The sequence below is a fragment of the Typopeltis vanoorti genome, chromosome 25 (assembly GCF_054136105.1).
Source record: "Typopeltis vanoorti isolate ZY-2024b chromosome 25, IOZ_Tvanoo_1.0, whole genome shotgun sequence".
In the NCBI taxonomy this organism is placed as follows: domain Eukaryota; kingdom Metazoa; phylum Arthropoda; class Arachnida; order Uropygi; family Thelyphonidae; genus Typopeltis; species Typopeltis vanoorti.
This window is the reverse complement of record NC_143573.1, coordinates 13,722,493-13,794,581: the sequence shown is the minus strand read 5'-3', so window position 1 is coordinate 13,794,581 and position 72,089 is coordinate 13,722,493. Positions and strand designations below refer to the sequence as shown.

Here is a 72,089-nt window from a genome sequence, read left to right as displayed (position 1 = left end):
TACACACACAAACATTATTGAAGAAAAAATGAAAGAGTTTGAGACAGGAACCAAACCTTGGAGGTTCAGTGGAAAATCCTGAAGAAAACCCTGATTGATTCAGCCAGAGAGGCATGGGGTGAGGTTGTCTGCAAGGATAGAAAAATCAGAACTCCATGGTGGACACAGGAAGTTAAAGAGGAAATGAAGGAAAAGAAGAAAGTATATCAAAAGTTCCTGGAAAATAAGTCAGCTTGTGCTCTTAGAGAATACATAAACAAATGTAAGAAATCTAAACACTGTGTAAAACTAGCTAAAAAAAGTCATCGAAAGACTTTGGTAAGAACATAGAAAATAAATTTATATAAACTTGGTTTTTAATCCTATTTCCCTTGTAAGCAAACAGATAAAACATTCAAGTTTATATAAAATTACTTGGTATCTTGAATATATAATACACCCAACTTAAAAAAAACTTTCTACATAGAAAATAAATATGAAAAAGGTGGCAGGATATTCTTTAAATTTTTGAAAAAGCTCAGAAATGGAGGAAAGAGTGCTGTAAAAGGAATTAGAGATGATAATGGTGACATGAAAACTGGAGAAAAAAAGACATCCTTGATGTATGGAGTAATTACTTCGAAGGATTACTAAATGAAATAATCTGTAACACTACAGTGGTAAATAACACTCAACAGGCTGCAGTCAGGAATACATACTTGAAGTAAAAAATTATCCCCTCTGTTATTCATTATTAATTTTTACTGTATCAGAGAAGTGTTTCCTGCCAACCAGGCACAAAACACTTCTTTTGTTAATCTTTCCTCGCCCATTCTGTTTAAGTGATCATACCACCTGAGATTAACTCTGCTAATCTCAGGTGGTGTGATCACCCTCAAGTGCACCCTCAAGGGGTGCACTGGATATCATATCCTGTACACCCCTTGAGGGTACATGTCAGGAATTTGATGGTGATGATGAGAATCTATGTCTAAGATGGGTTTGTGTCAAGAAAGGCCATAGGTCTGCCCAAGAAGGGAAAAAAAACGAAAAAAATGAAAGTTGACATAATATCTTTCTTGTAAGAAATTAGGATTGAGTTTTGGTAGCATTGAAGTCTACAAGGTTACCCCCTCCACGTTAAAGTATAACAATGAGCTTAGAGTTTACGGCTTTGAGTACAATTCATCTTGAAGCTTCGAATAATTGGGCACTACAAGGGTTGTATCCCCCGTGTTGGGTCGGGTATTAGAATACCCCAACTTCACTCCTGCGTATCGTAAGAGGCGATAAATGGAGACTCAGTCCCCTTCGGAGGTTGGGCGAAGGGCTAATCACTCCTCCCTGTAAAAATTATCTGACTATGGAAACTGATAATCTGGATGAACAAATGTCTTTGCAGCCTTATGTGCCAGTAGGCACGGAAAGATTTGATGATGATGATGATGACAAGGCTTGTCCAGAGTAGATGATGAACTTTCATTCTAGAGGCTATGGATAGGATTTAAAGTCGGTGAGAGCAGGTCATAGGTAGAAGAGAGTGAATAGAGTACCCTCTTCACTCTCCAAATACTCTGGATCAATTATCTCCTTCCAGATACACCGTGGAGGTCACCTCTCCTTTTAGCAACTCACGCCACAATCTAGTACAAGTCTCCTCTCTCACAAAATGCCCCTCCTCTAGCCACCCCTTCCTTGCATTCTCTGGCATTATAAAGGAGCCACCTGAGATGACCTCCGTAATTTATATTCCTCATTTCCTTGTTCGGACTATTACTTTTACACATCTGCTGTGAACGAGTCACAAAAATCATTCTCACTGGTATGAAGGCCCATCCTCCACTTCATCCCCCAATCAATTCTTAATTCTCATCCGCTTTCCATGCTCTGGTTCAACCGAAAATATGTTAAAACCGTCAAAGAAAATATTTCAGCTTACCGCATGCGACTCGCATCAAGAACTCCAGCTTCATACTCTTCCAATATTAAAGCACCCAACATATGCAAACCAGTAACTGCAGATCCAAATCTGATTTCATAAAGATCACCAGCAGAAAACTCGCCTCCTGTCCAAGTGGAAGCCGTGCCTTCTGGTCCTTTGCTAAGCCGTTGGACGCAACTTCTGCACTTCCACTTCTCTCACATCCTGAGAGAGCTGGAGATACAGGAGCGGCACCACTGTTACTTCACTCAGTGATAAAGCTGGCATCCTGACATCACTCTTTTCCTCACGCTCCTACACACATGACCAAGAGAAATCATCTCCTACCATAGCTGAATCCAAGCATCGTATGGCACCTATAGTTTTACGGCAAAAAAGTCATCAGAAAACAACCACACTTGGATAGTAAAATTGTTATTCTTCTGGTCCTGCATCGTCTCTCATAATATCCTGTTCCAAAAAAGAGCGATATAAGTCTACCGTCAAACTTCCGACCAATTCCCATCACCACTGTCCTCTCCAAAATAACGAAGAAAGTTATCAATTGCCAACTACTCCACTACTTAAAGGTCAATTAATCAGTGACTGCCATTCAAGACCAACAATGAACTCTATGCTTACGTCACCCACCACTGGACACATACTATGGAAAGGTTTGAAGAAAACTTGTGCTGTCGTCCGTGACATTTCGAAAGCTTTCGACTATGTGTGGCATCAAATCCTACTAAATAAATGGCCATCCTTCCGTCTCACCCTCTGTAATTAGGTAGCCAGCTTTCTCTCTGGTCGTTCAAGGTTCTGTCCTATTTTTCTCCTGTACATAAATGACCTAATCACAATGACCGTTAATCCTATCCGCAACTTTGCATACGATAGTACTGTCCACACATCCGACGCATTTCACAAACCATCCCAGGCTACAAGAATTCTACAACTGGTGCCTTAAACATTGATCTATACAATTTGGCGAGGACAACCCTCTGTTCAAGTCTTGCCTTTTATCACGCAAAAGAGATCTCGGCTCACCCACCACATTACCTTCAGTAATGCACAAATCACGAGACAAAATCAGATCTCTTTTCTTGGACTAACGTTTACCTCCTGTCTTTCCTAGCATAAACAGATCACAACAGCAGCCTTCTCAACTTCCAAGAAACTTGGCATTCTCTTTCGTTCAAGAGCCTATTTTACATCGAGCCCGCTTCTGTTCATCCTCTTTCATTCTGTCCACTCTATCCTCTAAAACAGCCTTCCTCAAGAAGTATTCCCAAATTAAAATCTGCAATTCTACAAAAAAAAATAATAAATAAATAAAAATAAGAATAATAAACTTCTCAGTCCTCACTGCACCTCACAGACTGCACTGATGTGCTAATAGGTCCCTCGTCCTCTCATGTATCGGATCACATTTCGGAAGCCTGTAACTGGATAATTACTCAGGGGAACGATTTAATATTTAAAATGATGGTGAGTGCAGCAATGGAATTTTATTCGCACAAAAAACAACGTTAGTTCTAAAAGTTGCCACTAGGGCGATACATGGCGCTGCAATACCGTAGTGGGTAATCTAAACGTCACAAAACGTAGGGTACCGGCGTGTTGTGTGGATACGCAACAACAACAACAACAACATGTTCGATATGCAGTTCTCGGTTGTCGGCAATGTGGTAAAATCGTATGCTCAACCACAAAACGTAGAATTCATTCGAAATGTTATCATGTAATGCTGGTCTTGAGGTCCACTAGGTTGGCTATGGGTCCACGATAGGCAAATTCTTTGAAATGTCCCATAGCCCAAAGTCGGCGAAGTTCAGATTCAGCGAGCGCGCTAGCCACATTGTACAAAAAAACGGGTAGCTGATGATTCTGTCCTCGGTAAAATGTGTCTGAAACAACCGCTTGATTGACGGAGGTGGCAATGTAAGGAGGGTCACCATCCTGCATAAAAACTGTTGAATCCAGACACTGACACTGTTGAAGTTGGAATCACCTGATTGGCTAAGAGAATGCATATCGCTGGCCATTAACAGTGCAGTTAACGGGAAGACCAGCAGGACCGAATTCCTCGGGGGGGAAAAAAAACGATAATGAATTCCGCTAAATCACACCAAACGGTAGCTTTCAGGGAATGAAGCAGAATATCGCAGGACGAGTAGGTTTGCGGTTGCCCAAATTATGCAGTTGTGCGTATTCACAGCACCCACCAGATGGAAGTGAGCCAATCCGTCAATCCAGAAAATATTCCACGACCAGTCATTTTTCAGGTCAGGATTAAGCAATTGCTGCAAGTGGGAAATCTTGTAAGGATAACAGCACAGAATTTGCCTTACGACTTTGTGATCCATGCTTACGGATTTATCTCAAGACCATGCAATACGTGGTGCGCTGGTGCTTTCTACGACATTTGCCATCTTTTCCTCATGTAACGCTACTACTTCCTCCACTGTCTGCCGTTCGATGGGATTCCGTGCTCTGCCAGGTTTGACACCTAAGGAACTTGTCTCTTCATATTTCCGGATCATTTTACGTAAATCATTTGCAGTCATAGGACAACCCTTTAATGTTTTGAACTCTTTCGCAATGTTGTCAAAGCACAGCTGTTATTTTGATCAAACAACTTCACGAGAAGTGTGCGATACTTCGGTATTGGCGATATTATGCTTTAACACGTTGTCTGCTCACAGGCAATGAACTGACGCATTCCTCATCTACCTGCTTTTACAGAACTTTGTTCGAAGCATACGTCATTGAGGCTATTTCTCATTTGCATAAATAGTTATGTCGCAGCATTTCGATTCATACCAGGAGTATTATATTTAATTTACATATATTGCAGCGCCATTTATCGACCTAGTGGCAACTTTTAGAACCAACGTTGATTTTCGTGCAAAATAAAATTCCATTACTGCACTCATCACCATGCTAAATAAATCGTTCGCTGAGTAGTTATCCAGTTACAGCTTTTCAAAATGTAAACTTTAATTATAATCACGCTGTATATACGAATGCAAGTGAGAACTCTAACGGATGCGTCTGTTACAGAAATGACTCAAACATTCACGAACGCCCAAAAAATACTCTACTAAATATATGCTCTAATAAGCTTAGGCTTGACCTTTTCGAGGTCTTAGGGACTCCTAAGGGTTGTAGTTGTTACTGCTTGCTCTAATCTAATCTCAAGTAAACGACATCCAAAGGTTGCAATAATATGTAAGTGACTGGATGTCAACTGTACTCTCATAAGATACTTCACGTCCATTAGTATAATACGGTGCCTATTAGCATTGTCCTCTCGCCATCCCTTCGCAACACATAAAAATTCACGTAAAAGAACTCCAAAGTAAAAACTTATCAAATTTACTGATACCAAAGAATTATTCTTCGGAAATTCCCACCAATGGAAAGATTTTTCAGCTATTCTGTATGAATTAAGAGCGACAATATTTTTATTTAAACTTAGTTCACAAACGTTTTCTAAGTTTACCGATAATATAAGTATTAATTTGTTTTAAATTTATATCAGTAAATTAAATTAAAAATCACATTGATGTCAGTCATGTTAATCTAAGATTCCTAACTTATTCTCTAATACTTGAGTATTCGTAATGCTACTTGTTTTATAGTTTTTAATTTCTGACATAGATCCCGTTCGCCTCTCTTAAGAGAAGGCCAAAGAGCGTTGATAGTTGCTCCATGCGCCACATCATTGAGTGTCTACACGTACTGTTTAGTTTGACGCTCTGTTCGATGAGAAAACGTGTAGTACGAGATGCTCACTTATTCCCATTTTATATATGTAACCTTATCATACGTTCTACGCTTGATTTTCATTTGTCTGGTTTTCGTATATTTCTAGAATCTTCTGTTAGTTATGATAATCGTTGCCATATTTCAAGGCATTAGTTCGATCATTTCTATTGTGATTAGTCACCAAAAAAGCAGAATTGTTTACTTAAAAACTTTTAAAAAAATATATAACCTTTGACACGATAGCCACCATGGTTTTCACTACTTAAAAGACATGAACTCAGTCCACGAACCTATATATTCACCTTTTATTGGTGCATTAAGGTTTCATTGACTGTTTCAAGATGATTGGTTCTCATCAGAGACAAGGCAGAACGTTGCCATACAAGAATCCACTTGCAATATCATATTTTGTTATTAACTCCATTCTTTTCTTTGACACTGATATCGTGTTTTCCACTTACCGGAGACTGCATGTTCTTGTATGCTTTCAAATACTGAAATCGTTCACCCCGATTATTCCTTAAAATAGAAAGAAAAGGTGTGATAAAGATTGAGCATAAGAAAGACCAACTTTCACTTCTATCATCGGAGAGTCAATAACTTAAGTCGAAGCGATTTTTAAGGATTAAGATTCGGCACTTTCAGATTACAGGAAGGGAAAGTAGAAATAAATTTATTCAAATATAATCATCATATTCTTTATAGGTTGCGTTAGTGTGGAAAAGATATTATGATGGTGCTAAATAATGAAGTTTATGTTATTACTGTCTATCGACAATTTTCCTTCAAATAAGTTTGTTACAATACCAATATTGTCAGATGTTATGTTGCGGTTTTTAAAGTACTTTGCACTGTATCACTGCTCTTATATCTTGGTCTTCCTTTTGTGGGTTTGTTTTCTTTCCCCTGAACGCCTTTTTGCTAACCTTTCCTCTCCCACTGTGTTTAAATGACCTTCTGCCATTGACACCATCTGTTTATTCCCATAACTTTTTTCCCCTCTCTCATATCTGTGATCTCTAGTCTTTAATCGGGATGTAATGTAGACTGCCTCTTCGTGGTGCACCCTGAATAACAGCGACAGATGGGTCCGTACTCTCCTAGCAGGACTCATGGACACAGACTCTCAGATAACCGACACAAACCTACCGAGGATCTGAGAATCGAGAATATGGGCTCACTCTTAAAAATATGCCAATTAAACATTTCAATTACAATTACATCAAATAGATGTGATTGTAGTACAGGAAACTCACACCAAGGACGATGATCTAGATCTACTAACGAGAGGGAAAATATATGGTTACAATATGATTAACTGCATAAACCATCCCAAATATGTTGTGGTAACATATATAAAAAAATGACATTTCTAATTATAAAATCTGTGAACCAAGTACCAGCATGGACATATGTAGTGTATCTATTATAATATCTGGTTATACTGTAGCCAACGTGTATTAACCTCCCTTAGCTAAATGGCCTGATCAAGTACTGTCCCAGCAACAACATCCAAGCATAATCCTGGGAGATATTAATAGTCATCACTCCCTTTGGGGGTATTGCAAGGATGACCTAAATGGTACCCTACTAGTGAACTTCATGGAAAATCAGAACCTCTATCTGATCTTTGATGCCAAAGATAAACCGAGCTTTCTCTCCTCTAGATGGGAAGGAGGATATAACCCTGATTTGTGCTTGTGTACTGCAGACGATAATGGCGACAAAATCCCCATCTCTAGGAAAGTATTAGACAATTTTCCAAATAGTCAACATCGACCTATAATCTATAAAGTAGGCTTAAATATTTCAATCATAAGAACAGTATTAAAATCTAGGTAGAATTTTCAAAGCTGACTGGGATTCTTTTAAGAAACAGGTTGACACTTTTTGATATATATACAACGAAACCTGTGGTGAATTCATCAAAAAAACACCGGTATATGTATATATATATATATACTCCATAGTGTAACATTCATGCAGAATGTAGCACCTCCGCACATCACAGGTCCTGCCCAGCACCTGCTGCGATCGACATTTGGCGATGACCGTGTCCTCAGTCGCTCTTTCCCGCACGAATGGCCACCAAGATCTCCAGACCTTCCACCTTGTGACTTTTGGTTATGGGGCTACTTGAAGTCACAGGTGTACAGAGGTCGGCCGACGTCATTGGCCATATTGAAAGAAGCTATTCGCCATCATGTGACAGGAATTACAGCTGAAACCCTCTTCGATGCTGTGCAGGGTGTCGTGCCACGTCTGATGTCCATTGTCATGAATGATGGCCGTCACATTGAACATTTATAATTCTAGCTGCGTTGCGAACTGTGCCGCGCTACTGACACAACTGAAGTTCCAAATCTTTCGTTATTAAAGAAACATCTGTCTTTCTGTGCATTTTTACTTTTTCTGTTAGTTTTGGATCACCCTGTGTGTATGTGTGTGTGTATATATACAGTATATATATATATATATATATATATAAAGATTATTTTACACAATTTTATATTACAATTTCCCATACTTTAGGAATAGTAAGCACATCGTTGCGGTTTAAATTTGGTCTGTGTAGTAGGGCTTCAGAACTTTCTGAAGAGAGAGACCAGATTTGTGCGATTTGAAAAGACGAATGTGGTCTTGATGTTCCGAGATACGTTTCTGAAAAGACCTACCTGTCTGTCCAAAGTAAGACAATTTGCAGGCGCATGGGATCTCATAAACGCCAGGTAACATAAGAGGTGAAAGTTTGTCCTTAGGAGAAGGTAACAAGTTATAGATTTGGTTGATAGGTTTGTAAGTAGTGGCAGAATTGTATTTCTTCATAATTTTTTTCAGTTATATTTAATTTACCTCTATAATATGTTACTGAACGCATATTGAGATTCCATTGTAATCATGCGCCCTAACTGTATGTTATTCCTAGTATTGTTTTTGACTACTGTACTGATGATGTCCCAAGATACTTGGGATGAAATATTTATGAATTAAATAGTCATTATTGTGGTTATTACGTGTGTTTTTTAGGTTGACACTGTAATAAGATTTATAAAACCCACTGTAAACAATTACAATAGATTTATTGGCATTATTATTGGTGCTGCCAAACGAACCATTCCAAGAGGTTTTAGGAGAGATTATATCCCAGGCTGGAATAGTGACCGTGAAAAATGTATAAAGAATTCTCTACTAATAATAACCCTACAGTAGCCACTGAGCTACTGAAGTCTCTGACAATGCTAGAAAAGACAAATGGATTAAAACTATGAAAAATTTTAATTTTACTCATTCCAGTCAAAAAACTTGGTCCCTTGATTAGGAATCTTGACCCTAATACAAGGACTTCTGGTAAACTGCCCACCATAGATCAAAAACACATTGCAAAGCATATAGTCTCGATGACTAAATATCCTCAAGATAGAGTAGCTACGAGAGAGGTGAAACAAAAACTAAAAAATCTTAAAACAGATCTTCCACCATCATCACTATTCTGACTCTTTCACTTCCCAGGAACTTACCCAGGCAGTTAACTCACTGAGGACTGGGAAGGCAGCTGGACTCGATAACATCTACACTGAATTCATTAAGAACTGTGGACCAAAAACTATTAAATGGCTTACTGCTATATACAATAATATCCTGGTCTCTGGCATACTTCCATCAATTTTTAAAAGATCTAAAATCATTGCTTTTTTAAAACTTGTCAGAGACCCTACAATTGCTTCGAACTATCGTCTTATCGCCTTGTTAAGCATCTGCCTGAAACTTCTCGACAGAATGCTATACAACAGAATTTCTTCAAGTATACATAACAGAACTCCACAGGAACAGGCTGGCTTCAAACCTGACAGAAGTTGTTGCGATCAAGTACTGGCCTTCACAACCTGCTCTGCTGCCTATGACACAGTGTGGAGAGATAGGCTTATCTTAAAATTCCTAGAAACTATCCCATCACCAAAACTAGCCAACCTAATTAATCAAATGCTAGCAGACAGATGGATACAAGTATCTCTCAACGAATCCAAAAGTAAATTCTTTACGATTAAAAATGGCCTACCTCAGGGGTCAGTTCTTGCCCCATTGCTCTTTGACTTATACATTAGTGATATCCCAGCGACAGCATCACGGAGATTCATGTATGCTGACGATATTGCCATTGCAACTCAACATTCAACATTCCAAAAAGCAGAGAACACCTTAACTAAAAATCTGGCTGTACTAGATAAATACTTTAGACGATCGCGATTACAACCTCACCTGAACAAAAGTGAAGTAGCATCCTTTCATTTAAGTAATATCCAAGCCAACTATGTCCCAAAAGTTTACTTCAGAAATAAACAGGTGAAATTTAAAAATCATCAAAAATACCTAGGAGTTACAATTGACAGAAGTTTAACATTTAAATATCATCTAGAAAATATTGCTGGGAAATTAAAAACTCGTAATAATATAATACATAAACTTGCTGGTACTTCTTGGGGTGCTGATGCCACCACACTGCGTACTACGGCACTCTCTTTGGTCTATTCTACAGCAGAGTCTTTAATCAACCGTTTCATCTTTAACTTAATTCTTAGATCCACAAATTAAGATTGACTGATTTGTTTCTTATTGCATAGGTTATGGCTCAGTAATAGAAGCGCACCTGAATGTTCATATAAAAAAATCAAAATATTTCTTTATCAGTGATAAGCCCTTTCATTTTTAATATAAAATGTCTTTATATAAAATCTAGGTATTTCAAGTCGGCTTATGATAATGTAACTACAACACACACATAAAACAAAATAGTGACAGATACTCATTCTCATAGCAGTGGTTTCAAGGCCGGTTTTTATAAAAGCAAGGCGCAAAACCTAGCACTGATTACATTATCAGCTCATACTTCTACATACGTCTATTTCTTTCACATTATCATTTCAACTGACGTAAAGCAATTAGAGAATTCAGGGAACTTTGCTGATCCAGTGACTATCGCTCTTGGTTAAGTGTTAACTGAAGGTCAAAATATGAATTCATTAGCCAGAATACAGCTTGTTTCGTGGGCTCGTGCATAAATTACGTCACATCAACTTTGGTTGAAAGAAGGTCTGGAGTCCACTGTAGTATATACTACACCTAAGCCGCCGGCGATAACGTCGATGTAAAAATTTATTTTCGTTTTAGACTCTACACTATTTTAATTTCATTAGTATTCAAAAATTGTTAAAGAATTGCAACGTATTTTCTTGAAATGATCTAGGTTGCTGAGTAAACCTTACCTGTGTAAAAATGTTCCACGTTTTCTAATATTTGGTTTCTGTTAGCTTTAAAAAAATCTTTACAACTAATTCTTATTCTGAATTCATAATCAGAATTAATTTATCGCGCTAATCACTTAATTCTGATTAGCAAAAATAACAAGCAAATATTTATTCTGCTGATCTTAGACTCTGGTGGCGTTGATCAAGTCTAATCCACAAAACTCTAAATTACGACGAAAAAGATCGTTACGGCGATAATCCTTTAAAACACAGAATATGTCGCTTTGAAATGGAGAAAATAAAGAAAATATTAAAAAAATTCCAGAAATTAACAATAAGCTCCCAGGTCAACTTACGAAGCTTTCATAGTTTCTACAAACATTGAAATAATGCTTTTAAATAATGTTGGATCTAACACCCCAGAGGTAGTCCAACACCAGGGCAACTCGTTGCAAAGGTGGAGAAAGCTACACGCTTTTTTGCAGCCCTTCTGAAATCAGGAATTGCGCGCTGTTCTGAGTAGTTCTTAGTTATCAGATGTCGCGTTATCGCAGTGCTTGTATTAGTTATTCTTATTATAATTAATAATAGCCCCAAAGCGCAAGAATAGCGATGATGGCAATTCGGATATGCCAAAGAGAAGCCATAAAATGCTTCCTTTTAAGTGAAAAAAGCTGAAAGTTCTCGACTTCATAAAATAATAAATAAATTTAAAAAAAACGTGTGCTGAGATTGCTAAGATTTCATTCACATTCAGATGACTTTATTACAGTATGTTGTATAACTATTCTATTTTATTATTAGTTATTGTTGTTAATCTCTTACTGCCTAATTTATAAATTAAACTTTATCATAGGTATGTATGTATAGGAAAAACATAGTACATATAGGGTTCGGTTACTATCCACGGGGGGTATCTTGGAATCTCCTGCGGATAAAGGGGACTACTGTACCTCTAATGAGTGGACGATTGTACAGAATTCGGTACAATCGTCTCCACTCATTCGCATAGTAATTCATTACTGTGCGAAGGGTCTGTCAAAAGTATTGCTGCAGAGCTGATGGGATTTAACAACCATAATTTAGCTAGTTTGACCTTCATTTAGGCTTGCTAATGATTTACATCCTACTTGGCTCCTTGAGCAAGCGGTTCGCCTCACAACACAGGTGTGCTGCACGATAGCGCTGAGCGGTGTTTACAGACGATTATGTTTTGTTGCTCAGCATTTGATATCGATACAAAACATCACAACTTAAGAGGATTCTTGGGTAAAGTTTAATATCAGTTAGGCTTGCCTATTCAAAATGATATGTAATGCACCTAAAATAAATACTCGTTAATATGAAAAAATATATATTCAAATTATATTTCAAACGCCATTGTTGTTAGACAAGCTAAAACCGGGAAACTGAAATAAATCAAAATTGTCTAATTTGATAGTACATTGTGTACTATCAAATTAGATCTTGCATATTACATATATAAGCTTACAATATGATATAAATGAGACATGATATAGAGCAATACACAGTCAACAGTTTAGAATTGAAGCAAATATAGGAAGATTTAATGTTAATGCTTGATTTAATGTTAAGGTATGAGACAAGGATCCTCACTACCTCCACTCATTCATCGTCATCTATATTAATCACGTTATGAAGGAAAGTGGCATTAAACTTTAGATCAAAATTGGATGTGCTGATCTGAGCTCTTTACTTCACGGATGACACTATGCTCATAACGCAATGGATCCGAGACTAAGATTAGAAATAAAACAGTTAGGCAACAACTGGAGACTAGAAACATTAGGGACGTGAACATGTGGCATCAATTGCAGAAATGTTAAAATTGAAGATATCAGGAAGGAAGTGAGTTTTGCTAAATCTTCAGAGGAAGTAGTGGCTTAAAAGACCAAATGTAAGATATGTCATCATAATGTCTGATTAGTCATTTCCCAATGACTAATCAGACAGATGCTTTCGTTTTCCTATAAAGAAGAAATTTTAATATAAGATGGAAAGAATTCGTGTTTTTTTAGTGGTTTAACTCCTTTTAGGCAATAAAAGTAAAAACTGGAAATGCCCTCTAATTATTACTGCGATGTATGTTTCGGCATTGTATGGTTATGCACTGCTAAAGGATAATATACTGTAGCCTTTTTGAGGAAAAACATATGCTGAAACGTAAACTTCATGGCTTATCCACCCATTGTACATGTCCTCGGGAGAATGTAATTCATATTTTACATACGCCACAAAGAAATGAGACATCAAGACATTGGTTGTTGTGACAAAAAGCCACAAATTTATCTCTTTCATTGATGGCTAGGGTGATAATGTTGATCATTGATGATTTTATGCAATCACTAGATTTTTAATTGTTCTCCTCCACAATGCGTTTGGGATACCCCAGAGCAAAATTCGCAAATACTGACGCGGTATATAAAAATTTTGTTAAAGAGATAATCCTAGATGCGATGAATTGAATCTTGAAAGATCATGGCTATCAGCATATTCTAATACTGTTTTACCAGAGTTCGACAACTTCGGTCATTTAGCCCACTAGAGGTTTGAGGAAAACAATGTGGGGAAATCTCCCTGAAAGCTACGATCACAGCCTTAAAATATATTCCTAATGTTTTCGGTGAATCAAAGTCCAAGGCAACTCATGTTCTGCAAGGAAAATGACACAATAGTCCTGCGTCGGAATACAAAAATATCTTGAGGTCGATAGCAAATCCCTACAGAATTTTTGAAGACAGTGAAATCAGTGGTGACAGTAACACACGATCTATTTTTTTTTTTATTTACAGGGCGGTGGATGAAAACCGCCCTGTAAATTTTTAAACAATCTTTTGCAAGCAAGTGACATAATATTTAACGTTCATTTTTATTTTAAGTGAGTAACGCAATAATACAATTAGGGAAACTACACGTTCAGAGTTTTATATTTGAAAAGTTTACTCACTTATCAAAAATAGCTAATTTAAGTAAATTTGAATATTGAAGTACTTGAACGAATGTTTGACTGGAGAAATAAGGAAGCATTTGAATACTGGCAAATTTTCAATTTTTTTATATTTTGAATGTTGTTACAGAAAAGTTTTCAAACACATTAAGAAATTAAATTCGTTTGGAAGTTATCACTGTCTGCCTGTAAAATATTCGCCGTTCTTTTACACGTCTGTTCCATCATTTAAAAAAAAACGCTATCAAGTTCTTGCATGCTGCAAGAAGAAAAGGATGAAAAGTATTCCTATATCATGATTCATATCTATACTAGCCTTTATATAATAAACCAACTGTGTTGGATTTCGTATAATTCAAATAAATACTCATACATTCAACTTTACAATTAGCAAGCTGGAATTAATGACAAAACCTGTCACACCAGCTTCGTTAATCGAGGTTTAGAATTTTCTCATCACTGATACACTCTTCATATATTTTTTAATCTGATGACCCGTCCATCTACTTGTTATTTTCCCGAGAAACAGCACTAAAGCAATACAGGAGAAATGGCTTATCTATTCCGAAGATTAACGTCCTTCGCTTTGAAGGGCAGTTAGCATATAAACTGTGCACGAAATATTTCACCGTAGGTCAAAAAAGGTTTGTGTATTTATGGTATTGGTTGAGTACCTCAGACGACGAACTGTTTCTTATCATGTTGATAGAGCGCTCTGAATCTGGTGATGAATTTTTTTCCCTTAAAGGGAGTGAAGCAGAGGAACGTGTTTAGAAACACGTACCAACAGAACACTTCAGAAAAGTATTGACGGATGTTGTAAGTACGTCTAAAAAAATATGAATATATTTATAAGTCTTGGCTAGAATAGCAGTTGCAAGACCTCTCTTGCAAGGCCTCTCAACCCGTATGATAATAAACTTCGATCTAGATTGAATTATAATGACAGAAAGGAGAAGTTTTGATTCGGGGAATTACTTATAAATACGTGGACAAAATCTTATTGACGAGCATCGATTTTGAGCACTCTAATCAAGAAGCCAATAAATCATTTTCCTCACGTCAATAATTTAGGATGCACGAAGTGGTATTTAAATATATAACTCGTTAATCTAACTAGGAAGAGAACTTTGTACATAATTATTAAGTAAGCATACCAGTAGGATAAACTTCCACCGTAACCCTACTCTTCAGACCTCTGTTACATAAAGAAGAAGAATGTCCTAATTAACTGTTGCTAAACTTGACAAATCAATGGTTTGCTAGTATGGAATTTTACTATGATTATTATTATAACAGTGCTAAATACAGAAAGCTTATCTACAAAGAAAATTGCCAGTCTGGGAACCTTGTAATCGGTGTCTCTTGCTATCAACAACCTCGGCGACCTTATCACAAAATTATCTGGGCTCAGAAGACAGTAAGCATAAAGTTCAACTGTCACTACGTGCAAGGAATAACTTTTAGGAGGCCATGATGGAAATTTACTATCTTCTTCATGCTATGGGTCTATCGTGTCGACATAAGTGTTGAGTTTGAATATTTCTTAATTTGTTATTGACTCTCGTTTTCTGTATAAAAAAAAAACATCTGTTCTTGCATCACCTACAAGATTATTCAGTGAAAGGATTTACAAACATAGATATAATGAAGACTGTTTGATTATATGTTATGAGTCTTATTGGTTAGCCAGTAGGGATAGTATTGTAGAAAGATGAACTTATATGGCGTTTAAATTTAATTGTAAATACAAACGCTTATCAAGCAGTTACAAAACAACTCTTCCTCTGCTAAATATTGGATGCATTAAATCAAAATAGTACTTGTGTCTAAAGAAACACGTGGAGTTCTAAATAATCGGGTGAAAGATTTAGATTTTGGATGGAAAATAAGCAGACCAGCTCCACAGAGATCAATGTGCTATGAATTTGAATTTGAAGTTATAAACCAGTAAGATCATATCGCCGGTTTTGTCTTTTGGTAAATAAAATCTTAAACCACCACCACCATACGAATCCAAATAACTCTCCTTTAGACCTAGGTTTGAGTCCCATCTATGATGCGAGAAGAGCTCTTTTATAAGAGCTCTTTTGTCATACACGGTACCCGAATCTAAGTTTTTCTTTTTTTTTTACCCAAGTGTATTGTTCTTTCATACTTCGCTCAAGCCGTACATTAATAATCTATGAATGTTTGTTTCTCAGTGCATTTTTTTTTGTAAAATACTTTTTAAGACATTTTTCAATTTAATACTCGAATGTGCTGGTGTTTATGGTCGGATCAGACAACACAACATAATACGGTTTGATTATCAGAAATAAATTGAAACCCTTTTGGCCAATTTATTTATATTAGCTTCCCCAGTTGGTTCCAATTCTAATAAATTTCAAAATGATGACCCAGTCTTCGTTTCAATTACAATTTGTTGAAAATATAAAAAGGGTTTCCATAACCGTTCTTAAGAATGACAAAGAAACGCTTGGTTTTTTCCTCCTTAAAATATTTCATATGTATATAGGGTGGTTAAAAATTCCACGTACAAACTTTGAGAGGAGGTAGAGATCATCAAAATCAACCATATTCACACAGGAAAGCATGACAGGAAATGTTACCGGAAGGTACTAACAGGGACACAAAGATACAGAAATAACACAAGGCAGTAAGAAGTGTAAAAAACTTTATTAGGCGTAACTGAACAGTTCAATAGTAGTTGAATACATAATATGGTAAACGAGGTGCATGTCTGGCATCTCAGCGTTCGTAAAACGACGCATGTTCTTCGTACGACGTCGAAAGCTTGAATGAGGAAGCCCCAATTGCTCATCTGGAGCGCTGGCGAACAGCGCCACCTATCACTTTTGGGTTGCGTTTCCGGTCATGCTTTCCTATGTGAATATGATTGATTTTGATGTTCTCTACCTCCCCTCAAAGTTCGAACGTGGAATTTTGAACCACCCTATATATTAACAAGAAACAGAACTAAATCTTGGACGAATACATAACGTTGAACAAATATCCTTAAAAAATAAAATAATTTAATTCACACCAGATATACGATATATGATACAAAACTGAATTGGACAACAGAAATTCATAAAGATCAATCATCTCCTCCATTCGTTTGATCATCTCTTGAACAAAAGTTGATAAACGAAGCTATTTATTTTTGTATCCATCGACCAAAATAAAAGTCAGCTATTATAGGGTAGTTGGACTTGCTATTCGTTTTTACTCTTACCTTCCTAATGGTTCAAAATCGTGATGCACCCACTGTCCGAGCGTGGGCCATCTTTAAGGCAGTACATCATCATCTCTGTACTCAACCTTGTGGTCTTCCTTAGAAAGGCCACAATGTATGAAATATAAAACTTTCCACAATGTCAATGTACCCTTCAGTGTTCATTTTTCAGGACACAACAATAAAAGATGCTAAGAAATGAGACAGCCTCTGTCGCTTAGTAAGTAATGGACGTCTGGTAGGAAAGACGTATATTAGACTGATGACTAGAACACGAAGGATCTTTATGAAGTTTCTTCAACTGAAAGTGATCATCTACTTTCGGCTAAATTTCGGACGGTGAAGGGGGTTTTCAAAACCCCCTTCACCGTTCGTCTTTTTACCCTCAGCCATTACCAAAAGCTGAACTCATGGCTAAGAATGATTTTAAAAGATATTCTGGAAATGATAAGCCAGCCAACGTTCATCTCGTAATCTTAAACTAATTTAATATCATTATTTGAATCAATAAAAGTTCCCCTTCTGCAAACAGTGAAAAGAAATGCATTTACCTTCCTTTCAGATTTTTCTGTACAATGCATATTTTTTTCATCCATGACCATCTTCTCTCATGACAGGAAATGTATAAAAACAGCACTCTGTAATGAATAAATTTTCTTGTAGAAAAACGATCAATTTGATTTTTTATAAGATATGATTTTCAAATCGCGTATTTCGTGAACGCATATCCCTTAATAACACGGAAATAAAGTATTTTAGTATTGATATTTTCTAAGAATTATTTTCATTCCAAACCAGATCGGCTCTCTCTCAATTATTACACAGAAAAATGTTTTTAAATTTTTAAAAGGCAGCTTTTAGGGGAAAAAATTGATTTCACACATGAGGCTCCATTATTCACATCATATCCAAGTAAACCATTCTTCTTATTATACTGGCGCCTTCATGGAGTCGGAAGACTCATCGCAGGAGATCCAATCTCTCATACCTCTCCTTAAACCCATTAACAGACAAATCACTCACAAATGACTCTGGCAACCCATTTCACTCATTCACAACGCTCCAAGCAAAAAATCTAGTCCTCACACACCCCAATAACCACACCTTTGTTCAACTCCCAGGGATGATCCCTTGTTCTGGTCCCTCTAGCCAAGTGCTGAAACATTTCCCCTGCAATCCACACACTCTCAATCTATCCTCATAGGGAACATTCCACAGGTCACTCGCCTCTGAATTCTCTCCGCCGTTTCCTTATCCCCAGGGGACCTGACTTGAGCACAGTAATCCAGATGTGGGCGTATCAAAGCCTTATAAAGAGGAATGACAACTTTATCTCTACTTGCTAATATGTTCTCCAATAGCCAAGTGATCTTATGGGCTTCCTTAGCAACCGCAGCAATATGTCTTCTAAACTTTAACTCTCTATCCTCCACCACCCCTAAATCTCTAGCTTCATCTATTTTCTGGAGTACATTGTCATCAATATGACACACAGCTTGTGATCTGTTTATCTCGAAATGCATAACTTTACATTTCTGCACATTAAACTGATACCCATTAATTTTTGCCAATATTGACAGCCTATTTAAATCGGCCTGCAAACTCTTCACATCGCCTTGATTGACTATTAGTCTACCAAATTTCGCATCAATACCAAACAACTGAATATTTCCTTTCAGGTTTTTTCCTATATCATTTATGTACAAATGATCCCAGCAATGGTCCTAGCATTGAAGCTTGCGGCACACTTCTAGTCACCAGTTTTCGCCTCTATTCTGCACCTCCATATACCACATTTTGATATATATATATATATATATCAAAATGTGTTACCCTATTATCAACTCTTACTCTATTATAAAAAGTTAGTAAATTACTAAAGCATGACCAACCTTCACGAAGCCATGTTAACACTCATACGGTATCGTATTTTTATCTACCCAATCTTCAATTCTCTCTGTTTACCAATTTTTCCAGTACTTTTACCACCACTCTTGAGGGACTGCTCGGTCTATAATTTGCGAATGCAGTCTTAGAACCTTCGTTATGCAAGGGAGTTTTTTGCCTTCTTTCCACTCCCTTGGAACTCTACCAGAGCTAAGACTTAAATTAAAGAACCTAGTCAAAGACATTGCTAGTTCCCTTGCACATTCTCGCAAAATCCTTGCTGATATCCTATCTAATCCCACGGCTGTGCTTACATTGAGACTCCAATATCCTAAAAACATCCAATTCTGTTCCCACTTTAGAGTATGTCACATAGCTTTAAAGCAGTAACCTCACTAGGATGATATAGCCTCGCAAAGTGGCCACTCAGTAACTCAACTATTTTATCCACTTCTGTCTCCTCGTGACCATCATCACTCATTAAGGTTAATCTTCCATAGTCGTTATTCCTCTTACTTGCCACATAAAAGAACTCCTTGAAATTTCCTTTCTCCTACTTGGCTATCTCATAATCTGATTTTGCCTTCTTTTCCATGCGGTTCACCTTTTTTTGCCTGAGCATTGTAATATTCATGAGTTTGCTGGTCACCTTTCTCTTTATATAACCTCCACAACCATTTCTTCTACTGCAGCTCATGCTTAATGATATTACTCATCCATGTAACTCCTACCTGATTAATCTTCCTTAGCGTAGGTATATAATTTAATACTGCTTCCTCTAGATCAGGGGTTCTCAAACTTTTTAAATTTTGTACCACATAAATAAGAATCAAAAAATATATGTACACACCATAAAAACATTTCTCGATTAAAAATCAATACATCCCAAATGGAGCATTTATAATCAAAGAATAAAACATTTTAAATTTATATTATTTATTTATATAATAAATAATTATATATACGTATTAATATAATAAATTTATATATACGTCACAGATTCGTGAATAAAACTTTTACATTATAATGAAATATAGCAAATGGTGGGTAATAACAGATGAGAAAATATTAAGGAGATTTATTATTGGTGAGGATTAATGCGACGAATGAGCCTGCTTCATTGTAACCAATTTCGATATGTCGGGCTTTATCTTCATTAATTTCAAACGTAAGTCATTTTTAAGTTGCAACCATGTCCTATATTTATTTTTAATTAATAGCATGGCTGAAAACCCAGTTTCGCAAAGATATGATGTGTTGAAAGGTATTAAAAATTTTATCGCTTTGTTGGAAATATAGTAATATTCATTACTATAAATCCGTAAATTAATTAATATAAATATAAATATAAATATAAAAAATATAAATGTCGGAAGTATACTTATATTCATCTCTTCTTTTTAACCAAAAATTGCATAAGGTATCTTTTTTGAACTCATTCATGAGATTTCTGTCATATGAAATATCTATGAGTTGATCTCTTTCTTGAATTCAAAAATTATCTAGCACAGTATCCGAAAAAGAAAACGGATCTCTTATCCACCTTTCATTTTCTAAATTTTCAGGAAAGTAGGAATGAAAATTAGTAACAAGTCCTATGCAGCGTTTTTCTATATCTTCAATTAGTTGTTCATTCAGTGACAGATCATTTTCCTGGAGCTACTTTTCTAATGTTGGTAATGTAGCAATTTTCTTCCTTTTCACGTCCTTAATTATGTATTCTAGTTTTTTCACAGCTGCATTTATTTTGTCATATACAGTAAAGACAGTTATATTGGAACCTTGTGAACTAGAATTCAGTTCGTTCAGTTTTCCAAAAATATCGGCCAAATACGCTAAACGTGATAGCCAGAGTTCGTCAGTAAAACAATGGCGGAGTTCAAATTTGAATTCTGACAGGAATATTTGGACCTCTGAACGTAATTTGAAGAGTCGAGTTAAAACTTTTCCCCTTGACAACCACCGCACTTCTGTGTGTAAAAGGAGCTTATTGTGGTTACTGCCCATTTCATTGAACAAAATTGTAAACAGTCGTGAATTTAAGGCCTAAAACAGTCTTTAGTTCTGTGGGCATTGCTTTGGTAGCTTCACGATGTATGCTGCAACGTGTAAACTTGTCATCTGATTCAACTTCTTTAATTTTGGCGAAACACCACCACGATAACCTGTTATTGAACGTGCACCATCAGCACACACTCCTACACATTTTTTCCAATTTATTTCATGGCCAGTGATAAACTCATTAATTTTCTTAAAACCTCTTCCAAATCATGTGGTATGATTTGGAAGAGGCTCGCAATATAAGAATTCTTCATCTATGACTTGTTCTCTTTCGTATTGAATATAAGCGCCATCAACTGTGCAAAGTTGTTTACGTCTGTACTTTCATCGAACTGAATTGCAAAATATTTGCTTTCCTTAATATTTTCGATTAGTGTTTGTTTTACTTGAGCTGCCATTTCGTTAATTCTTCGCGAAACAGTGTCATCTGACAAAGAAACAACATTCAACTTGGCTGTTGCTGTAGGGCCAAGAATAGACATCACAATGTCTTTGGCTGCAGGTAATATTAAAGTTTCTCCAATAGTATGTGGTTTTGCAGTTTGACGAATTCTCAAACTAACCAAATATGATGCTTATTGAACGTTTCTTAGTTTTCATTTCAGTTCGTTTTCTTTTAAAAAAATTCGAGAGGGTTACCTTTTAAACAGGCGTGTTTGTTTTGAAAATGCTGTAGCAGAAGCGATGGTTTCATCGAGTGATTTGAAAATTGTTCGTAACAAATAACGCACTGGGGCCTGGGGTCGTTTTCATCCTCGTTCCAAAAAAATCCATATTCCAAATAATTTTCATTATACTTTCTTTTAGCAGTATCACTTCGTTTTCTAAATGCTTCGTGAGATTCAGAATTAATGTCTTAACAGCGGTGTCAGCATAAATCAAAAACGCCACTCCACATTCATACGAATATAAACATAATATTTATTTTTAATATCATTTATGTTAAATAATAACTTTCCTTTATTTTTTTAACGGAATATCACATAATTATCTTAATAAAATACATTTTCACGTAAAATAATATATTACTTTTAAACTTGCAACAATCTATTGCTTTTGTTTTTCATTGTGTACTTTGTTTATTATAATTTTTTTATATACAAAAATACTGTTTCAAAATAAATATTAAATATGAAACCCTTATGACACGCTAATCGAGACTTCGCATCCGAAAATTCACATAAAACTGCAATAAAATTTATTTGTTCCTTTTATTCGATTCGCCAAGCTAAATTCTTGGTCTACTCGTTACAATGTTAAAATACATTTTTCTGAACATTTATTTAAATATTTTGCGTAAAAATTGTACCACCAAAAATAACGTAATGTACCATTAGTGGTACATGTACCACAGTTTGAGAAACGATGCTCTAGATGATCCTTAACTATATCCCATGATCTACTGACATTCTTACCCCTCCGGTGTTTTATGCCATGGTACAGATTTAAGCTTCTTCCTAAGAAGCTTAAATCTGTACCATGTAGTTTTACATAAACCCCTTTCTTGATAGAATAATCCTCATGTTTTACAATCTCCCAAGTCAAGACTGCATGGTCACTTTCACCAATTGGTGACAATGTGGTTTATGGATAGCTCCTTCTGATCCTGTGTGACCAGGTCTAATACTCTCCCACTCCTAGTCCACTCCATCAGATACTGCCTTAAGTAATTATCTCGTAGCAGGTGTAAAAATTCCATTTGCTTCCTTCCATGTGATCTTTCTTCCTTCCAGTCTATACTCCATAGTTGGGGTCCCCCATAATAATTTGGCTATGCATATCTTCCAGATCTGTGGAACTCCCTAACCTATAGAAACAATCAACTGCATATTTTGTCTTATTGGCCTTAATCTAAACACCAGATTGTTTCAAATGAGAAACCATTCTCCCGCCTGTCTCCTTTTCGTTTTGGCTGCAATTCATCTGCTATTATCTGCAGTACTTCTCCCCAATCCTGTCTTCCATGAAAATATTGAACCCTTCACATTCAATCCCTGTAATTCCATCATCTGCTGTTATCCAAGCCTAACTAATGCCCATAACTTTTGGCGAGATTGCACTAACCAATGCCAAAAATCTCTCTCTGTTCCTGATATTTCTGGCATTAGTATATAGTATATATTAGTATATACTTGTCCGCGCGGTTAGCCTAGTGGCTATGCGCAACCATATGTCTGGGGAAGTAGTGTCCTAGGTTCGATTCCCGTCGAGGACGTGAGGAGCTCAAGGATATTCCTCAGCCATAGCCAAGTTAGCCGGTCTTGGGCGTGGACAGCAGGGTTCTCCCCCTCCCAGTTTATCTGGGGTTTTTCATCCCGCAAGCAAGCAAACCGGCCCGGTGAACATACGCGAATTACAGTCATGAATATCGTCCTTAGGGGATGTAGCAGAGGAGTGGCGACCCGGCTGCATTAATACGCCAGAAACCCCTCATTAGGAGGGGACTCAACCCGTCCTGGCCGGATGAGAAGGAGAGGAGAGAGAGAGGTATATACTTAGTATATAGAAACTGTAGCATCCCTTTAGTTCCTCGCCCACCTTTACTTCCTGAACTGACTACCTTATTCAATATTTTTGTTTGAGAGACTAGATTCCTCAGTTGGTCATTCTCACACTCCCTTACCTCATGAGTGCTTCACACAAACTCACTGGCTTCCAACCTAATTGCTTAAGTTTCCCTGAATGTGCACGTCAGCATGCTCGGTGAACAAAGCTCTCTCCAGACACCGAACACCAAAACCATTTAGATGCACTCCACCAACATTGTACACATCCCTCTTTCCGTCAAACACGGACCACAGATCAATAAATCCACATCATTGCTTCTGCACAACTCGTATAGGCTTACTGGCTATCAGCGCCCGCCCCATCCCCAGTTCTTCTATCATAGCGTGATAGAAGACTTACAATCTTCACCTTCTCGCTCTTCAATATTGCCTCTGCTAACAACTCCTCTCTCACAGAATACTTCTTGCCTCTAATATATGCAAGAATACCAAGAAGTACTCTTGCCCTTTCCCAATATTAGTTGCAGTGTGTGGTTAATATTGGGAAATTCTTCACCCGGGAAACAAGATTTTGTCACACCTTCGTTAAGTACTCCCCTGATCATTGAGTCTCCATACATAATTTTCTCCTTAACTTGTTTTTCTTGTTTATTCGGCCGGTCTTTATTATTTCTTCGGAAACCTGCTTCTTTGTTGCGTTCTCGTCATCTAATAGACACTCATCTTTGAAACACTTAATACATACTTTCTCTCAAGTTTTACTTTACCATCCGCATATTCATTAACTTTCTCGACGAATACATTTCTCTCTCTCTCTCTCTCACCACACCCATCCATCCACCCACCCACCCACACACACACACACACACACACACACACACACACACACACACAGCACAGACTAAAATATCGCAATTCAAATCGCCGGACAACGTGGTCGTTGCCACCAGTTCCACGCGGACAATATCAAAATAAATGTTATAAAGACAGTAAATACTTTAAAAACACAAAATCTACATTAATATACTAATGAAAAGAAAACACAATAAAACAGATAAACATCACCAGTTTTATAGAATGCTAAATTGCACGACCACTCACAATAACCTCGAACCCACTATCCTCTATGACTATACTCTCGACGGCAAGTAAACGAACCACTGAACTCATCTTAAGCAGAAATCTCAGCAGTTATGCAATGTTTTCACTATCTCATTCGCACTGAATACGGCATAAACTCATTTCTTCCTTCTTTCCAACCAAAAGGCTCATCTAAACCAATAGCTACGAAGGCTCTGACAACAGGAACTAAGAGCTATGAATCTGGCTCCATAGCAAAAGTTGCGTAGAAACTAGGTAAAATTTTGTGGCAGTGGTTTAGACAGATCTAACAAAAAAATAAGAAGGTTCGTGTGATTAAAAGAAACTTCAATAAATCCTTTCTTAAGAATTTAAGAAACCTTTTTCCTCTTGCGACGGCGCCTACTGCAATATGGCTGAACGAGCGCCCTTATTAAGCCCTACCGTGAGACAGGCTGCCTCTATGCTACACCCTGTCGACGGTACTGGAAACCATCGAATTGAAATGTTTCATTTAAGGTTCCTAAATGATTTCATGGATTATTATCCCTCCTCTCCGCGTATTTCAGCTAGAAATGTTATTCCGTAATATCGAGCTACAATAAATGGTCATGGAAATATTTCGAAGAATTTTCAGATCTATATACCGCCGCTGCCCAATTTACGTAGAATAATGAGGTGCTAAACTGCCAGTTCTGTTATCTATATTAAATAATAATAATAAAACTATATCTCGTAGTTGTTTATTCCAAAGATAAACGAAACCTAAAATTTTTATTTATAAAAAAATTATTCATCGAAAGAAAAATAACGTTTTCATTTTTTTTGAATTATTAATTTGCAAGGAAAAATTCCTAGTCTTCTGTTTGAGATTGTTTCAAAACAACAGGTAAACTTCGTTCACATTAATGTTTCTGTTTGTTTTATACATTGTATTGAAATATATGAAAATTGGCTGTAAGTCATGCGCAGAGCCCTTCAGACTGCTTGTTTGAAACGAACTTAATGTACGCTTGCGCTGATTACAAATAACAGAAGTTAATTTTCGTTGGGCTTAGGTAGAATAGCATCACTGACGCTAATCTGAGTGAATGGGAGGGGTTCGAGTTTTTGTTACTAAATCTTTTTAAAAAAAGATTTACTAACAAACGTTTAGTACCAAAATAGGCGAAATTTTAAACCTGGAGGAGCCGAAAACAAGCTGATAATTACATTAGGCAGATAAAATGGAATAATAATATTTCGACGGTGTAAGCGACAGCCGTCACTCATCCCAGCTGGATATATGGTGCGTTACAATGATAATAATAATAATAATAATAATTAAACTAAAACAACAACTTGCGAGAGACACAGAAATTAATGTTATGATTAAACCTACAGGAAATAATGTTTTATTGATCAAAATCAGGGTCCCCTGGACCACAGTGTATGTGGTCCAGGGGACCCTGATTTTCAATGTGCTGCCATTTCTTGTGTACAACAAATTGTATCCGGTGTGCGACATGCTCTCTACAGCTGAGCGTAAGGAGTCGGATTGGATGTTCATAACATCCTGTTTTATGTTCTCTTTCAAGACATGCAAGTTGGGAACGCAACCAACATACACAACGGATTCCAAATACCTCCCCCCCACAGCCAAACGTCACATGGAGTGATGTCCGGGGATCGAGGCGGCCATGCCGTCGGAAAGAACTGACTGATAACCCGCTCATTACTGAAATGCTGGCATAAAGGGTGCTGTACTGAACGTTCAATGTGTGGCCGTGCTCCATCCTGCATAAAAATTATGGAATCCAAACAATGTCTTCGCTGCAGTGCAGGAATGACAAAATTTTCCAGCATTCGTCGATAAACCTCTCCAGTAATGGAGCAGGTTACAGGACCTGTAGGGGTAATACGCTCAAAAAAGTATGGTCCTACTATGAAATCGGCTGTGAAGCCACACGGTTACTTTTGGAGAACGCAGTGGTATTTGCTGGATCGCTTGGGGATGTTCAGATGCCCAAATTCTGCAGTTGTGAGTGTTGACCGACCCATTCAGATAAAAATGAGCCTCATCACCCCACAATATTCTCCAAGGCCAGTCATTGTCGACCTCCATTTGAGCAAGAAACGTTAGCGCGAAGGTCATGCGCTTATCATAATTTGCGGTAGTTAGTGCTTGCACACGACTGAACTTATACGGATAGAAGTGAAGCATTTTCCGTAAGATTTTCTAGACTGTACCATAAGCCACATGAAGTTTGCGAGCTATGGCATGAGTACTTGGTCCAGTACTGGTCCCTGTGTCGTCGAATACCGCAGTAGCAACGTCTGTTACTTCTTGCACTGCTTTCCGTCCTCTACCAGGTCGAACTCCTAGTGATCCAGTTTCTTCAAACTTCTTAATCATAGCTCTCAGTGTTGCAGCTGACATAAGACCTGTACACAGGTTATGAAGCCTTCTAAATTCCCGAAGAGCCGCTACAGCATTGCACTATTTAAGGTAAAACAACTTAACAAATAAAGCACGCTGAGGCTAGGTAGGATTTTGTGATATATTGAACACAATTCGTCAGTCATTCGAATAACTGCCTGAACCTTCCCAATCCCGTTTTAAGTGGAATTGGCGGCGCTGCTTTCTTGTACGCACAGTAAAATTTGCATAATCCTTTTTACCTGCGATTACTGCAAATATTTGACTGCTTTCGGCTGCACCACCGCAAAAATTTCCCCTGTCGGCGACTTTTGGTACTAAATCTTTTTTGCGCGGAATTCATCTCCCCATGCCTTCGAAAGTCTCAATATAAAATGTGGTCTCATTCCGTGTATTAGTTTTAGCTACAGATACCTAAAAAAAAGGGAAAGTTAATTTATTGCCACCCTGTATAGGAATGAATTTAATCCGATTATCCATTATTTTGATTTTTTCCCACTAAACGCACTTTAATCAGTGTGTGAAAAATAGTTTTATATCATGCAAGACATGTTGACACAGATTCGCTCCCTACAACATTTGAAATATTTCAGAGAAAATTATTACAAAATAACAAAAGTAGCTATTTTTTGTATTCATTTTCTATCAATATTTCGAAGGGAAATTCAGGATTTTTTTTTCTGACTCTTAGTGAAGTGCGTCGAAACTTCTACATATGAAAGCAGATAATTATCAAAAAAAGCTTCACTAAATGTGTACATAATTTCGTATCTCGTTCTGGTAATTGACACCGTTTTAATTTGCAACGTCACTTTTGACATTGCATATTTGATATTCATATATCATGATTAAAACAGAGCAATGGACTCTTCCAGACTGCATCTTGAACTTAAAAAATAAAAAAATTAAATCTAATGCTGGCTTGAAATATCGATTAGTTCTGCGGCCTTGCAATGTGGCATAAAATCAGTTTATTACGGAACAGTATTTTCCCGTTATTATTTCTGCCAACGAATAGTTCCTTAAATATCAGTTTATCGGCTACTTCAGATTAAGATTTAATAAAATTAATTCCAATCCTGTTTTAAGCAAATCATTTAAGTTTTTTGGCTATATGGAATCCAAGATTAACTTATGCAAGGGCTAACGAAGGAAGTGCATGCCTGATTAAGTTTTTTTTTTTTTATTTCCATAGAAATTAAAGATATTTCTGTATCGGAATTACACCATCTATGGACAATTCAGCTATAATCGCACGTAATGTTCACGAGACCTCTGATGTCAAAAATATTCAGAGGTTAAGCTGAGGTTAGTACAGCTACCTCGAAAACGTGCAACAGATCACATTCGGATAACTATGTAGGTCTTTCACACCGCCAGACGTCTCCACTTGCATAAACATCGCACGTGCTGCTTGTTGTCAAGGTATCGGATGATGATCTAATTCTCCCCCTGCGCACCACCCACCCACGAAGTCTATTATGTAAGAAATCAGAGTCCACTTACTAAGTGGCTATATAAAGTTTTCAAAAATAACTGAAGTGAGCTCCGCATCTTCTGGCAGCAAGATGTTGTTCAGCTTCCTGTTCTCCGTGGCGGCAATTTCCGGTATGTTATAGCTGCTTTTTCCTCCTTTCTTGACTTTGAATTCGTTGAAATTTTGATGTAAAAGGAAAATATAGTAATCTACTCTTTCTAAAAGGGCAAAGATTTCAAGAATACTGCATATTTGTTCATAGAACTGCAAGGAAAATCTTTTTAGAAGGCTAAAATGTTTTAAAAGGAATGGATAGCTTACAAAGTTGTAAAAACCCTTCGGAATGACTTGCCTCTGTATTTCCTACATTACTTTCAGATTAGTGGGAACCTTTAAATCTCATTTTTATAGAAGAACGAGATATTATCTTAAGTAGTGCAATACTAAGGCGACTCATGAAAGGCGTGTAAGTGATCAGTGACTTTCGATGCTTTTAAAAGAGTGATTAATTTTAATTTAGCAAGTATTTAATTCATAAAAGCAAGCGAGTCGATGTATTTCTTAGCATATTAATTTAGAAACGTGAAAATGTCCAAGAAAATGTGTCCTATAACAAAAGAAAGTTGTGCTCACTTTAAAATATATATATAAAAAAAACGGAATCTTTTTAAAAGGAGACACACTTACCTAATTGCAATTAACCTCCACTCCCATTAAATTTCAGAATAACCTGAACTCTGAATGCGTTCTACAGAGTTTCTAGTCTATGCCGATCAGTCACGATATCTTATTGCCAACGTCCATTTGAGAGTTGGAGTTAGAATAAACTGTTCGACAACAAGTCCAGTGGCAGTCCAATCTCAGACAAATACGATATGATCCCACGCTATAACAGCTCTTTTCCACTGCTTATTTGGGCACAGAAACCTCGTGATGTTCCTGAGCTATTTCAGATTATTTGTGCTTTGTGATATGCACACTGTCCTGCAGAAAGTAATAACCAGATTAATAAGCTGCGGGCATGAGATTAAGCTTCTTCACTAGCTTACTAAAACTAGGATTCTTTGCTACAAGTACTAACTTTTTCTATTCTTTTCTATCTTGAGGGTTGCCAGTCCAGTATTCCCATCTCGGTTAGGTCTTTTAGGATGTTATCTTCCTTATTTTACGTTTGTTTGCCATCAAGTCAAGCTTCATCTTGAATGCTTGTTTTAGCCATTCTCTCCTCACCTATTCTTCTCCAATGTCCAGACCATCTCAATCTTCAAACTACAATTTCATCAGTGGGGATCTATAGAGGTTGTATAGTTCTTGATTATGTGTTCTTCTCCATTCGCCTATTTTGTTATCTTTTAAAGGTCCAAAGACTTTTTCTAAGGTTTTATTTTCAAGGATCTGCAACAATTTTGCATGTTGTTAGGCTCCAGTTTTCAGTTCCATATAAAACAACAGGTCTAATGATTGTATTTTATATTTTTAATGCTGTTTGAAAGAATTTTGGAAGAAATTAAATGATGTTATTATCTCGAGTAATTAATGTTTGAAGATATTTAAAAGAAGTAGCATTTTTAAAATTCAGTTTATCGATGATAAACTGGCCATTTTCCTCTTGATTGTGATTTCTGCATATTCCTAAATAATCGATTTTTTTTTGGTTGATTTGTTAGCCTACTTTTACAGCAGAAATTTTGGTTTTCGGAATTAGTCCTCAGCATTTCACCACACTAGGTAGAGATCATCTTCATATCTTAATATTTTATTTGTGTTATATTCTAGAGTTGCTCTAATACATTTTTCTAAAGCTAAATTAAATAGGATGGGTGAAAGGGCATCACCTTGCATCAATCTCGTCTTAGCAAAAGGTTTAGATCTAATTCCATTAGCTAGTACCATGCTTCGGGAGTCGGTGGTGCAAATTTTGGTTACATTCATTATCTTATGAAGTATTCCAAGTTCGTTTTATACTATCTCAAGTCCCCTATGAATGCTGAAAGAGGTTTTTCTGAACTCTCTTAATAAAATATGGAGATACTGATTATATTCCTACTTTTTCTCTAATGTCTGTCTAAGTGTAAATATCTGATCAACTGTGGATCTAATTCTTCGGAATCATACATGATATTCATTTATATTTTCTTCCGCATACGGTAAGATTCATTTTGACATATTGGATGAAATTTTGTTGACTAGACAGGATCTCTTTCTCTATCCTCTATGTGTGTAATTTCACATTCTTTTATTTTTATTTCCTTTTATATGCTTTTATAAAAATATCGCCAATTAGCGATTTTTTTCTCTATTGATATGCGACATTATCATGTTAAAAAATTTACCAGTTCATGTATTCCTGTAGTTAATTCATTACCAGAATTGCTTTATCCTCCCACTTTGGCTAATGAAAGTTTAAATATTTCTGGGTACCAACTATTTGTTCATAATTCTCAGCAGTTTCTCTATACCTTTTAGCTGTAAGTTCCTCTCTAGTAGCTCGTGTTTATCCATTACTATCGATAATTGATTATTGTTGTTTAGATAAAAGGAAAATATGCAGTAAGAAGAGTCAATTCATCAGGATATTTCCATGTTTATTTCTTTATATTCTTCCCGATAAACAGTGTTGCTATTAAATTTCTAGATGCCGCCAAATTATCAATTTTTTTCTCTATTGATATGTTTCTTCGTAAAGGCTTTGGCTTCTAATAATTTTATACATTTCATTTCAAAAATTTGCACTGATTCTCTTAATAGGATAAGTATGTGTGTGGAATTTCTTTGAGTGTTAGTTCCAATTTTTCTATAAAACTTATCTTTTGTTTCCTCTTCTGCAGCTTCTATGGATTCATATACATTAATGAAATTTATCTCGAACCATTATAAGCTTAGCCTGCTTATTTTTATTTTCTTTCATTAAAAGTCTCAAATTGAATCAAAGATGACCCAGTTTTTATCTGATAATGAAACCTGTTCCGAGCGCGTACTTATATGAGTTGTTTCCACCATAAAATAGTAAAAAGTTGTCTTCTTGAATTACTTCTCCCTCCATTCGTCTCTTGTATTACTGTCATATCCATTTCATATCTATTTAATTCAAGAGTAAGTTCCTGAAGTGCTCCAGAATTATATTTATACAACCCTCTCATGTTTTATTCGGAAGCCATTATTCCAATGCATAGATCGATATCTGTTTAAGTCTGTCCATTGAAGAATACTTAGTACTTGTTTTGTGAACAGTAGATTTTTTACTAGATGGAGTTGTCGGCCCCACGCTCAACCCTCAACTCTGAGGATCAAGGTGACTCTCTTCATTCGAACCCTCCACTTTGAACTGTCCGGGTTGAGAGCAATACTACCGCTGGTATAGTTCACGGGATCGGACATGCAAGCCTTTCCCCTCACGATGACAAGGTGGAGACTATCGCAGTTATGCATCTAGTAGTTAAAAATATTCAAGTAGGCTGCGATATTCGAAGCTCACACCATCATAATCAGAAGATCTAAGGGTTCCAAATACTCTTCACATCATCACCATAATCATGGAGCACCATGAAATTTGCCAACTGGCTGCCATTGATTCATGATTTTTTATCATATCCTGGCAATGCCATAATTGGAACCGGAATTTCTCCGACCTGAAGAGTTTGATATCGGCGTTCAACGTATCCGTTGTATACATAGGCAGTGTATTTTCTGCCGAGATATATATACTGTATATATATATATATATATATATATATATAAAATTGCCATTAAATTTCTTTAACTTACATTTTAATTACTTATTTTATATTTTTAAAAAATATCGTGTTTCTAATTGAATATTTTGTTTCTTTCCAGCCTGCGTTTCTGCATTTGGTAAGTAAATTCTGAATTCTCTAAATAAATGTGCCGTTTAGATGTTAATACGATCAGTAATTTTGCAAAGATTTCTTATAGTTTGCTTGAAGTTTAGCCATTAAGACAATAAAATAGCTAAGCATTTCTCTTAGTAGGAAAACAGATTACTATAAAATAATTCAAAAGCTAATGCATACCGAATTATGAATACTTCGCAGTCTTACGTGGATTCATTTATAACAAAATAAATTAAAAAGAAGCGAATAATCTACATATGATTATTATCTTCTATGGAAAGTTAACACTACTCAAATTCGTGGTGTACTTTTTATGTATCTCATACAGGAGAGGTCGAAGGACCTATTAATCACATCCGTGCAGTGTGGTGAGGGTAGGTGAAGATTGAGACAGAATAGATATTTGTAAACAATTTATGTTCACATATCAACATGAATGGTATTTGAACCGTTCATATTCTACGAATGGCCGTAAGGCATCAAAATATCGCCCATTTCAAACATCATGTATTTAAAGATCTTCGCAAGAGAATCTAGAAATAGAAGGCGCGTAGTCGTTCACTGGTTGATCGATAGATGGTGCTGGGCTTCATGGCGCTATTTTCACTACATTTTTGAAATATGTTAAAGAATGATACAGAATTATTAGTGCTGGCAAAAATAAAATGTTTGGAGGATAATATTTTGCAGACAACAATAATTTGTGCTCGGTTATGAACCATGCGCAAATGTAAACACAGGAAATATAATATAGTTAAAAACAAAATCAAAGCAATGGCCATATTACCATGCTTGGTAAACACGGATATCAATACAAAGATGATTCTTTTTTCTTTTTTTTTTCTAATTTTGATATCTTTAACATTTCATAAAATTACCATTAAAAATCATTACTCAACAAAATATAAGCCGAAATACTGTATGATCTTGATGATTTCCCTACAAGCAGTCGCGATCGCTCAAAGTGATCGATAAACTTTCAGGTTGTCCTTGACATGGAACAATCGTCCTGGAGACCAATTCAACACAGACATCGGTAGCATTTCAATTTGAGCTTGTATTAGGATCAAATTTGTAAGAAGTATTACAAAAATGTTTTCCACGCGGGCGAAGAAAAAGATAGCATAGTTTCGATTTCAGTGCTGAGTTTCGACCAACAGACTAACAGCTCGTGTCTTCAAATTAGTCTCGAATATTGGACGCAGTGTTGGAAACATATTTCTCAAATTGGCCTTGAAAATACTTGTCACGGCATTCTAACTTAGTAATAATGATATGAGTAATTTTGGTCTTTTGCTCTACTGATAATTTCTAAAAACCTCTTCTAAGATGATTTTAAGCATTTGTACTACATAATGAAAGCCTCAGTTAAAAACAAAATGTCTTCGTTTACCAAAGAGAATACGAGTTATTGTTTCTAATCCTAATTTCTTAAAATTGTCGTACAACTTGTCTGCATCTGCCCGCTTCCCTCAGTTTGTTGTACTTCTTGTAGACAAGGTGATAACGAAAATACTTCAGACAACTGTAGCCATATCGTGTTCCTAATTCTAACTAGTATTCACATGTATGTAATCGTATGTCAGATATTTTACCGTTGATGTTTCCAAACTGTGAGATTTAAAAAAAAAACAACTTAGAAACTATACTTGTTGTGTGCGAAAAACCAATTTTGAAATCGTCCTGTCGGCAATAAGTCCTGTTTAGATCTTATCAACTGGAATCGAACCTATAAGTCTTTCCCCGTGTAGGCTACAATCATTGAAATTCTCATGAGAAATGGCATTTCACGAATGCAGAACCACTTTATAAACAAACCATATATATTGTTTCCCTAGTAAGAACCAGCTCTTCAGTTGATATAAAGAAACTAGATTAATGCTTGTAAAAATAACATCAATCCTATAAAATCTCGTTTTGTATGTACCAACTGAAAATAGTAATAAATAAATAAACTCAATAATTGTAATCACATTCCTAAAAACAGTTTGAACATTGTTGTTTCACAGAACAGAGGCACAGGAATGAAGGAAAAAAACAAGAAGTTGGTTCAATAAGTTTGGAATGGAAATGTGAATGGAGGCTGATCAGTAGTTGTTCCAGTTCTTACATGATTAGAACAAAATGGAGGAAAGGAATGGCTTCCAGAAAATAGTTATAAAAAGACAATGCAGAACGTGTCTATGAGAAAGCAATTGGAGTAAATATTTGATGGATAGGAACCATCTGTTAAGTTGATTGCCTTCTTTATAGAATCGAGCATTGGGTATGCCGCTCTAAATGCGACAACAATGTTATAAGATCAGATGGTTTGGGGATTTATGAAGTATTAACAGTTGTGTAGACTAGAAATAGTGTTTTGAAAGAAACATGAAACCAAGTTTTTGGAGACTGAGGAGACAACGGTTGCGGTGCATTTGTCAGGATGCACGAAATAAAAGTAAGCCAAAAAAAAATGAAATCTGATCTTGGAGATCGAAACATTACCAGAAGTAGGACTTAGGGAACAAAGGTATTTTTTTCGAGGCAATAACAAAGTTGTGTTTTATAGAACTGAAATATATTGCAATTCTTATAACTCCACTTGAAAATAGTGAGCAGATTTGTGATTTTAAGAAATTTATGAAATATCTTAAAGCTTGAATCATTCGAGTACTGGAGCGTACTGTCCTTAGCCAAACTAAGGTTAATATTCGAAGATACTGAGAGAAGGTTGAATCTACAGGAGGAGATGAAAGTGCTGAGCAAATAAAGGGCAGGTGGGAGAGATAATGGGCTGGTAACAAGGCCTCAATGCTACGGATCAAAATCAGACGCCTTAGAAATGTCGAGCGACCATGAGTTTCTCCATAGATTATATCAAAAGCTAGTAAGTTGGCCAAGGAGGCATGCTTTGAAGCGAGAGCGGCGGAGTCAATATATTAAAATGATTAACTGCACTGGTGTTTACATTTTAATATATTGACTCCTGAATAGAGCACATGTGGACGATTGTATGAAAAGCTAAATAAAGTTGGTGTTCTGGCACTATTTCCAAGTCTTTTCCTTTTTATGTCTTTAGGTTATGACCGCAATCTGGAATACGTATACAAATACAAGGGGTATGTATTCTCAGGAGTACCGGAGCTTAAACCACAGTATGCCGCTGCAGCTTATGATGCGGAGGTCATCGTTCAGCCAAGAGAAACTTACTGGATTGTAAAAGTAAGTTACTGTCAATCGAAATCAGCTTTAATACTTTCAAAAAATTAACATTATCTATATATTAAGATAAATATGCTAATTAACAAAACTTAACAAAATTAACTGTAAATTATTAATTGTAGAGTCGTCTACACTCGGATGGCTGAACAGTAAACAAACATATTGCTTAGTTTGAGAACTGATATTACATTCACCTAATACAGTATTATAATTCTTCACGGAATTTGTGAATATTTCAAAGGATCTTTGTAAATATTTAACAGTTATAATAGGTCAATTATCATTATCATATCACAGTGTATCATTCATTAAATGGTTTATCTATAATTACATGCACAATCCAGTTCAAATGCTTATTTCAATGAACTTTTCTTTTTCTCGCCATTACTATAACCATTTTAAATAATATCCATTTTTTCCAGTTGCACGACGTTAAGTTTTCTCATCTGAATGATGTCGTTCCGGACTTCGAACACCATGTTTTCACGTACCAAGAGGCTCAAGGTACTCCCCTTGAGAAACCACTGAAGGTGTACTTCGAAAACGGACTGGTAAGATGAAAATATCCGTGGTTTATAGAGTAAATTCGTATTAAAACATGATTATTATCAAAAGACGTCTGAAGAGAAAAAAAACATTACGGTTAAAAACATTTTATGTATTTAATTGCTTTTGCTGTTCATGTTGTTGCCAGCTTCCTTCTGAGGAAAAGAATGACCAATTCCGAATGAATCTATCAGCTTAAACTTCAAGATCTGCCTCATAGTAGTGAGTTTTTGTTTCATTCTTACACACGAGAGGTTGCAGATCCTACACCAAATTGGTGCCATGGTGGGATTACCACATAGAAATCCGTCAAATTCCTTCTGTCTTAACTCTACTTCAGTATAAACAGATGAATAATCAGATGTTACATTCATAGCTTATTATATCTTGTGCTATCAGCAATCAATTACATTTCTCTATATACATCATATATAGAAAGTAATCGGGATTCAATGAATCGATGCTCATAGAGGGAGGTCATATATCACCCACACCAGCTGTCATACCTTTTCCTGAATTCATTCACACTGAAATATAAGTCATAATAGTTTAAAAGCTAGATTTTAAATCCTAAATGCAACTTCAGGTTTAACATAAAAAAGTCTACATAAGTTCCTAGATAAATAAATACAGGACAGCCGCGAACGACATGGTTAACAGTCTGTGCTAAATTGCCTCAATCGCAACATGGAGTATCTGTGTTTGTATCTCCCATGTCCTGTTTGTTCCGGTTAAGTATAGACCATAATTATCTTGGAAGATCAAACTCCTTTAGTGTAGATTTTAGACCAGGAATAATGACATGTAAAACTTACAAGTCAAGTTTCTAAGTTAATGTGATGTCAAAGACCCACGTGCAACATATGCATAGCAGTTCTCCAGGTTGGTCGTCTAAACATATCTCCGAGCTATGTGTAATATGCTTTCATAAACAGGCCAGTCACTGATCTCAAGAATTTTATTCATTTCACAGGTTGTCTAATCTTTTACTTCCACAATACTTACTTGAAATTTACTACATTTAAAATCTTAATTTATAAGGCTGATATAAAACTTTTACCCATTCAAAACATTTTTGGAATCCCAGAAGGTGGGTATCAAGACACACAGTTTGAAATCTTCTAAGTCATGTATGTAAAGTAGGATTCATGCCAGGAAAAGAAAACAATGGAGATCCATTCTAGAAAAAAAGTTTCCTACTAACTTTGTTTAAATAATTTTCGATATTCATAAAAATATTCGATAAACCTTGCATTTCTCATATATCCCTAACCGTTGAAAATATACTCTTCGTGCAAGATCTGATTTTTCATGGACTATGTTACCTTCTATCTTAGAATATTGTTTTGAAATAGGGGAAGTGCACCCCCAATTTTTTAATGCTTTACACTGCACAGAAGTAAAGGCGATTTGGTTAAGTGGTGTCTCTGCTCACAGACTGTCCCCCACCCACCCACGCACATCAGTATCTCATGTTTCCATTCTTCTGTTGATATTTTCATGGGCGCTGTTTCACTAAACTGGCTGACACAATTCCTCCACTTCCCCGCTGACCCATAAATACACAAGCAACTGCTATTCAACACCCATGCACTCTCCAGCTCCAAATATACTGAACGAATTTCTCAATCTTCTCTTTCATACTTTCTATCTCTGTGCTCTAAAACATTCTCCACACACTTTTTGCTAAGGACATCAAACTCCAGTTGTTCAATAAACATTCAGACTCCTTCTTGACCATTTGCCTACACATGGCATCGATGTGCTTGTAGGATTCGAAATCAATCTCATCTCTATTTAAGATGAGATTGATATAATAAAAAATTATAATGCATAGCCTAGAAATGAGCATCAAAACAAAATAAGTAAATTATGCACTAATTAATGACAAAATTAAATGATTTCATTTATATGTGAATATAGGTTAAGAAGTACCAGGTCCAGAAGGATGATCCGGAGTGGTCCGTAAACGTAAAAAGGGGATTTCTCAACTTTTTCCAACTGAATTTCGAGAAATTGAATCCTGTTATTGTTCGAAATAAAGAGCACGTGTACAAACCCGACCCATACTCCAATTACTACAGAGTGATAGAGGTATGTATACTACTTTAATGTATTATAACAGTAAGAAATTAAAAAAAATGAAAACTTTTCTTATAATCTAATACCAGACTTGCCTTTTAATGTGATTTAAAATATCTTGCGCTACCACGTCGCTGTTTTATGCACATTCCAATAGTGTACTTCTAAACATTATTATGCTTGGTCTGACCTATGTTCTCGTCATCCATAAGTCTACCCATCATTGGCAGAAATGAACTGCCGATGATGACAAAGGATAAGACAACTACCAAGATAACCACTTTACCAAAGTCAGAATAGTTCCATCTACTCCCTTTGGGAATAAAAAAAAGCGTTATTTTTTATTTCAAACTTTATAATGTCCACAAATAATTAATTCTCAAATACTTCTGGCTATGAGAATATCATTCATGCTACAATGAATACAAAATTATAAAGTTTGCTTAAAAATAGACACACGAACCATTAAGGGGAAAAAAAGTTACAAATAAGTATTGTCATCTTTCATAATCATAGTAAAACTACAAGAGCAAACCTGAAGAAAGACAGCAAAGAAATCATTTTTAGTATCCGAAGTCTACTACCGCATTCTCTTGTATAATGTAATAACCTAATCTGGAATTTGCATTTAATCATGTATTTAAATAACATCTTTATTTAGAAGCAAAAATGTATCTCTGCTATCTGCTGCCTGACCTTGTATTGATTATCAAAGAGCCATTGCAAGTGCAACCCGAGACGGCTGGCTGTCTCCACCTGATAAAGCAGTAGGCTTATGCTGTCCTTATCTACACACTATGTCCAAAAAGACACGGAAATGTTTTGGACAGAGGGTGTTCCAACATTCCGAAAATATAAGAAACTAGTGGCGCCACCTGTTGTATCTTTTTGTTGTAGAAAGCGGCAATCTTCAATAGTGTTGTGTCAACTGTTTATGACATTTGTGTTTCATTAGAAGCCGCGATATAGTGCAAAGAGTGACCGGGTGTTTTGAGGAACGGTCGGTCGTCACGATATTCATGGCGTATGTGACGAATTCTTGCTAACAATCGCTTCAAACTTCGAGATAACATCCACCATTGACCGTTTGGCCAGGCGGAACGAATTCTTTGTGGATAATACCCTTGGAATCGTAGAAACAAATCAGCATTGTCTTTACTTTTGACTTCTCCAAGCGACTTTTTTTCGGATGAAGGAAGTTTGAGTCCTTACGAGCAGTTTTCATGAGGTCCTTGCAGTGTTCGATTCGATACATTTTTTGGTCGTCGGTCAACTTGTGGGGAACAAATTGCAACTTCAATTTACGAACACCCAAACTCTCGGTCAAAATGTTGTGCACAGTTGATTTTGGAATCCCCAATTTATCTTCAATAAATCTCACGGACGATTTCTGGTTTTCTTTGATGAAATCACGTACTTTTTGGACGTTAACTTCGCTCAATCCAGTTTTTGGACGGCCCAGCTTTTCGTCGTCCTCAAGCGTTTGACGACCACTTTGAAATCGCTTAAACCACTCATAAACTTGAGTACGGGATAAGCATTCATCACCGTATGGTTTCTGAAGCATTTGATGCGTTTCCGTATACCTTTTACCAAGTTTAACACAAAGGTCAAACGCAGTTCTGTGTTTCAAACTCATTTTCCGACCGCTCGTCAAAACACACTGTCACTCTTGGCACTATAACTCGGCTTCTAATGAAACAAATGTCATAAACAGTTGACACAACACTAACGAAGGTTGCCGATTTCGACAACAAAAAGATACAACAGGTGGCACTACTAGTTTCTTCTATTATCGTAAAGTTCGGTTTCTTTTTGGACAGAGGGCGTAGAAAGGGTCATGATTTCTAAATAAGGTTTAAGATGAAACAAACTAATTTTGCAGTTGCGATCTCCTTTTGGTGTAAATGTAGTACTATAATATTCGTTATTTTTTAAATATTTATCGCAATTATATGCGATAAATAAATGCTTTTAACTATGCCGTTTTTGAAGTACATATTTATTATTTTTGAATCAGTAAATCCTCGAATCTTGCTTCTAAACACCTGAAAAACATTCGGGCGGCATATGTCTAAAACTTTCTCTCATTACCTTTAATTATAAACAAAAGGGACGAAATAATTCAGGACTGTTTTGTGTTACCGTCTTAAAGAGCGCTGACAAAGCTTCTCGTGAACGGTTTTCTGAGGAAGACAGAAAATAGTGCTGTTTTTGTGAAGTTCATTAATAAGATCCCAAAAAAAGTTGGAAATATATGATAAATATTGAGATACACACCTTTTAATTACCCTCAGTTCTTTACAATGTTATCTTTATAATGTTTTCTTAATATTCATCGTACATAGCTTCAGAGGTTTTCAAAGGCTTCTTTGAAAACCCAGAATTTAGAATCGCAAAGCACGAACGAGCTATCCTCAGCCTTTTCTCCAACTTTGTCTTAATCTAATAATGTCACATCTCTCTGTACTGGTTGCAATTATGGCCGAAGCGATTAAGGCTACGAGAAAAGCTTTGCCACTTTTGTATGTTATAAAGCAAACTCACTTTCAGTTGAAAAACCCATGAAAATATTGCTTGTATCTTAAATTAGATTCGAGACATCTCATTAACGCGTACTATTTACCATTTCATTCCCTCTTCTGAAAAAGTTGGTGGTCTGGTCTTTGTGAAACATAGAAAAATGGAGACATCAATTTTTCTCAGTATAGGTTGTGATTCGGGCTTTTAGAAAACATGTGACGTCTCCTGTCGAGGAGAGATGTCGGTCTCCCTTCCAAGCTGTCGTTTTCTCTCCATGTCAAACGTATTTACACTTTGCCACTGGTGGCAAAGTGTGAATACATCACGATATCAGGTTTTAAAAAAGTTGGTTTAGTTATCCGAACCATTTTTCCATACTGATGCGTTCAACTGTTTGGTAGCCCATATGCACTGTCTAAATCAAGTCTTGGAGAGGAGAGAGGAATAATTCGCAGTTTATTTCACAATTTATCGATAGTCTTCTCCATGATCGAGAATAAGCGCCTGGGCATTTTTATTGTTCTCATCAATCAGTCCTCGATGCAGATGGATGGCTCTAATAATTCATCTTTGACATTTCCTTAGTTGTTCCCAAACATGTAGATTCATTCTTTTTACACTTCGTTGCGACAAATCACTGTGGTTATATTGTACTGTTAGTGTTCAATAAATTCGTGCAATCAATGCATCTTCATTCCCCCCCCCCTAAAAAAAGTGTCGGATTACTGCATGCTTTTAGTCCAGTCCAGCAGAGTGTTTATAATAAACGGGGAAGTTTTCAACAAGACAACTATAATGCCAAATAGTTAACTGATGCTATTTGGCATTGATTATTCATGGATACAGCTAAAAGCATAAATGAACCGTTTGCGGATGCTTTCAAACATCAACTGCATATTTTGAATGGAACAATTATAAGAAATTATCCTTTATTAGGTTCAACCATTTTGAGTGCATACCATAGAGCGCTACCTTTTTATTGTAGTGATCAACCTAATCACTTAAATAAAGAATCCATCCCATAATTTCCACTTTTTTTATTATATTCCATCCATTAACTTTGGTGCAAAGAATAAATGAACAGATGAAGAAATATTCAGTAAAATTAAATAACCAACCAAAATACACTCATTTGAACGAATGCAACTATACTTTTGCTGTCCAACAATAAAAATGATTATGCTTTATTCTTGTGAATATGTGTGTCTAATAATATTTAATATGTCACAAGTGCCATTAAAAACTACACTTTAATTACATAAACCTACCAAAATGAATATAACATTAATAAAGCTTCAATTTTATCAGGATGGTATAGGAGGAGAGTGCGAAACAGAATATGTCCTTACTAGCGAACCTTATTATCTGACTCCGGAAAACAATGATGTCCTCAATGTCACCAAAACTCGTAATTACGACAATTGTCTGCACCGACCACACTTGGTTTACGAAAGAACACCTGGATACGAATGTGCTGACTGCGAAACTGACAAAGAGGTGAGTTATTGTTTGAACTGAATCAAAGCATTTAAACTGCCAAACATTTCTCTTTTACGTACTAGATATGCTCATGGATTCAATTGTGATATGCTGTTGTATTTCTTGTACAGCATCCAGTTCATTCTACTGCCACCTATCATTATCACATCCGAGGCAATCGTCACCATTACATCATAGAAAATGCATATTCTGAGGGAGAGACCATCTTAAAACCACACGGATACAAAGGAGGAACTGTCGTCGTACATTCCAAGTAAGACTTTATTTGTTTTCCAATTTTATTAATGCTTTACAAATTAAATAATTTTTCGTTTTTATTCCAAATTCCACCCATGAACGAAAATGAAAACGCCTTGTAATTATAATTCTAAATTTATTTCCAGCCGCTCGCTCGACCTGGTGGAAGAACGTCCAGCCCAACAAGAAATAACTATTCCCGTAGATGTTGTCTCACATCAGAGCCTTCAGTACCAACTACCAGCAAAACGCCAGTTCAAGGAACTAGCGGACTTAAAGGAGGCTCATTATCTACATGACCTCTACGGATATACATCCCAAATAGAAGAGGTGATGGGTTTTTTCTTTCTTTCCATCATCTCATGTAATACGCGAACTTAATTTTTTTATAGTTCTGTAGGACGTTAAATATATTTCTTAATATTCATTTCTAGGTTAAGAAACTGTTCGGCGAGTTGGTGGCTCTCTACAACAACGACGACATTGAGCAACTGAAATCTGAGGACGTTCCAAATCGATTCCTAACTCTTCTTAAAGCTGTCTCTACTCTTGGCTATGACGACATTGACGAACTCTATAAGAAGTTGGCTGATTATCCACCAACAGATACATCGGAGGAACACAGCAATTACAGGTATGTACACTGTTTTCATTGCTTCAACAGGTAAACTAAAGTCCACTATATTTCAGCTTCAGTCTCTCTCTTAAGCTGGCCCACTATAAAGGAAAACGTATGACTGCTTCATAGTCTTGCTTCCGCTTCTGCATTGTCGAATTATATGGTTAATGAGAGCCTTTTCTGATCTGATTAAATCTCATTGAAGTCTTAAGTGTTTGCACCTTTATTCTAAATATTACTTAACCAAAAAAGAAAAAACGCCTTTCTACACTCTATTCACAATGTACACACTGATTTAACACACTTTAACCTCGACGGACCAGTTCAAGCAAGATGTTTCATCAAAAAAGATTGTTAATGGTAACTTATCTACCTCACAGACAATAGAATGATGTTAATCAGACGCACGAGGAGGACAAATGATCTTGACAGTAAACCTCACTTTACACTGGGGCTAAAAGTTGGCGATGACAAATGAACTAACAGCCTCAAAAACACATAAACTACAATATCAGAAAATGTAAATAACTATTTTATAATTATTGATCAGCTTACTGTTTTTTTTCTAAATGCATTTAAAAATAGAACCTGCTGGGTTTTGTCCGTTAAATTCCAATAAAGATATCAAAAATTAAGTTTACTATTCAGCATTTATATGTGGCTCCACCCACGAAAGTTTCTTGTAAACCAACTGTGCATTTATAACATTGGTGGACCAAGAATTGTTTCTATTTTTATTAATTCCATCTCTTTTTTATTTATATTTTATTTAGTCTAGAATATCTGCTCTAGAGAAGCATGGGACTTTTTAAAGCCACTTCGGACCTCCATTAAGCTTGAAAGTAATCTCGCACTGGACGATGGAATTCATTTCTCACCTAAGAAAGTTACAAACATCCATGCGAACGTCGTTAATTGCGAAACCAACCAGTTCGGCCTTTCTTGAGTACTTTAATAACTAAGATGCACTCTACAAATCTTGGAGGAGGTATGTTCATAAAAAGATGGGGCTTAAGTTTCCTGATGCCATTAATCATCTTGATTTCCTGAAAGCAGTTAACAACCGGTTTTCTGCGATAATCTTTGATTAGCACAGAAAACCAGCATCTGTGAACGGGTTTTTGAATTCTGTGAAAAGCCTGTTAACTTCTGTGTTACTAAGCATTCTTTTTGACAGCTTCGGGGAGAACTTTTTTTAAAAAAATTCATCTGGTTTTGTACAGTCAGAATGAAGGATTTGAATCTGGATACAATGAAGAGTCCATAAAGTGTACAGTGGAACAAATTATTGTAATTGATTACATGGTTCCTCCCCAATTCCATAAATAAACCTATTGTGCTATCTGTTTATATTGCTGCAGATTAGCTGGATTTTTTTTTCAAAGAACAAGAACCTCAGAGAATTTGCGTCATTCCACGCGGATTAGTGCTTAAATGTTTGAAATTTTTTTTTTGATCACTTTTCAAAGAATTTAATAAATGCTGCTTACAGGGCAATTCTTTCCATTAGAACGATTCTATAATCCAAAGTAATAAAGAGGATGTTAAACAGAGAAGTCGATTTCCAAAAAAAAAAAGATTTTCGATCACTAATGAAAAGCTAAATAAATACATGATGCATTTATATAGTTTTAAATTTTGTTTTTAGTAGTCCCAAGTTTTCTAAAAATTCAAATGTGCCATAAAAGATATTGTAATGTGACATATAATTAAAAAGTATTTTACGAAAAAAAATCATTATTTTATTTACAGACAACTGTTCTTGGAATTGCTGTTGACGTCAGGAACAAACCCGTCGTTTTTGTACTTGAAACACCTGATTCACACCCGCCGTATCCCATTGCTGACAGTAGGAAATATCATCCGACATCTTCCTCACTACATTAAAGAACCCTCTGAAATCCTGCTCAGTGAATTTTTTGTAAACATATTCTTCTTGCTTTGGAGCTTATTAAATACTTCTACAATTATTATGAGAAGAAATATAAAAAAATAAATCTCTGACGAACTACACCCTCTGTCCAAGACGAAACCGAACTTTTCGAATATAGAAGAAACTAGTGGTGCCACCTGTTGTATCTTTTTGTTGTCGAAAGCTGCAACCTTCATTAGTGTTGTGTCCGCTGTTTACGACATTTGTTTCATTAGAAGCCAAGTTATAGTGCCAAGAGTGGCTGTGGGTTTTGACAAACGGTCGGCCGTCACGATACGCGACGAATTCTCGCCATCAATCGCTTCAAAACTTCGAGATAAAACTCATCATTGACTATTTGGCCAGGCGGAACGACTTCTTTGTGGATAATGTCCTTGGAATCGTAGAAAAAAATCAGCATTGTCTTTACTTTTGACTTCTCAAAGCGACTTTTTTTCGGATGTCCCTCTTCTGGTGATCTACACTCAGCACTGTGACGCTTTGTTTCGGGTTCAAACTCAAAACACTACGTTTAGTCACCAGTAACGATCGCTTGAATGATGTTTGAGTCCTTACGAGAAGTTTTAATGATGTCCTTGCAGTGTTCAATTCGATACATTTTTTAGTCGTCGGTCAACTTGTGAAGAACAAATCGCGAATTCAATTTACGAAGGTCCAAACTCTCGGTTACAATATTGTACACAGTTGATTTTGGAATCCCCAATTCATCTTCAATCAATCTCACGGACGATTTTGGGTTTTCTTTGATGAAATCACGCACTTTTTGGATGTTAACATCGCTCAGTCCAGTTTTTGGACGGCCCAGCTTTTCGTCGTTCTCAAGCGTCTCACGACTAATTTGAAATCGCTTAACCCACTCGTAAACTTGAGTACGGGATAAGCATTCATCACCGTATGCTTTTTCAAGCATTTGATGCGTTTCGTAAATCTTTTACCAAGTTTAACACAAAACTCATTTTCAGACCGTTCGTCAAAGCACACTGTCACTCTAGGCACTATAACTCGGCTTCTAATGAGACAAATGTCATACACAGTTGACACAAGACTACTGAAGGTTGCCGCTTTCGACAACAAAAAGATACAACAGGTGGCGTTAATACTTTCTTCTATTTTCGTAAAGTTCGGTTTCTTTTGGCACAGAAGGTGTAGTTCTAGCAACAAACGATTCAAGAACTAACATTTAGGAAGTTAGCCTGTTGTAATTTATGAAAAGAATTAAACTGTACTGAATTTAAACAATATTATTAGTGATTCGATCCAAACTCTTATCTAACGTTTTTCTTTTTTTATCAATCAGCAACTGTGCGAACACCCATACATCAAGGAAGACAAGAGCGTTCAGCGCAGCTGCTACTTGGCCTTCAGCATTTTAGTTCGGGAAACGTGTGTGGATCATCATGAAGGAGATCACGCAAAATGCTCCCATGAAGTGGCTACCAGATATGTAAAGGTGAGTTCCAGTAATTGCCTCTGCGCCATTTCATGGTAGTCCAAAATAAAACTCTTTTTAGTTAAAAGATTAATTTTAGTCATGTTAAAATGTTGTTTTTCTAGCAATTTATCAACCTGCATGAGGCCCACGGTGGTGAAGACGGGACACATCATGATAACATCTACATCCGAGCCTTGTCAAACATCGGCATCAGAGACACAATTCCCTTCCTGAGAGACTACGTCGAAGATGAAGCTAATGAACATTCTCTGTTCGACAGAGTCGACGCAATCTGGGCTTTACTAAAAGTTGGCACGCGGTATCCAGAAGAGGTAAGTTCGAAAACATAACACCGACACGTTCTACTTATTGTATCTGAAGAAAACAAAATCAGTTAACACATCCATTGCAAACTTCTGCAAAGTATCATTCGCATTTCACCACCGTAGTGTGATAAAATTACTGCTTTTAAAATATGAGCAACCACATAACCCACATCCGTACAAACATATTCTGAGGTTATTGTGTTTTTACCACTGAAGTGCATCCGTAACATTTTTTAATTCCATACCACGTTAATGACTCTTTCCCTACTGATCTGTAAATGTGTTTTCTTTCAGATTCTTTCTATTCTGGTGCCCATCTTTTTTAACACGTCAGAAGTACATGATATCAGGATCCCAGCATTTGTCGTTATGCTTGTCACTAATCCAAGTCGTACTCATATAGAATCAATAGCCCGTTCACTGAACCACGAAACTGATTTGCAGGTGGCATCATACGTGTACAGCACTTTCTCCAACCTCGTCAACTCCACCCATCCTTGCCACAAATCACTGTAAGAAAACGGTACTTTTTTTAGCATTTCTGCGAATATTTATTTTAAGATGAACCTCAACTTATTTCTGTTTATGTTTTTCCCTATAGGTCTAAGATACTTCGTGATGTCTGGTACATAATTGACGAACACCATGAACGTTGGGAACATCTAGATCACAGTTATTCTCACAACTTCATTTCCTCTGGTTACGAAGGTAAGACCAGGGTTTAATTAGTACGGTGAGCGTTAAGCCATACACTTAAGTTTGTGCTTAAGATTACATGCATCAATTCTTAAGAAAGAAAAGCACACACACAAATTTGGGTTTACTTTAATAAAACTCCGTTACTTTTATTTAGCAGAACTTGGCTGAGAGAAATTGCTGATTACCTAAATTTAATTAACAGAAATTGACTTAGTAAACATTTGAATGGAGCGTGGTTTACTCCGTTATATTTATAGAATGATATATGGGCCATGTACCATTTTCTCCCATAGATCAGTTGTCAAATTGTGCGAAAAGTCGAGCTGCCTAGTGCACTACGTTGATTTCCTGGTTATAAAAACAAAAATATCAATATAATAAATAAATATTTTACTAGGCACTGCTTATTTATAATGTTTCAATCACTCTTCATATGCCAGCTACTTCAAAATTTCTGTTGAATCATCACCCTGCGACCCCTGTACTTGTACCATAGAGATGGGTGGAAGTACATACGATCATAAATCATGGTATGTCAAATACGTCTGGAACAGATAATTTCTACCATAGTAACATTAATTTAGCCTGTAAGGTGCGATTAACAAATCAATAGGAGCAGCTATAATGAAGCATTAAGAAAAACAAAGGCTCTGAAAGGGTCATATAGGATTTCATTTGATGGAATTTTTCAATTTATGAGGGTGAGCAAAGGACAAGAGGACATCCTTGGAAGCTAAGAATGAATGCCGCTAAGAAGGGGAGTGAGGGCTAGATTGTTCTCTCAGAGGGTGGTGAATGATTGGAATGGATTGCTAGTGGAGGTTGTGAGTGCAAGTAGTGGGAATGAATTTAAGAATAAGTATGATAGCTGGCGTGTGTATATAGTATGTGGCCTCCCTGGCGGTCTCTCTTAATAATAATAATTTCAACATAGCAAAAGCCAAAATCGGGGTGGCATTTCATAATGCGATAACATGTGGGACAAACTCGTGTCAAAAGAATTTACATTATTCTTTGAATAATGCAAATTCTTAGGTATTATAATATATCTGTCCTTTTCGCTAGAACTATAGACAATCCAAAATTAATCTATAAAAAATCTCTCTATTTTACGCCACAATTATATGTTACTATGCCTAATGTTTATTTGGTCATCTTCATACTGCAGTGCATTAGGTTTCACTGTTTAAAGGAGTTCTCTGTTCATGACTAGTTGATGAAAGCGTGTATTGTTGTAGCTATGTTTTATAATACGTTTATGTTGTCGTAACCTATACCGACTATTTTTCCTCTTTTTTTCCCAGAGGAGTACGATCATGGAGGTCTCACACAATTTGCTTACATCGCCAGTAACGACAGCTACATCCCTCACAGTGCGTACTTGAGGATTAATGACTACATGTTCGGGAGGTCCCATGACACTTTTGCAATCGGATATCAAGCTATGGGTTTGGAAAAATACTTCGACAGAATATTTGGACCCGAAGGCATTTATGAAGGAAAGGAACCCCTGTTGGACGTTTTGAGAGCGTCTCCTGAAGATATCCATACCACAAGCAATGAGCTCAAGAGCCTTGATGAAAAGGTAGGTTTCTTTTCATATTGAAATAGTCTCAATTTAGGCAGTGGCAGACGAGGTTATGCATCGTGACACATTATTCTTCTCTGAAGACGTATCTGACACCACTCGACCCTTCTTGTATCACGAATACATACAGCCAAGTTATAATGCATTTTAAACTAGTGTACTAAGATCGTAAAGGGATGCAATATTTGAGATGGTTAAAACAATTCAGTATTGGCTTCTATCTGCGAAAGAGCGAGACCCCTTTAAGCAAGATTTCAAGGCGCTAAAATCTTTAGTAGTATAGACCTACTGGAATTGTTTTATTGTATAGAATATTTTACCTGTTTAATACTAATTTCTGCATGTACAATCCAAAGAATATGTTCGTTGGTAGTTTATTCCCTCTTTGATGGCTAATATATCACACTCAAAATATATTATTTTAATCATAACTTGCATATGTTGTTTTGGATAGTGAAGAGAAAATCTGCTCGCCCATCCACAGTTGGCTGAAATGGACACTCATTTCAACAATTTTGTTTAATTCGTTAAAGAACCCAGTGCACGATACTAATATGGAGACGCGGTTTTAATCCTTAAAGACTTAAAATTTAATCTTTATATTAAGCGCGTAGGCTAGTAGAAATAGATAATAGCAAATCAACTGAAGGCTTGCTATATTTTTCCGATGTAAAGAGATGATATCTGAATCACACAATCACCCGAAGTCCTAAGAAAATTATCTTTCTCATATATTATTTATTAAAAACGCTATAACATTTTAAGTTTAATGGAAATAAATAACTTAATACTCTCTTCAACCAAAGCATATTAACAATCTTGCATTAAATGTTTGCCTATTAATTTTACAATGCTAGGAAGGGACGCTTCCTTGAGACTCATTTTTTCGCAATTTTATTTACCTATTAGATTCTTGTTCCTGTTCCAATTTTCTGTTTCAGAGAAGAGAAACTGTGTACGAATTCCAAGATCTATACAGTTGTTTTCTATAAAAATCCTTAATATATTTTTTGAATTCAAAAATATTTAAAATTTTTAAACTTTTCAATATATTAACATTTGTTTATATTTTAATGTCTTGTTTAGTTACACATTCTTCCAAGAGAACATAAAAAACTTGAAGGAAATATATTCGTCAAATGCATGGGATTCCATGTTGCCTCTTTCGACTTCGATGACAGCAGTGTACAGAGCTTGCTCCAAGGAGGTAAGTTATCTACTAACAACGTACAATGATACGCCAGAACTGATATTCCCAAATAGGCTGTCGTGAATGTCTCTTGAAATATCTGAAAATGTTCATGTTAATTAAAAAGATAAAATGCTGAAATACTAAGAAATTAAAATCTATCATTTATTCTCAAATAACGTTTCTTTTAAAGAGCATTTGTTAGACACAGTTGAATAAAATACATGACTGTTATAGTAATACAGATAATTGGACACCCACCTTGCCATTATGGTTTAATTTTGTATGTAATCTACTGTGTAACTAGCAATTATAAAGGACATTGGTTATATTCGCAGTGAACTCAATTGTTTTCTATTATTTTTAGACGAAAAAAACCTCGGTGGCTTTGCTTCGAAACTACAACATTTAGGCAAATCCAGCTCAAACAAGCTAATACTAGGAGAAGACGAGTTATTGATTCTTCCCAGTGAAATAGGCTTGCCTGTGGTGCATGAATTCAAACAGTCAGTCTATCTTTCTTACAGGAACAAGGATTTCAACCTTGATGTTGGTCCAGAGATAAAAGTTAAAATTGACGGTCACCTTTTGTAAGTATTTTGCTATCACTTTATTGTTGTGTTCTATAACGTCTGGTTAGGGGGCGCTTTGACATGTTTATAATAAACTTGAATCTTCAACACCTTCAACGATTAATTTCATGTCACGTGATGAATTTTGATTTCAATCCAATAGTCGCTGAAAATTCGAAACTATGAACTTTAACAGCAATAATCCTTGGTTTATAAACGAAATGAAGTCATGTAGTATTACCCTTATACAGAAGGAATCAAAAAGAAATGAACTGCATCTAATATTTAAAATTGATTTTTGCATCTTTTTCGTTGTACACCCCTAGCAAAATAAAAGAAAAAATTGGAAAACGGATTAAGACCAGCACTCCTGGACTGCTTTTCAAACAGTCAGTCTATCTTTATATCTCTGCAGTTGACAGTTGTCGAACGTTGGGTTGGTTAGTTGGTAAGCTCTTAAGATTACACCATTGAACTAAGACTGTGATGTCAGTTTGTCATATATTACATCTGATTATATCTGTGTGCGTTCTCTGTCCGGTTTCACTTTTATTCGGGTTTTAAAATCCGAAATTCGATGAAGAAAGATCCTTCTTCTACTGCCATATGAGATCGGCAGTTAATTCGTCTTTAAGCGAAACGCATGAGGAAAAATGTTTGTCTTGTACTGCGACGAGAACCGAACCGCTTTTCAGAGGGTGGTATAACCACTACCGACTGGGCTGTGAAGGATTCCCAGAAGTAAAGCCGTCTCTTGCATGAAAAGATCAGAGATATCTGTAGTCATCTGTGTACATATGCAGCACTTATAAAGTTCATTTCTTTGAATAAAAAAAGTTGAAGTGATTATAGGATTTGTGTTGTTTAGATTCACGACAAAAGGAGTTAATGCTAAAAAGTAGGAAACTTTTATTACCGGTGTTTGTACAGTCGCTTTCTCTGCTAACAATTTCAAAAAAAAAAAAAATCGAATCTTACATACCTTGAAATTATTTGTGATAAAAGTCACAACCAGCATAATAAATTTCATAATGTAGTAACATTGGTAAAAATGCGAAAGGTACATTTCAAGAGTAGAGAAAACTTTTGTCCTAAAACAAAAATATTTGCCACGAAACTATCGTAACGTGTACATTAACATTACTGATATAACATCACTTCTTCCACAGGTTACTCTGGCATTGCACTTCCTGAAAATGTTCATCTGAGTCCCCAGTTTAATGATATGAGAAATGATTCGCGAGAAGTACCAGTGAGACAAAATATTACATTTTCAGTTATAAGATCGTTTCATAGCAACTTGGCGATAGAAGAATAAATGGCAAGTGAAATATTAGAATTATATTCTAAATATCAGAAATAATAAGAAATATTTGGTCACTGACGATATTTAAGGAAGCAGGATGATGGAACGGATATCTGTGGTCTTTGATCAAGAGTTTTATTCCTAAACCAACTCTCAGCTCCATAATTTATAACCGGTTCGAACACTATATTTTAATCTACTAGTTGCGGTTTCTCTAATTTCTCTCTTACTCCATATAAATTTATTACGTTGGCTTCCAACCATACAAATTTTGCTTATTTTGTAGTCAATTTCCATATTTAATTTGCCATCATAACTACAAACATACAAACATCGTAAGTAAAATATTTTACTTGTACATAGGATGTTTATTTAGAATGCAACTGAAGTTTTCTATCTTTGTGTTTCCAAACATTGTTATAGCTGTGATTCGATCTTTCAATTCTAACTGTGGACTTAAATATAGACTGTGCACTGCTCTGTATAATGCTTCATTTTCCCATATAATTGTAGAATTTCGAAACATTTTCTCTTGTCTTTACAGATCTACAAAAAAATTTGTCAACTGTTTGTCGTAAAGCGAAAATTTGATCTTGACAGCCTCTATTTGGCCTGAACCTGACTTGTTCTTTTCCAAGTTTCTTTTCGATACTTTTAGCCTCTTAATCAAGTCTGCCTGCATAAATCTTACCTGGAACACTTAGCATAGACATTCCTCTGTAACTATCATTTTCTTCCCCTTTTTATACATGGGAATCATGAGAGCTAGACTCCAATCATCTATCACTCGACCTTCTGGCCAAGTTTGCTTTATGATGCAGTGTAGGTAGTACAAAACATTTTTAACTTCGTATCTAAGCATTTCTGGTCTGTGCTTTCTTTCCACATTTCAGGATTTTTTCACTTCAAGTATTCATCTGTACTCCTGTTTACATTCCGCTTGAATATTTTCCACTACTGTTATGTCACAGCCTGCTTGCCACATCTAACAGTCTTTCAAAGTAATTATTCCAGACATCTAGAATATCTTTCGTTTTCATGTCACCTTTATTATCTCTCGTTCTTATTACAATACTCTTTCTTCCATTTCTAAGCTTCCTCGATAATCTCCAAAACATTTTGCAATCCTCGTGATATTTATCTTCTAAATTTTTACCGGTCGTCCGAGACTTGTATATAGCTACTTTTAAACAGCTCTGTCACAGATGGATAGCTTTCTTACATTTCTCTCCGTATTATTTTAAGGCTTCTGTAGACTTATCTGCTCGGAACTTTCTATATGCCTTATTTTTCAGATCTACTCCCTCACTTCCTGAGTCCACCATGAATTTTATTTTTCTATCCATGCAGACAACTTTACCTCAAACCTCCCTAGCTTCACAGTTTGCCATTGAGACTCCAAGATTTTTTTTTTTTGAACTGCTTCATTTTTTTTCTTCAATAATGTTTGTATAGTCGAGTCAACAGTCGATCTGTAAAAATCTGCTCAACTTTAATTCTTAAATGCTTATCTTTTCAATGTGATATTCATTTTACCCTACTTAAAACTACGTGATGATCACTTCCAATTTCAAATCCTCTTTTTTCTTGTATCCTGAACCAGTATGAAAATACTAGTATTAACAATTAAGCTTTTCCTCTGTCTTGTATCTTCTCTTCATGTGAACTTGTGCTCATGTTTATGCTGAAACATGGTGTTAGTAATGACTAGTCCGTATCCTCATCAGAAATCTAACAGGCATCCCACCAGGCATATATAATATGCCTGGTGGGATTCACTTCCTACTCCTAATTAGATCCTCAACAAGTGCCATTTTGTTTTATAACTGCCTGATCAAGTGACTCGAAGAATTCCTCCACTTCTTCCTTAGGATAACCTTCTGTGGGACCATAGGCACAAATAAGTTTCATTGTCCATTTCCCCATTTTGAAGTTTGCCCATATTACTCTACTTGAAATTACTTCGTATGAAAAGTTAATCTTCATGTCTGGTGTTGAATGCTATCACTCTACTCTTTCGTTTCCTTAATGTGGTTAGTTCCCGTGCATATAACATCCTATGCTTATTATTTAGTGAGTTTTAATCTTCTTTGTCTCAGTAATATCAATAAAATCCTAGTTAGTTCAATCCCCAGTGGATACCTACTAATGGAATTCACTACATGAAGATGAGGACTGGATATAAGGTTTGAAACCCCAGTCGGTCTTCTGTATTCCGTAAAGACGATGCGGAGCTCTCCTCCCCATCATCTGGCTTTGACCCTTAAGCGATATCCTGTTATAAGACCTCATATAAATAATTTTTAGACACTCAATGCAAACAATTTTGAAAATGTTTATTGTCAATAAGAATAATATGCAAACGTACAATGAATTAATAGTAGAAGAAGCAACTTTGGGTTACCTAAGGGGTAGATAATCCTGAGACCTGATCTGGAGAACAAACATGGACTTTTTTTTCAAGCCATTTCTGGCCAGCATATCCTTAATACAAGGTATTTTTAAATCTGTTTTCTTCAACATACATTACACGAAACTGAACCAAGTGTTTTAAGCTTGTACTAAAGGTGATCATCTTATTTTTGAATTTTGAAATATGTTTTTAGTTGCCCTTAGATACAAAACAATATATAAACCTCCTTCCTTGAATACCACTAAAGCACGTAAGTGTAATTTAAATGGCTTGTCTATTCAAAAGAAAATTTAACATTGCTGTAATGACCGACATGATTTTATATCTTTCACTTAGTGCTGACAAAGAGACCCAAGCAGGGTTGAACGTTCTCCTGCCCTTCACACGCCAGGCCATTACCGTAGGTGCTAAACGACGTCATACCCTTTCCTTGCCCCTAAAGGGTGAGCTTGAAGTTAGCTTATCTACTCCGAAAGTATCACTGAAATATGAGCCAATCCCACATCAACTCTATCATGTGCATTATGAACCATACACCTCTATTCATCATTATGCCAAAGACTCGGACGTAATTGAAAATTATCTTCCTCTTTTCCCCAAGGATCATCTACATGCGGTAAGTTGATAGAGATAATATTTTGCTCATTGTATTTCTTTATGTATTTAGTATTCAATTAAGTAGTTCTTTAAACATTAATTCATAATATTAAACTAAATAGCCCCTTTATTTCTTCTGATATGAACTGGCTCTTAGTGCAGAGTAAATTAAGATTGTTATATAGTAAGCACACTGTTTAGAAACATGCCTTTCCAGAAAGTAAAATAATATCCCCTTTAATTGATTAAATGCTGTGTATAATCCCAAAACTGAGTCCGTCATCAACAGTTTTGTTGCCTCTTTCTGAAATGAAGCTACTAATGAAGTGCAGTGCAGTATGAGTTTTCGACTGTTTTATTGGCGAAGAATATCGGAGTTTAATGAAATCAAAAACTCTTTCCCCTAATTCTAGCGAAATTAGCTACCTCAAAACTCGTGTTAAAAAGTCTAGAAAGTTTGCCTCATTTTCAAATAATGTTTTCATAATTGGCGTTTTTATAATCATATATTGACATTACATCTGTTCAGGAACCTTGTGTCTTGCAGTAACAAAACATGGAGTCTACAATAGCATCATGAAAGAAAGCCGTATGGTCTGATGACTAACCATTCCAAAATCCCTATTACTTTCATCTGCAGATGATATCTGTCGGAAGGACTTCACATTTTAAGCTGTTACATCCTTCAGACAGGTAGTGAAAAATCCAACAGTTATATACTGTTTCGTTAAACTCAAATTCGGTGGAAGATGAAAAGAACATAGGAATAAACAGCGCAGTGCACTATGAACTTTTCTAAATTAGACATTTTCTAAATTAGAAACAATATAGAAAGACAGCGGAAACTAGGACTGTAAACGAGATTATTTCATTAATTTTCAGAAACTTTGCTTGTGGACACAAAGATGTAGTTATTTCCTTATATACATGTAAATGGTTACGACTAATTTGAATACTTCATTAAAGTATGGACTCTATCTTGGAAAGGATATAGGTATGCTGAAGGAGAAACACACAGGAGAGCAACCATACCGATGAGTAGCTACTCTTATAAAAAAAACTTGTCTCTACTGTTCGGACCTTAGAGATAAGGTGAATAAGTGAAGAGAGGTTGATCAGTGTCAGAAAACTGTTAAGGGAATGAAGAAAATATTTTTACATATTCTCAGGAATCGACCACTAAAGTATATAATTCTAAACTGATGAGTGGTTTCTGCTCTAGGTTGAATTACTATTTTTATGAGAAAGTAATTAGTCAATCAATGTAACAGACCTCCTTAAAAGTGTTATAATAAGCAGATACATTACATAAATTTAAAGAGACCTTGGACAGAATTTGGAAAGAAAAAATACTAGTATACTTTCTTTCCAAATCTTATAGTTAGTTCGTTCTTAGAAACAATGGTTTTATTGCATATGGATCTGTTTACATAGATGTAGTAACTTTACTCGTATTCTTTATTATATATTTCACCGTTAACGGTTGCATGAGATGATCAAGAGCATTTTTCTTTTAAAAATTCTGTTTATGTTCTGACGTCGATGTTATATAAACTTCGGTTCCTTGCATCGGATTTTACACTAATTCTGCATGTCGTGGCGGGCACAATCCTCCCCACGAATCAATTTGAAAAAGTATATACTATAAGACAACTAACTGAGTAAATGCATTCGTTTATGTTAATTATTTTCCAATATACAAACTATTGCATAGTTCAAACCAGTGACTAATCCCCACTGATGTTTCTTTGTAGTATAAAAGGGAATATTTTCACGAATTTCTTGGGTCTGGATTCACCGTGGAAGGTCTTCACGACAACATCTGGAATGACTTTGCATCATGGAAAACCTTCTTCTTAGAGAACGACTTCAGACAGTTAATCTACTACTTCTACAACAATCCCCACTTCGAACCATATCACTACACCATCTCAAGGACTGCTGCAGATCATGATCCTACAACAGAGGTTACTACTCTTTTCCATGTTTTAATCTAAGTAAATAATTAAAACTTAAACCAGAAATACAACCACTTCGATGTCTTAATCACGATAAAAAAATAAGATACTTACTGCAGGAAACGTAGATGTTAAAATGAAATAAGCATAATATGGATAATATATTGAAATTGTTTTAAAAAGCTCAGCTAGACTTGAATGCTTTATCCTCAGGTCGAGGCCGTATTCACCTACAACGAGCAAGATACCGACTGCAACATTGCTGAGAGCTTGCATCTCGATAATCAAGATCTTGGCACCAGGTTCGCTTGCCATTCTGTGAAGGCTCAGCTATCTGGAAAAGGAACCAAAGAGCGCAAGATAGACGCAGAGGTCGACATCAGTTATACATTAGATCATCTTCACCACCTGTTTAAAGTCAACTACGACAGAACCCCCTTCCATTCAGCTGAGAAAGAACACGTCAAAGTAAGTTTAACGAACTCAAAATTCATTAGTTCTGTCCAGCTGAAATATCAAGAAATTTAAATGCTGAGAATGATACTGTTTTTACTATATTTAGATGTCGACTGCGATGAATTAATTGTTTGTCGTTTCTTTAATCAGATATGCGGCGCTGGTTACGTCAGTTATCCACACCACGATTTCCAAAAATTATACGATCTGGATGTTGATGAATTTAATCGTCCAGTTAAGACTCACTTCCACGTTAACTTCGGAAGTGACTGCAACCAGGGTAAAAAGGTAACATTTCATTAAATTATCAAATTATTAACCGATTATAGCTCTTAAATTTAAAGAACTTATTTCTAATTTAGGTTCACCCACCAGCTGTTGCTAGCGGTAGCATCGACTGGTATTTGTTTTTAAAGATTTTCTATTTTTATGCATGTTCGGATTCATAAATAATCTTACTATTTTTTATTTATTTTATATTTAATTATGATTTTTTTTTCAGATTCATTGACTAAATACTCATGTTCTCAAAAAACAATCTTCAATGACGTTGTTTTTTGAGAAATATTCGGCCTCTGATTATCTATCTTTATTCTATTTTATTATGCCCATAATTAGCCTTTAGTTATGACAGGAAAGAGACTGGTTAGACTAGCAGATTTCAAATTAGTCGTCCAACAGGGACCAATAACGAGATCACAAGCTTGAAAATTAAATAAATAATTAAAGAAATACAATACGTAGGTTAAAATTAAAAATACGAATTCAAAAGTATCAAATTTTTAACTTTTCCAAGTTTTATCGCGAGGACCTCCTTGCTCCGTCTGGATTTTTTGCTATTAATTTGCCTGGGTCTTGGTGTGCAGCCTTTCTTGATCATCCCTTTCAGTCCCCCTCAAAAAAAGAAGGGAAATAATTTTCTATATATTACCATCATAAAAAAGAAAACGTTGTGCTAATGAAAAAGGTCTTATCTGCCGATGCATATAAAATCGACAAAATCCAAAGCTAGATACTTCTACTTGTTACTGTTTGTTAAAAAATAAATTACTTGAATGATGTTTCTGTCTTTGCTTTCCATGTACAATTTCTTTTTCTCTTTCCCCCTCATGTTACAGAATTTTCTCTTTCCCCCTCATGTTTCCTTGGTCTTCCAAAAGATAATTTTCCCTGTTCGTTATCCATTCATTCACGGGTTGTAAGACAATATCCGCATATCTCTTCATTTCTGATCTTTGAAGTTTTGTTTTCCCCACAGTTTTCCTAAGTGTTTTCATTCATGTTAGTGTTGAACTGTTTGATGTCAACCGTTTCAACTCTTTCTGAGATGCACAAGTTAAGTGATCTTATTCCACTTTGACATACACACGCATCTTAATTACAAGATTTCAATTCATCTTGTTCCATTTTGTTCTTATTAAATAAACATCCAGAAATTTTGTCTGCCTTCTTATTTCATCTTCTCTTATTTCTTGAATTCTTGATTTTATTGTTTATTTCCAGGTCACACCCGATTGTCTCTCCACCAATCACAAGTGTTTTGTTCTGCTGATGTTTCATTATATTATTATCAATCATAATGTTAATTTGTATATTAATAATACTTAAAAAGAAAAAAGACCCCAAAACAACGAGTTGGTCAACATACAAACTCGTGATGCACATAACAATCAGCCAATTAAATGTCTGGAAATTTTCATTATATTTATTCTAACGAAAGCATTTCATGTTATTACAGATTACAGTTGATGGAGTCATCGAAAGGACAGAGGAACAGATAGAACTGGATAGAACACGAGAAGATAAACTTGATCTACACGATCCAGATCACCACAATCCGTACGCACACTACTATCAGGCCTGTAAGGAAGCCCGAGAACATGGCTTGTACTACGACTATAACTGCCTCCATTACATTCATATGGCAACAGACATGGAAAAATATACCTTCGATGTCCGTTATGAAAATGTAAGCTATTTTCTTTCTTCGCAGTTTTTCTAACATGAAACCCATTAACCTTTTAATCGCACCACACAACTTTAACCATGGGCAGAAACTTTAAAACGGGGCCGAGAAAAAGAGACCCAATTATAGCCAAAAGGGCTTTTCTCTTCATACAGGTCAACTTGTAACAAATATCTTCCCTTTCTCTGGTTAGCTATCGTATCGTCTTGAAGCGCCCTCTAAAAACACAGAATTATATCCAGACTTTCCGAAGAGAAGGAAATACTGCATAAATTCCACCTTAAAAACTCCCACCTCAGTTCTTCGTTCAGAGGCTCACCTAGTCATTTTGTTTTTGAGTAAGCCGTATGCCCTCCGGTTATAACAAAACTCATTTTAATTACTTGGTTAGAATGAGTGTGTTTGCGCTAATTTCTCTAGATATAATAAAAAAACGTTCACGTGCTAAAATTACATTTAAAACAGGAGAGTATCGACTTATTAGGCTTTTAAATGAATGTTTCGAAACTTATCTGTGCAAAGTGACCAAACATTCTGCTAAAGTGCAACAGCAGCACAAAACAGAGTCGGATGACCGTGATTTTTCGAAGGCTGCTACAAGATGTATACGAAAAGAAAGAATAAATTAAGAGAAAAAAAACGCATTTAGTGTTAATACACTTCTTTGAAAACAAGAATCATTTAAAAAATGAGGCCAATTATAATTATCTGTAAATAAAATACGATTAAATTAATTAACTATAACAACTAGAATTACTATTATGATAAACACTGAGTTATATGATTTGCAAAATTACAACAAAAGCTTTTGAATTTTTGATGTGAGATAGTGCTATCGTATTGTCTTGAAGCGCCCTCTAACAACACAGAATTATTTCAGGTTTTCGTAATATAAACTCATTTAAGAAGTTGAACAAACAGGGTAATTTACAAGTTTGCACCATATCCCAGTTATTTTTTTCTCTCTTTGAATTCTAACTGCATAGCAAAATTAAGCAAAAGTTCGTAAATATTCTAAAACATCACCTCTCCCCCCCCCCAAAAAAAAAACTTAATACAGTCAAAATTACATGATCTCGAGATTATAGAATCAAATATCATGTCGCTAATAGTATCTGATAATGCTGTAAAGCGCTTAGCCCAAATTTTTGTATAAATGATGTGCTGCCATCTTGTGACAGTATCTATAACTATAGAGGGAAATCTGAATTAATAAAGAAAATATTTGATTTACATTTTTATTTTAATAAATAATAATAAATATTATCCTATGTGAAGTAGATGAAATCAAAGCCTGTCACCCTCTTTTCTTCGCTAATTAAGATTAACAACGCCGATCTAAAGTTCTGCTGTATATAAAAAAATAAACGTTCAAATATGGACAAATAAGTGCTTTAGTTTCTGCACGTTCTCAGACACGAAGCAATTCGCTCAAGTTGTAACTGATAAATAATTTCTTTGCAGCTCCCTCTGACGATAAAAAATTACACCTACAGAGCTGGTACACTGCTCAGACACCTCTGGTTTCCTTACTTGGATATCAAAGCGTTTGATGTGAATAATCCCGAGGGTCAGATCCACATTGAAGCTAATATCTCGGCAGAACACCCCATCATGGACCTTCGCGTGAACAAACCTCACGAGATCTCTCATTACACGCACGTGCATATTCCAGACGTGGAACTCGTTAACACCTATCCACTTTTCGCATACGACGACGAAGAAGTGGAGCATTATGGCTATCACAAGCACGGTGAGTATGAATATTCGAAGTTGGTAAAATTTATTTTGTTCAGTTTCTCAAATGTTCTTCGTATTTTGTTAGTAAAGTCCAATAGCATTTCAATACGGAATGCTTAAAGATCGTGCCTATTAATTGGTGCCTTACTAAAACATCTAAAACAAATATCTGCCTTTTATTATCGACTTGCTAACAATTGCAATCCTCTCTGTGGTTGTTTTAGATGAGAAATATGAAATGGTTAAAGAAAACAGATTGCTACTAAGTCTACGTTCATTCTTCGGCATTAAACAGAATAGTTATATCTTTAGTTAATAATTAGCCAGTAATTAATAATAGCACAAAAGATGAGTGCTTGACGTGTCTGCTCGGCTCTTTTCAGCTTTCTGCTCCGTTGAAGCCGATGAGGTTTACACATTCGATGGTGCCAATTACACCCTCCCTCCTATCGACTGCTACAAACTAATTGCCAAAGACTGTTCCCCTCATGATCATTACGCTGTCTTGGGAAAGAAGATATCGCATCCACGGTATGCAAAGGTAAGCAATTATGGTTTATTTTTGTTTCATATCTAAGAGGATTTTTCAATACTTAAAAGACCTGAATATAAAGTTATATTTATGGGTATGATCTTACTTTTAAAGGAAGCTAAAGTCTACATAGGCAAAGAAATTGTCGAACTTTTCCCGGAGGGGGACCATCTCGTGGTTCGAGTTAACGGAGATAAAGTGGCGGAAACTCCCTTTGAACAATCCGTTTTCCATCGGCTTGATGAAGACCAAAGAGAAGTGTTTGAGCTCACTTACAACGGCCTGTATTATACTCTCAATTCTGACCGATATGGAGTAACTGTTTACTACGACGGCAAGGCAATCCGAGTAGAGGTGAGATGTTCAGAGATTAATGCATGTAATTGAATAACAAATTGTGTGTGTGCGTGCGTGTGGTCGTGTGTGTGTGTGCCATTGTAATCATATTTCCTTTGAAATAGAAAACAGCTTCGATTCTCAATGTTATTTTCATTTTGTCACCAGGTGTCGCCCTACTATATAGGAAAGCAATGTGGTTTGTGTGGAAACTACAACGGTCAGACTAATGACGAGTTCCGAGGTCCAGAGAATTGCGTATATCACGACTCTAAAGCATTTGCATACAGTTATGCGGTCCCTGACGACAACTGTCAAGTGCCGAGTTACAAGAATCAATGCATTCCAAAACGTAAGTTGGAGAGAAAATTTAAAAAAATAAGTAAATTTATAATTTAAAAATAAGTAAAATAAGTATATATGTGTGTGTGTGTGTGTGTGTGTGTGTGTGTGTGTGTGTGTGTGTGTGTGTGTGTGTGTGTGTGTGCATAATAAACGTATGCACCTTTAAGCGGTTTGAACAGACGTACAGATGGTCCAGCAGATCAAATACTTAGCGTTCCATTGCTTATAAACCGCCCAGAAAGTGAGCCAGGGTGAGGGCTGGGACAACAGCACCTAGAAATCAGTAGCTCTAATTGGTTATTGTGTCATCGTATCCAACTGAACGTTATCATTTCTCATAAGTTGCTGATTTTGTTTACTGACTCACATCTGTTTTATATGCATGAAGTGCTTAAAACACCGATATAGACAAGTCATTTTCTATAAATAATTTATAGCTGTTTTGTCCATATTTGTAATAGGAAACAATGTTGACGATCAGCTGAATGTCCCGTTTTCTGCCAGAGTTTTCGGGGATTGTATATATATATATATATATTGAAAAATAGATTTAATGACTAAAAACCGAGATAACTTATAAAGATTTTAATGAGAATAATACAATTAGTTTCGGCTTATAACAGCCTTCCTCAGGTATTCTTAAAGGAAAAGAATAGTAATAAACATTGAAGTATCAAAACAAACTGGAAATTACAGGTAAAAATTGACACACATTATTGATACATAAAAAAACGTTGTGACAACGTTTTTTATGTATTATGTATGGCAATTTTTGATACAATGTATGGCAATTTTTTGATATTATGTATGGCAATTTTTGATACAATGTATGGCAATTTTTTGATATTATGTATGGCAATTTTTACCTGTAATTTCCAGTTTGTTTTGATACTTCAACGTTTATTACTATTCTTGTCCTTTAAGAATACCTGAGGAAGGCTGTTATAAGCGAAACTAGTCGTATTGTTCTTATTAAAATCTTTATAAGTTATCTCGGTTTTTAGTCATTAAATCTATTTTTTAAAATGTATCACAACAACCGAGTAAAAGCCGATATATATATATATATATATATATATATATATATATATATATATATATATATATATATACACACACAATATGTAGAAAGTTTTTAACTTGGGTATACTATGTTAAAGATACCAAGCAAACAGACAAGTAAGACAAGTTTGCGCCTGGACGTAGTTCAAGTCTGAGGCAACTCGTGGTAAAGGTGGAGTAAGTTCCGATCACTTTGCTTAGTATTTCCCCCTAATGCAAAGCACATCCCCTTACGGAGATGTATGATGCTATGCATTAAAGGCAAGGGCCACTACCCAGACCGGTTTCGACCTTTATTGAGGTCTCGCCAGTGGGAGCCAGACCAAAAAAATGCCAAGATTGAAGTAATGCAGAGCTTATAAATTTTATCTAAACAAGTACCCAAGTTAAAAAATATGCTACATCTTACTCTCATCCGGAAAATTTTATTTAATAAGGTCAAAGCACCTTGTGGCAACTTGTTTAGGTAAAATTTATAAGCTCTACATTAGTTCAACCTTGGCATTTTTTTGGTCTATCTCCCACTGGCGAGTCCTCAATAAAGGTCGAAACCCGTCTGGGTAGTGGCCCTTGCCTTTAATGCATAGCATCATACATCTTCGTAAGGGGATGTGCTTTGCATTAGGAGGAAATACTAAGCAAAGTGATCGGATCTTACTCCACCTTTACAATGAGTTGCCTCAGACTTGAATTACGTTAAGGCGCAAACTTGACTTACTTGTCTGTTCACTTGCTTGGGAAAAAGGATTAAACCTAGCTTATAAAATTGCTTGGTATCTTTAATATACACAATATATATATATATATATATATATATCATCATCATCAGCAGCCATTGTCAATCCACTGCTGGATGAAGGCCTTTCCAAGATTACTCCAAAACTCTCTGTCCATGGCTCTCCTTTTCCATGTCGCCCCTGCAAATCTGATGATATCATCAGATGAGTTAGGTCGGAGTCGTGGTTGTTTTTCCTCTCGTGGAATCGAATCCAGTACTTCTTTTGTCCATCGCTGATCTTGTCTTCGAGGAATATGCCCAGCCCATTGTCACTTCAGATGTTACACTCTCCTATGATGTCAGAGACTTTGGTTTGATTTCTTATCCACGTATTCCTTTTGTGGTCCAATCTTGTGATACCAAACATACTTCTTTCCATACTAAATTGTGTTGTTCTTAATTTTTGAATTTCCTTTGCATTCAGTGTCCATGTTTCACAGCCATATAGTCATTGTCATATAGCCATATAGTCATGTCAGTATAGGAAGAATGCACTGGTTAAAAACTTTTCTCTTCAGGCATAATGGTAGTTGGCTTTTGAATATTGAATGTAATTTTCCAAATGCTTTCCACCCAAGCATCGTGCGCTTTTTAATTTCATCCATGATATTTTGTTCCATTGATATCTGTTGTCCTAAGTATATGTAATGATCTACTTGTTTTAATTTCCTCATTACTGATTTTTATTATTTCTGATTGGACATAGTTATTGAACATAACTTGGGTTTTCTTTAGGTTCATCTTTAGACCAGCTATTTTGCTAGCAATTTGGAGCTCATGGATACGAGTATGTAATTCATTGGCAGTTGAAGTAAAGATAACTATGTCATCTACAAAGCGTAAATGGCTTAAATATCTTCGATTTATCTTCAGAACTTTCCCTTCCCAATCAAAAAGTTTGAATATTTCTTTTAGGCACGCTGTGAATAATTTTGGAGATCCTTTTTTATACCTCTCTGTATTCCCACAGTATAGATGTTTCCATTGAAATGAATTTCTGCTGTGGCATTGTATGTTGATTGTATGTTGATTTGATGGTTCTGATGCAGGGCTCCTCCACTTGTTGGTTTCGTAATGCTTTAAGTATTGCACAAGTTTTAAGTGAATCAGAGGCTTTCTCATAGTCAATAAAACCAAGACATAGTGGTAATTGATATTCATTACACCGTTCAATATTCTGCTGTACAACTTGAATCTGGTCCATTGTACTAAAGCCCCTTCGAAAGCCTGTTTGTTCTTTTGGTTGTGCTAGGTCCAGAGTCGAACAAAGCCTACGAGCTAAGACTTTTGTAAACACTTTGTAGTCTACTATCAGATCGGTAGTTCGTCAAGTCTTCTATCTCACCTTTTTATGTATCAGAATTAGGGTAGCTTTCTTGCATGTTGTTGGTATACATCATTTTTCTCCAGGCATAAAGTAAATAGTTTTGCTAAGAGTTTGTAGATTATTTCTCCACCTGTTTTTAGAAGTTCAGCTATAATTCCATCCTCACCTGCAGCTTTCCCATTTTGCAGCTTTGGATGCTCTGCATAACTTCTTCTGGTACAATCTGTGGTACTTCAGCTGTGTCGTAGTTGTCTTCTTCTTCATTTAATTCATCATCCTGATATAATATTGAGTATAGCATATCTATCTCTGGTGATGGTCCCGTCTTGTAGTTTGACTGCAACCATCTGTGCTGTTCATCAATTGCTGTTTGGCTTTTTTGAGACTATGGTTGTTTTCAATTGTTTGTTGTATGAATTTACAATTGAATTTTCTTATTTTTTCTGTGATACGTTTTCTGATTTTTTTGCGCAATTCAGTGTATTCAATTTTATTTTGTAGGTTAAATGAATATTTCATTTCTCTTCGTTTCTTTATAAGCTGTTTTGTTTCTTCAGAGATTTTGTCTTGTTTCTGTTCTGTGGTACGCTATTTCAAGTGAACATTGTAAAATGTTTTGGGTGATGATGTCATTACTTTCTCATAGATCAGCATTGTCATCTATAATAAGATGTTTAAATCTATTGTTTAGTTCATGTTGGAATATATCTTTTTTAATGTTGAGTTTGTGTACATCTATATTTTGCTTTGATCTCCGAAACATTTTTCTTCTTTCTTTTTGGCATTTTATTTGGATTTTACTGCATACCATACGATGGTCACTTCCAACGTTGAAGGTGTTTATAACAGAAAAGTCATGAAAGATGTTTCTCTTATTGCTGAGGATAAAGTCAATTTCACTAGTTTTTCCATTTGGACTTTTCCATGTCCATTTCCTGTGTTTTTTTTCTGGAAAAAAGAAATTCATGATATACAGGTTTTCTTTTTCTGCAAATTCTATTACCCTTGCTCCTCTGCAATCTCTCATGCCGTATCCAAAATTTCCCATTGAGCTTTCATCTGAATGTTGAATACCAATTCTAGCATTAAAGTCTCCGATTAGAATTCTGAAATGATGTTTTCCTTTATTGTAGAGTTGGGATACATCATATAGAAGGCTTCAATTTCTTCGTCAGTATGATTTATTGTTGGTGCATAGACATGGATGATCTGAAGAGTGTATCTTTTCGAGATCTGAACAACAATACTTGCCATTCGATCGGATACAGTGTCAAATTCTATTATGTTGTTCTTCAGTTTTTAGTTGATCAAGAATCCAACTCCACTGATTCTTTTCTTATCTTGACCTCTGTAATATAATATGTCTCAATTTTTAATCGACGAATTTCTTCACCATTACGTCTAACTTCGCACAGTCCAAGAATGTCGCATTTTAGTCGCTTTAGCTCTTCAGTTAGTTCAATTAGCCATGCTTCACTGCTCAGAGTCTTATACTTTAATGTTCCAAGGTCTAGTTTCCAATGGTAGCATGATCTGGTTACCCGAGGATTCTTAGAACCCTCTGCCTTCATGTTTAACTGACTGCTGCCGTAGATAGTAATAATCCGGCCTCTGGGGAATGAGGGCCATTTTATTTCTGTTGGATTCAACTTGGAAGGTTAGGCCATAAATTCACCACGCTGGCCAAGTGCGGGTTGGTGAATGGCGATAATTTTACATGGGATCGCCAGTCCCAAAGCCACTTATCCCACGGCTCTTTATTCAATATATTCACAGCTGCCCTGATTGTAGTCAGGGTTTCCCCCATCCGCCACCTAGGGGACAGGCTCGGTAGCCCGACGAAGCCCCGAGATATTATATACTGTATATATATATATATATATATATATGCAATCAAATATATATATATATATATGATTAGCTGTTCAGTATCTCAATAGCTGAAGTTCAGTAACTGAGATACTTCTAAATAAGATAATCAGAGAAAGAATGGGAGATAGCTGTAGCATTCATAATAAATATAAAGAAACACTTATTCAGTGCGAGTCAATTTCAAGTAGAATAACATACAAAAGTTTCAAAATGGGAAATTTGATAAAGCTTATGCCTGCGGTTCGACAGAAGATTCTACTAAATAGTTTTTCTTAGTCTCTAAGAGAAGGCAAACAAATAAAAAAGTTGGTTTTTTAGTTGGAGATCTAATCAACAGAGTTGGAAATGAATACCAGATATAAACAAATGTTTTGGAGAAAATTTAGATAAAAAAGCAAAGCTAATAATAATTGTAAGCACTTGATGGATGGATTGCTATTCAGTTCATGAACATGATAATCCAACATAGACATGTGCATAATTTCACGTGAAGAGGGCAAATAGGAAATAAGTCTTATATTTCTTGATTCGTGGTCAGTCAGTCATCATGTGACCTGAGAGAATACGAAAAAGGTTAGAAAACTAAAATTTTGGGTAAATTTTAGTTTTCTTACATTTCTTACTTTCCACAAAAAGTCTTGGAAAGGATAGAATATTAATATCACGAAATTGGCAAAATATACTGTAGACCATTGAATAAAATCACAGAAACAGAATAAAAAATACTATAAAAGGGAATCAGAGAAAGAGGATAAAGGTTACTTAAAAGTCGAGTATTTTGGGGTTCTGACGCAATTACTTTCAAAAAAACTGTGAGCAAACAGTCTTAGAAAATATTCAAGCGGAATGCAGTCAGGGGTAAATATGAATACTTGAGCTATGAAAGCCATCAGAAATCCAAAATGCTGAAAGGCCACTTGAGTCCATGATATTCGACCAGAAATGTTCAGTTCTCTGTAGCTACACTGCATGACACACTGAACGGGCTCTTCAGAAGATTGAATTCCACATGAATATCCGAATATGAATACTGCATCCTGACTAAGAACTATCAGAATCAGATGTTTTAAGGCAAATAGTCCAGAACTCACAGAAATAAAGCATGGATCTGTATTTGGAGAACGAAATGGAAAAGAATATGACAAGGTGTCAAGAGAAAAGCTGTTCAAAGTGCTAGAATTATACGGAATATTACTTAATTCAATATATATTCTTTAAATATAACTTAAATATTTAAGTTATAAGCCAGAAGTTAGAATTGACGGATATGATATACAGGTGTAATGTAACTCCAGGTGTAAGAAAAAATGTATATGAGATCGCTGTTATGAAGTAAAGATTAAACCAAACCTTATATCAAAATTAAAGATAAAAACGGAGCAGTTCATTTTATGCAGATGGTTTAAATAAATCAAGTTGACGATTCCTTAGCCAGGTGTCACTAGGGCTAAAAACTTGCTTCATATGTAACGGAAAGCGCTGTAACAACTAAGCATTTGAACAATTTCTTGAATGAAAATAATTTCATGAATTCTTGTAGACTTTTTGTATTCTGCTACAGCACTCCTACAGTGTCCATTTAGGAAATCTTATGCTAATAGGTGAAGTTTCACACGATTGCATTCTATATTTGTAAATGCTTGAGGCATTTTCTGCTGCACTGCGCTTGTTTGCACACAAACCCCACCCACAGTGCCTAACTTTTTGTATTAACTTCTTATTTGGAAAAGGACCCATGGTTTTGAAGTCGGCTTTGCTTCGAATGACCTCTAGAAGATGCTCCTGAAAGTTGTTGAATTGTGAACGCCTTATATTTTATATAGAAACACAAAAGTACGCATGTTTTATGTACAAAACATATAATTAACGAAATGAAAAATATTTCGGCTTAACCTCAAAAACAGAAGAATTTAAGTTTATTCCATATTTTTATTTAATATTATTTTAAATATTAATGCTCTTGTCAAATAAAACGTATATAAGCAAATGTGTATACAATTTTATAATAAATTTATTAAAATAACTAATTCAAAAACATATTTCTCACCCAGATGGCGTTAGATGTACTGCTCTTCGTAACCAGGTGCTCCAGGTATCACGTCACGTTCCCCATGTTTGTTTCTCCATCCATCCGATACATGAATGTGCTCCAGGCTGCAAGGAAACCAAACGTATCACCAAGGAAATTCCTTTCCACTGTCTCGCCACAACCGACTCTTTCGCCACCTATCTCATAAAGCAGAGCAAGCACCGTGTGCTTCATGAAGTCGCAAGGAAGACTGAGGACCACCGTGCTCAAGTCAAATATCCCGAAAGCTGCGTCAGAATAGATGCGTAGGTCCAATCCAATCCACATAGCAAAATGCATCCCATCCACCTCGATATCTTCGTTTCTCTTGTAATATCCTATACAAGCACGTGTACAGATTTATCGCTGCATAATAAAAACTATTTTACCTAACATAAAGAAACTGTTGTTCTTTCTTGAGAAGATCCAACTGATCTGACTTCTGTACAGCAAGAAACAACTCCTAACTCACATTTAATGTATTGGTCGATCGCCATTGTCATAAAAACATTAACATACGGGTTTTTTGTATATTTGACACCTTAAGGATAACAAAACAATTAATCCTGGAGGGAAAAATGAGATGTACACAAGAAACTACCTAAAGATGTCTAATTCTCGTTGCTGCTATAATTATCAGTTTTTTGTTGGTTTAGAGGATTTTTGACCAGTATGTCTACAGATGAATTTCCTATAGGATTCTTCTATCTGCGTGATTTTCATTTGGCAACCAAATTTCTTCGTTTGATCTAAACAGATTTAAATTAATTAGCATACAACTTATCATTAGGAAACCGCGATCGTGTGCCGACGGATGCTTCATAAATATTAATTGTATTCCTAGTAATATCCTTCATTTTAATGGCTGATCTACTCAGTTTTCAGTATTTCTTTAATTTCATACAACGTGCATGTGTTTTACAGGTCTGTGTTGCATGGAAATATAAGATGTCGAGTGGAACTAATAAACCAGATTGCTGAAAATTGCTGATTTGATTTAGAATTCCGTTCAAAGCAACTGCGACTATGACGGAACTGTCTCTGTGAATGGACACTCAAAATAAACCGCAAAATAAAAAATATTTTTATGAGAATCCTACCGATAAAAAACTCTAAACCTAGAGTGGATTATTATCGCGCATTCGCAAGGGTTGGATTATTCAAAAACCCTGTCTCCAGAAAAACTAACATGGAACATTTTTAACCTACACTGTTCAAAATAATTAGTAAATATTTTGGTTTTCTTGTAAATTATAAAGCTATAAAAATAATTTACAAATGCAACACATTTATTTTAAAATATTCTTAATATACAACAGTGTAGAACACGCGATGTGCTACAAAATCATGTTAAGACTTGTCGAAACGATCGCTTCAAGAGCTCGAAATTGTTCTCACAGAAGAGTGGAGAAATATCCCACAAGAACTTTTGATCAGCTTATCCGGTCAATACAAGATACCACTGTTTTAGCTGTTAAAGGACTCTATACGCCCTATTAAAAATTACCTAAAGCGTTTTTGGCTATTCTTGTTAAAATTATTCATGCTAAAATGTCTATTTTGTTCATTTGTAATAAATATTGATTATTTAAACAATAATCATCAGTTACACCCTATCTATCATAAGTAAGAAATATTTATTCATGTATAAAGTACCCAATAGTTATAATTATTTGCAGAAATTTATAATTATCATGACAGAAACTAAAATATCCCCTAATTGCTATGAGCAGTGTACTTCGTTCCTCCAATAATCAGGGTTGTATTGGTAGTTTTTTTTTGTCTCTCACGTACGTATTATATATACACCAATATCCTGGTATATATTATTTACATCCAGTGTATTTTATATTACAATACACAGACTAGGGTCTACTACTACTTAAAGACTGCTTAAGCCAGTGGTTTTCAAGGCTTTTTACAGAACCCCTTTTTTGCAAAAAAAAAAGAAGAAGAAGCATCTCTAAAAAGTTTTCTTATCATACATTTTATTCTATTGGTCAAGAAAATTTTTGATAATACACAATTATGCTATTTATACTACACACCAAACCTATGTTTATTAGCATTAATGAGAATAAGAATATTTAATGAAATACCTGGGATTGATCTTCAGCAAATTATTGTAAACATGGAGTTGACGATTATAATTTAACTCGTAATTCCTTGAAATAAACTAATAGGAGAATTCTTTTGGAGAACTGCCCAAGTTTTACCTGCAACGAAACAATTCACAATATTTCAAATCTAATGAGACGATACATTCATAATAGATTTACGAATATATAATAGGATGTATTCGTAATTCTATGTTTTCTAGTTCACTAACAAAAACAGAATTACGATATACAACCCAGATGCACATAACTACTGCACAGCGAAAAATTTGATAACTACAATATAACAGGCGTTAAATGAAATAAAAGTCTAATGATGTAGTGCCTACATGGTAGTTATAACCACTCTGGTAACTTACAGTGT

At 35.7% G+C, this 72,089-nt stretch overlaps 1 protein-coding gene across 1 annotated transcript; it reads left to right on the top strand.

The window, feature by feature from the left end:
• Nucleotides 1–28,572: 28,572 nt before the first annotated feature.
• On the top strand, nt 28,573–70,011 carry LOC150092557 (vitellogenin-6-like). Its single transcript, XM_090414677.1, has 27 exons — nt 28,573–28,682; nt 32,386–32,403; nt 35,464–35,606; nt 36,029–36,157; nt 38,076–38,246; nt 42,066–42,254; nt 42,368–42,510; nt 42,641–42,824; nt 42,929–43,128; nt 44,866–45,034; nt 46,344–46,496; nt 46,601–46,810; nt 47,099–47,316; nt 47,406–47,512; nt 48,808–49,088; nt 50,178–50,298; nt 50,648–50,870; nt 54,908–55,187; nt 56,923–57,135; nt 57,340–57,594; nt 57,733–57,870; nt 59,321–59,551; nt 61,013–61,301; nt 61,672–61,829; nt 61,935–62,174; nt 62,325–62,508; nt 69,592–70,011. Exons 1-27 carry the CDS (start codon nt 28,643–28,645, stop codon nt 69,876–69,878), a joined length of 4,974 nt encoding a protein of 1,657 aa, XP_090270803.1. The 5' UTR covers nt 28,573–28,642; the 3' UTR covers nt 69,879–70,011.
• Nucleotides 70,012–72,089: the final 2,078 nt, after the last annotated feature.

Bases quoted from the DNA above. Each gene is read 5' to 3' on its own strand.
- LOC150092557 (XM_090414677.1), top strand. From the start codon at position 28,643: ATGTTGTTCAGCTTCCTGTTCTCCGTGGCGGCAATTTCCG. The intron at 50,299-50,647 runs GTAAGTTATCTA...TATTATTTTTAG, and splicing joins ACAGAGCTTGCTCCAAGGAG to ACGAAAAAAACCTCGGTGGC. The intron at 50,871-54,907 runs GTAAGTATTTTG...TCTTTCACTTAG, and splicing joins AAAATTGACGGTCACCTTTT to TGCTGACAAAGAGACCCAAG.